This window comes from Sphaeramia orbicularis, chromosome 12 (assembly GCF_902148855.1).
Source record: "Sphaeramia orbicularis chromosome 12, fSphaOr1.1, whole genome shotgun sequence".
NCBI lineage: Eukaryota > Metazoa > Chordata > Actinopteri > Kurtiformes > Apogonidae > Sphaeramia > Sphaeramia orbicularis.
Window position 1 is genome coordinate 31,669,214 of NC_043968.1, and position 72,089 is coordinate 31,741,302.

The window sequence follows — 72,089 nt, forward strand, 5'->3', positions numbered from 1 at the left end:
TTTGTTTTTTTTTTTTGCTGATGACACAGACGTATTCCAAGATAACAATGACAAGATTCATCAGGATAAAATTATATATCTTTTTCTATTTATTTTTTTTTCTGTTGTATTTGATGCATACAGTGTGGGGAAGCAAAATTTACAATATTTTGAGGCAGGGATTGAAAGACAGTGTATGACCAATTAGTTTATTGAAAGTCATGAGAATTTATTTGCCACAAGAAAATTGACATAATAGAAAATGTTTTTATTTAATGTGTCCTCCTTCTTTCTCAATAACTGCCTTCACACACTTCCTGAAACTTGCGCAAGTGTTCCTCAAATATTCGGGTGACAACTTCTCCCATTCTTCTTTAATAGTATCTTCCAGACTTTCTCGTAATAGTTTTGCTCATAGTCATTCTCTTCTTTACATTATAAACAGTCTTTATGGACACTCCAACTATTTTTAAATCTCCTTTGGTGTGACGAATGCATTCAGCAAATCACACACTCTTTGACGTTTGCTTTCCTGATTACTCATATGGGCAAAAGTTTCTGAAAAGGTATGGATAATAGTGTTAGGTATGATTATGACATCAATATATGTTTGGTTTCAAAACAATTGACGTAGTGCCTGCTGAGAAAAAACAACTAAATGTTCATTGTAAATTTTGCTTCCCCACCCTGTATTGTCTTGTGCTGCTGTACATACTTAAATTTCCCACTTGGGGGATCAGTAAAGTATATCTTATCTTATCTTATCTTATCTTATCTTATCTTATCTTATCTTATCTTATCTTATCTTATCTTATCTTATCACAGAGGTTTAGGGGCATGAAACATCATTTGGCCACCACAGTCCAGAGCTAAACCCCACTGAGAACTTTCAAGATGTGCTGGAGAAGACTTTAAACAGTGGACCAACTGTCCCATCATCAATACAAAATCTACAAAAATGAACAGAATTATGGATGGAAATTGGAAATAAAAACATTGTATAAGCCTATCAAAAGAATGCCAATGCATGCCCTATAACCAAAGCTAAAGGTGGTGACTGTTTCTGTGTTTACCAGACTGTGTAAATTATATCATCTACTCACTGAATGACAGGAACATTATTTAGTGAAGAGAACAGGATGAACTTACTTGGCCAGCTTGTATAAGTTCTCTATGCCAGGCTACTGTCATGGTCAACATGAAGAAGCACAGAGCCTTAGGAGAAAAAATACACTCTGTAAAGAACTTTAAATAGACACAAGAAGCCCTTCATAGAAAACTTTAAATTATGCTCCCTTTACAGCACAGGTGTCAAACATGCGGCCTGGGGGCCAAATCCGGCCCGCCATAGGGTCCAATCTGGCCCGCGGGATGAATTTGTGAAATGCAAAAATTACACTGAAGATATTAACAATCAGTGGTGTGAAAATCATTCTAATTCAGGTTCCACATACAGACACATACAGTCCAATTAGATTTCAAGTGGGTCAGAACCAGTAAAATATTATCATAATAACCTATAAATAATGACAACCCCAAATTTTCTCTTTGACTTTTTTGTTGTAAAAAAGTAAAATGACATGAACATGATTATAAAATGTGAATAACCTGAATGAATATGAACAAACGGAAATGTCTTAAGAAAAGTAAATGCAATTTTATTAATATTCTGCCTGTGACTAAATTATTTATGTGATTGTAATGCACGTGTGTAAATGATAAACTGATAAAACGAGTTAAAGTTACACTTGTTTTTCTTAAGACAATTCAAGTTGTTCATGTTATTCAGATTTTAAAGGAAACTTTGTAGATGTAAACCTGATCATAATATAATTTAACTTTTTTCACTGGTATCATCTTACTGGTTCGGCCCACTTCAGATCAAATTGGGCTGAATGTGGCCCCTGAACTAAACTGAGTTTGACACCCTTGCTTTACAGTATTTGTGTCAGGATAATTAAAAAGATATAAATCTCTTCTTCTATATAAATATTTCAAATCTGTCCCAGCTTTTACAAATATATCCACGACTTATAGAGGAAGAGTAGAGCATGAAAGCCAATACTAGACTTGCACTGACAAGCAAACACTGTATTGAATTTATAAATATTACATGTCCTTGATGAGGAGAGGTCGGTTTCAAGCAGGGAAAGAACAGATACTCTGTGTAAATACCATTTTATAACCATCACTACAGCGTCTCCTGGTGGTTTGTCTACTTGGATTAAAACAAACCTTACATTTTAGAATAAACAGGACTGGATTAAACATTGCAGAAGCGCACAGCATTTGAATAACTGAGCTTCACTGCTGCTGCGTGTTATTTCTGAATATGAGACATTAATCTGCACCGGGTCTTGTTTGGGTCAACAGACTGATGTAATGGGACATAATAACAGCAGACATTTAATCAGAGAAATGGCATTTTACAGACAGACACACGGGCCTCCTGGCTGCAAGTGGAATAGCAGTGAAATGCACCTACCATATTCACAGCATTTGCAAAGATAAACGGCCTTTTCAGGCTGGTTTTATCCGCCACCACGACCACTGCGCTCTGCTGCATGCTGCTGACGCTCTCCCGACGTTTGCACAACGGTTTTATACGCAGAAAATGATGAGACTGTGGAGCTGTGATTTTTACAGTAAGGGCATCTATGCGCACAGGACGTCACTGTGATGTACTGAATGAGTGGTCTGGGATGCCTTCAGGTGCACCCGGAAATGTCGGAAAACGCACTATCCACTCACGGCGTGACGTTTATAAGCACAACAACACAAATTGAAATATAATACAACACATTTACACCACTATCAAGACTGAAACAGCCAGATATATTACCTATAAGATGATATACATGTAGCTACTATCATAACATACCTCCAGTGTTATTTCTATGGCAATGATGTAAATGCTGTTTGTATATATTTTTTTTTAATCCATTGTGTTTTTCTTACTTTACTTGCTTTATTGATTGATTGATTGATGTGTTTATTTCGAACATGAATGTCAAACAGAAGAAAATAAATAAACAAAATACTTAAACATAAGACATATAATACATATTCGAAAAGGAATGAGAAGAAGTACAACTTATAAACTCCCACCCCTTCTCCTTATATAAGACTGGTCAACAACAAATTTATTATTTAAGTTTTTTGAGCTGATTTAGAATAATTTTGGTGTGCTGAATCCAAAAATCACATTCATTTTTCTCAATCAGGTCAACTTTCTGAACTATGCTACATATTGGCTTTTTAACATTTTTGCTTATATTTATGGACATTTTCACATCATATGATACAAAATTCTTTCATATTTCTTGCAATAAATGAGTTCTGAAGATTTTACTTTTGCCAATTTATGATTAATGTTTTTTTTTTAAATATTACAGGTGATTGAAATGGCTTCGACTAGAAGATCTTGCAAAAATAAGCTTGACGTATTCTGCTACATCTGCGGTGAATACACCATTGTACCTAACAGGAATCCTGTTAGAAAATGATGTTTTTTTTTTCACTTAAAACCTATTTTGGGTGAAAACTATATAAAAAATCAACTGATAAAGTCACAAAAATGTAATCACTTTTGTGAGAAGATCAAATTTTTCAAAATCAAATTAGCAAAAAAAACCTGACCTGATGGAGAAAAACGGATGTCAATTTTTTAATTTAGCGGTGCAAAATGGTCCTATTTCAGTTGAAAAAACCAAGACAACTTGCAAAAAACATTTTTTTGTAACCCAGTGTAATTAATAACAATAATAACCTTCCTCGTCTAATCATATCTCTACACTATGCCATAATATGACTGATACTTACTAGTAAATAATTAGGTTTCTGGCTTTATATTATTATGAACAAATATAATATGATTTACATAAACACATAATACAATAACACATATATGTGAATACATATTCATACACAGATCTATACACACATATACACCTACATATATACACACACACATACACACCAATACATACATATACACACACTTACCACATACTTGTACATCTTTATATCACCCAGTGATCCCCAAGCCCTCCCTCATCCCTGTACCTCTAAAAAATTGTGTCTTTGTACCTCTTTTTAAATTCTTTCATGCTTGGACATTGCTTTAACTCTATATTAAATCTGTTCCACAGTCTCACCCCGCTGACAGAAACACCAAACCCTTCCTAGTCATGCGTATTAAGGGAATTTTAAAGTTAATTTTCCCCCTTAAATCATAACCCCCCTCATGAATACTGAATAATTTACTTTATTGTTTATTTGACAGAGAGAATATACAATCACACGATTGCACCAGAGTTTGCTAAGAGCTCATTTACATCTGGGCAGGTAAACAGACAACATACAGAATATCCTCCTGAGACCCAGCAATACATTTTTGTCCTTTGTAGTGGACAAGAGTTTCACAGCTGTACTTAAAAAAATAAGTCCACTGAAAAGGACATAATATAAAAAATAAAATATGTATCTGAAAAAACTGTTGCATCATACTGTTTCAAATTAAGGTGATTATTTAATGTAAAATGTGGGACGTGTTTACTTACTGAGTCTCAGGAGGATATAAAAACAGAACATTACATAAAACAGTTGACAAACAATTTAAAAACTAAAAATCAGATATAGACACGGCAATGTAATAAAAAGCTAAAAAAGCAATAACAACAATACAGTCTAAATAACACAGGATAAAAAATATATTCTGTAAAAAGCATAAGTATTGAATATAAATATAAATATAAATATAAATAGTAGTCTGGCCAAGTACCATTAAAAGGCCCTCATTAAGTTATAGCAGTTATAGCCCTATTCATTTATAGCCCTGAGTGAGATTCAATAGTGCAAAAAAAAATAATTGGGCTAAGGCGCTTAGCTATGGTTACAGTTAGGTGTAGATTTTAGCCGAAGTTTAACTCATTCACTCTGTTTATTAGTACAATACTGTTAATATTATTTGTCAATAGGCTGACATGACAAAAGAAGTCACCCTAAATTTAGACTAATGTGGATTAACGTTTGCCCTTCAACATGATTATCAGGAAATACATAACCAGCTGCATAAAAAAAGACACATGAAAACAAAAATTTAAATCCACAAGAAGACAACCAATACTGTAACGTCACACACTTACTGACCAACAGGGTATTTGGTTTGGGTATATGAGTAGATGTCTAGGAGCCAGTTATTGTACCATATCTGCAAAGAAACAAGGAATGTGTAAAAATTAGAAACATGGCAGACGTCATATTTGGACAGCAAACTTGGAGGTAAAGTAATGTGTCACACTTAAGTTTCTAGAAAAAAGAGAGGACATGCATAACAGGTCTAATCTGAAAAAGGTCGTCACACATATAGATTTTGAAATAAAATTCTTCTATATGACAAGAGCTACTGGAATTTCTGATCTGTTGCAGGTTTTTCTCTTTGTATGCACCTTTGAAGTAGGTGACGTTTTGCTGGAACCTTCTTCTTAGATTTTCTTCAGTAGGCCTATTTGATATAAGTGTCCTGATTTCTTGTAGGATCCACAATAAGAACAAGCAATAACTGACCAGATAACACAACAAGGGCATTGTAAAAAGACACAAGTTTTTCCAATAGGCTATTACAGATTGTCTGGTATGAGGGGTGAGATGGTTCCCATTGGCATTGAGTAGCTGAATCAAGAATTGGCATTGCATAAAGAGGAAATGAAAGTTATAGGGTGTTTTTTTTTTTTTTTTAACCCTAATGATGAAGTTAGCAAACAAATCAGTGAATGTACTGAAAATTCAGGAACATCCAGACAGTTGTGGTTTTGACTGGCCTTGAGATAAAATCCTGCTGTGAAGTTGAGACTTAGACCTCCAAGACTAACTATAAGTAGCCTACAATACTAATATACAGTATGTGTGATATTATATTTGCATATAAGGAAAGGTTTAGTGATGGCAGTAATAAATATACACCTTTCTGTAAATACACTGGTGCCCACATAGTTGGAATAAAATTCTTCTTGGCAGTTCTTCTCGGTTCAACTGGACTGGTTTAGCTCTTTTGAAAACGTTTCATCTCTCATCCAACAGACTTCTTCAGTTCTAACAACTGGGGGGGGGGGGGGGGGGGGGGGGGGGGGGGGGGCTGGATCTATGAACCTGCTGTGGGAGTGGTCTGTGTGGGTGTTAATCCCTGTTCAGTTTTAGGATCGTTGGTGGGTATTATGTGTCAGTTTCATTGGTCACTGACCAGACGGGTGGGTCACTGTCCAAATCCTTCAGGGGGGGTTTGTTTAGTTTCAGGTGACTCCAGGTGTGGAAGGTTGTTAGTTGAAAACTGTTTGGAAATGTAATTTAAAATGGTGTTATAGGTTTTTGATAAGTACTGTCTCAGACCACCACCTCGGTTCAGGGAGGGATTTTCCACTTCCACAAAAATGGCTTCTTTGACTCCTCTCTCAAACCATTTGTCTTCTCTATATTCGGACATTGCTGTCCTCGAAGGAGTGTCCTTTTTCTTCCAAGTGAAGATGGACTGCAGAATCTTGTCCTGAAGTGGAGGTTCTCCTGTGTTGAGCCATGGAGGGGTTGTTTGTGGTTTCTCGTATGTATAAGTCTGTACATTCCTCACTGCATTGAACGGCATAGACCACGTTGCTTTGCTTCTCACTTAGTAGTTTGTCCTTGGGATGGACTCTCCGGGTGTTGGCGGGTTTGACATACACCGGGATATTGTGCGGGTTGAAAATCCTTGGTAGTTTTTCAGAGACTCCCGCTGTGTATGGAATGACAATGCCTTTTCCTTTTCCTGGCTTTTCCTCTGTGTTGTTGGTGGGTTTTTGGTTTCTGGGTTTGGCTTTGTTAGGGTTAGGGGACCCACATGTCTTTAGCGCTTCCTTAACCTGAAGAACCTGAAGTTCTTCCTTTGTCTTCCCTTCAGCCTCTGTAGGAATAAAATATTTCTACCTCTTCTCATGTAATGATTGTGACAATGTTGTTGTGACAAAGGTGATTACTGATATGTGTAAATAGGAATAAAAGAGGAATGTGTCTGAGAACAAAATTATGACTTTATGGGCAACAGTGCATTATCAGGGATTTAAGAATGTTATCCTGAAGCAGATATTTAGCTCCCTCAAATAAATTTGATTATAGATCTTAATAAAATCTCTCAAAAATCATTTTGAATACATATAATCTATCCTCCATTCTGACAGCCAATCGTTGCAGCTATCATTGTTTTGTTATTGACTCAGAGTCTGATTAGTTTAAAGTTGCAATTAAACTAATCAAACTGTTTGATTAGTTCAAGTATTTGATTAGTTCGAGTATTGTAGGCATGCACAGTGTTTGAACTAATCAAATGTTACAAAACAAAAATAATATTCTTGTTGTAGCTTTAAAGGATGTCCTCTTTTCTATAAATTGTATTGTCATCATGTCTACAGCCACCATATTATCTATAATTCAGTCTTACATGTTCTAAATAGTATTCTAATTATTAAGGGAATAGTGGAGTTTCTCTGGTAACTGACTTCATTTCCCAGGATTCTACAGTCTCTGTGGGGCAGGGCTGCTTTGCTGAAACAGGTAGGGCGGGATTTCATTGTGTCCACAGGTGCTATAGAAGCAGAGAGAGAGAGAGAGAGAGAGAGAGAGAGAGAGAGAGAGAGAGAGAGAGAGAGAGAGAGAGAGAGAGAGAGAGAGGAGAGAGAGAGAGAGAGAGAGAGAGAGGAGAGAGAGAGAGAGGAGAGAGAGAGAGAGAGAGGAGAGAGAGAGGAGAGAGAGAGAGAGAGAGAGAGAGGGAGACTGGGAGCTTATTAAGTCTGCAAGAAAACGAAAACTGATGAGTGAAGGATACAGAGATTAAAAGAGGCAGACAGACAGACGTGTGAATGAGCCAAAGGACTGAACAGCAACCTGGATTACAGACTATTATATTTCTAACTCCTGTTTTGCTTAAAGGAGGATCCCCCCTCTATATGGACACCTAATCAGTACCAGTGCTGGAAGACGAAAAAGGATGGGATTCATGCTTTTAGCTGCTGTGGGCCATAAACTGGGTCAGCACCTGAGAAGGAGCTGAAAGGAGCAGCAGCACCAGACACTGAGACATTTTTGTCCTATTGAAAGAGCACAAGGGGAACAGGCTGAACTGGCTTGAGACACAAAACAGAATGCAGAATTCTGGGAGAAACAGTCAAGATACTGAAAACAAGCTTAGCTGACTCATTCTTGTAAAAAAGTTGTAAAAAATTTCCATTTTTTACAAACCAAATCTTTGACAGGATAAAAGAGAACTTTAGTCTGTATTTTAAAAATCGAACATCTGTGGATTTCACCACAAGGAGTAAGAAAAGGACTGATTTTGGGACATTTTTTGTTGTTGTAACTCAAAAAAAATCTGTAGGTTCAGAGGAAATACATTCACAGTTGTCTGCAGAAGGAATCATTTCCTTCTCAGTCACCTGCTGTACAGTCATGATGCAGAGCCCCGGACCTGAACATGATGATTCTTTTGATTTCCTGTTTAAGATCATCCTGATTGGAGACTCTAATGTTGGAAAAACCTGTGTGGTTCAAAACTTTAAGTCTGGGGCATTCTCAGCGAAACAGCAGAACACCATCGGAGTGGACTTCACTGTACGAACCATGGATATTGAGGGAAAGAAAGTTAAGGTTAGTGCATGTTATGAGTTATGCATTTATTTATTTATTGTAGTTATCATTATTATTTGCCACTAATAACAAGGACTCTTTCTAAAAAAGTTTGTCATTAGTGCCAATGGAGGACTTTAAGAAGGTAATTGTACAAATTATATAATACTGATGTCTTTTAAAGTCTCTGATTCTCAGTGGGTGTTGGGATGTCAGCTGGTTTTGACAGCAACACACTGCACCGTGGTTCCCGGCTTTAAGATGGAAAATGAATGAAAAGTACAGAAAATAAAGGACATTGCATTGTGGTATAATGGTATGTGTAAAAAAACACACAGAAGGCCAAGCACGTGTAATGGATTTTTCTGGCTTTATGAGTGAGTGAATCTACAGTGAGGTGTCCTGTCGTTACAGTGTCAGTTAGACTCAAAACAGGTCCAACCAGTTGTTCACATGAAAGACCTGTGATTCAGGTTTCTCAAGTTGCCTTGTCTTTTGTAAGGGCAAAAATAAACCTGGAATGACTTCTGTGCTGTCATGACAGAGTGACCTAAATGGTTTAGTGGACTGTTTAATTCTGCATACCTAAAAAAAATCCAAATAATTTACTTGAGTCTCGAAGTATATTAGAGTTGTTATTCATAATAGTATGAGCCAGGAGGAACTGTTTATGTAAACTGGAAAGAGAAGAGGAACTACATTATTTAAAGCAAGGTCAGGCATTACAAAAACTACTAATGATTAAAAGTCTACTTGCTGTTTCTGCAGTAGTAAGTATTGGTTTTCTGAAGGCCTTTTTGTACTGATTAAGTGACCATTTCTCTAGTGGATAGACACACAGCAGTTTGATGTTTCATTAAGTAACACTTCAGGGTGCCAATAAAGGTCAAACATTTCCTTTCAACACCTTTAAAGCCTCATGTCAGCCTCTTTTACATTGGGTGTCTGTCTATCTGTAGATTTATCATAGCCCAGGGGAAGGAGGAGTCTGTTACACAGCACATGCAGAAAAATGTTCCTGCAGCAACCTTATTGTCCTGCATGCAGACAAACCAGTTTGGGTAGACAGCTTCAGGATAGACATTTACAAGACTCTGTTCCTTCTCAGAAATACATATGGAAATGATACTTACAGACCCATTAAGACCCAAACATCTACCACCGACCAAACCCATCTACTAATATAAAATGTTTGATACCTGTTGATCTACAAATCCTATCAACACATGAAAATAATTGGTGTAAAATACAGTTTATCATCTTTTCATGGTCATCAGATATGACCCATGTGGACGTTCAGAGGCTCTGTAGTGAATGTGGAAACATCGTCATCTTCTATAACATTGATTCACCAGTAAAACCCATGGAGTTGGATCAATGACAGTGGATGGACACACTTGGTTTATGTTCAATTAATGATAGATTTTACTGAAAAAGTCATTTTTTCTTCAGTTTTCTCTGTTTCTGATATAAAAACCGTCAACTTTAATCTGAGATTTCATGAACATCTACATGATCAGTAAATTAAATATAGGAAAATACCTGCTTTAAACTGATAAAATGCTAAATACAGAGGATAATATTATAAAGAAACGGTGATAAATCACTTAAGAAAGGTTAGATATAGAGAAAAATTTCATTTGTGAACTGACATAAAAGTAGCACTGGGTCTTTATGGGTTAAATCCAGAACAAATTCCTCCATTAACCTGCTAGAAATCCTCAAGGCTTTGTGAAATATAAAGTTCTGATATGATGCAACTACAGGCCTTTTTAATATTCTGGGCTGTTAAGACCTATGATTCATGTAATGGAGCCCTCATGATCACACCGTTTCTTTTTCATCCCCTGCAGCATTTACAGACAGAATATCAGAATATTGTCTAGAAGTAGTTTTACCCCCTTTTAAATGATAATTTGAAGAATATAAAAGATATATAAAGATTCCCATTGTCTGGTAAATGGAAAAGCATTGTGGAAAACCTTCAGTGTTGAGGGTTCAAAACAAAGAGGCTGAGCGGTCATGTCTGGATTGGTTACTATGACAGCTGTTGCCGCGTTAACTTGTTGTGGGACGCTCAGGGAATATTCTGCAGGGAGAGACTGAGAAATCTGAAACACTGCAGCCCCAGAGTGTTTCTGAGGGAGTGTTAATGTGAGTGTACTGTGGAGAAATACACTGTACAACTGCTGTGCTTTCATCTAGTTGTGTGTTTGCATCCAGTCATAGGGATTTCCTCCAGTAACTGAGTGTCATGCTGTGTCTTACTGTGGTTTTTATACCAGATGCAGGTGTGGGACACAGCAGGTCAGGAGAGGTTTCGAACCATCACCCAGAGCTACTATCGCAGTGCTCACGGTGCCATGATCGCCTATGACATAACAAGACGCTCAACCTTTGACTCAGTGACCCACTGGATAAAGGAAGTGGAGCTCTACGGAGCAGCCAATGTAGTGATGGCGCTCATAGGTGAGTGTAAAGCTGCATATACTAAGATCATCTATAATAACACAACATGCTCAGCTGAGGAGAAGTGTGACTCTATCCTTGTCTCAGATGTTCTAAATTATTTTATGCTGTGCATTCAGGAAAACATGACTTTCAACAAAAATTTTCAGGACTTGATAAGAATGATATTTCCTCACTCAGGAAATAAAATCACCCTTTTTATGCTTATAAAATATTAATTTGACATTTGTCTTGATAATTATTACGACAACTGACATGAACGTATTTATGATGATAATATTTCAAATCCGTGGGAATAACAAGTCCTATAAGATGATGTCATATGTCCCAATTTTTCTCCATAATGTGTTTTTACTCAAGTATATAAGTGAACCCTTTATAGGGCACTCATTGAAATACTCTTAAATTGAAATTTTCAACCTTAGTGTGTTAGTCTCCCTCCTCTTGGAATCATCCAAGCAGCACTTGCTAAAAAGTAAACACATGCAATAAAACGACTATTATAAGATCATAAACTGACAAAATCACTCATATTCACTATTTACAGCCTCAAAATGTCTATAAAATCTCTCTGAATCACTGTATACTGTTATAAAAACCAACATGCTTCCTGACCTCACTGAGGCACAGGACTGGCCCCATGTTTAATGTTTGCGTAAATGACCAAAAATAGTCACTTGCCCAATAAAAGGTTAAACACAAATTTGACCTGCTACAAAAGTATTCTCAGTTAATTCAACTTCATCATTTTAATATTTTTCACATGGAAACATTTTTGATGATGATATGAAGCAGCACAATACTACTGTTCCAGCCAGTAGTACACAAATGATGACCTACAACATTAAAATGACCTTACATGTGTTCACTGCTGATGAAAATAGCAATGCAACATCTTGGGAAAAAGCCATTCTGCATTATAAGTAGACCCCACCTGGACTTTAGATACTTTAAGTATGTTTGGCTGATAATGCTTCTGTGTTTTTATTGAACATTTTTAAATTCAGGACATTCATTTGTAATGGAGTGATTCTACACTGGGGTATTTCTAATATTTACTTCACTAAGGATTCCACCCCTGTCACTTCACATAGAAGATGTTCATCTGCTATGCTTTGTGAAGTGTTATAAAAGTGAAAGAATCAGTAAAAATGAAGACAATTTAAACAATTCATTAAGAATTTTTGTAAGTTTAGCTCCGAGGGAAACATCTAATTCTGTCTGAACCCCTGCTATGAAATAATTTAGGGCGTCAAACACTTAATTTCAAAAGTAACACTTTATTTACTTATATTTTATATTTTACACTTATGTGTTGTGTTGAGGCATATGCCAACTCCTAATACTAAATATATTTAAGCTTCAATCCCTTTTTGTATGTTTCTCTATAATTTCATCTTCTCCACCTAGGTAACAAATGTGACTTGGAGGATGAACGTCACGTTCGCTTTCAGGAGGCTTGTGCTCTGGCAAATGAAAAAGGCCTAATAGCTGCTCTAGAAACATCTGCAAAGGTAGACAACAGTGTAGTGATACAGTTCAAATTAGAGGATTGGTCATAGTTGTGAGGTGAGGTTGTATTTTTGTCACTTATGTTTGTAAATGTCATCTCTGTAGGATAGTCAAAATGTGGAGGAAGCCTTCATGATGATGGCCAGGGAGCTGCTGTCTCGTAATGGCCTTCATGTCCAGCAGGAGGATGTAAAGAGCAGCAGCACTCCCCGGATTCTCCTCCGGGCCAACTCTCGACCAGTTGACATTACCTCAGCTGCCTACACACCACCAGAGAAGAAGTCCTGCTGCTGATGCAAAAAAGTAAAAAAACAAGCGGACAGGGTGGAAGAAAGAGTATGAAATCAGGACATTTCTGAAAATACTAATATTGATGGATACAGGGACAAGGAGCAAATAAAGAACATCTTTTATCATGTTGATTGTGAGGAAAGAAATGGAAGAAGTTACAAAGAAACTCACAAAGCCTCAAGAACTAAGAGTCATAGCTCTCAGGAGGTTTAAGCAATTATTGGAGAGCATTGAGAGGTCGATGCCGTGTACTTTTCTGTGACAGATGACCTACCTGGAGTGAAGAAGGATGGCTTTGTTTGTCCACTGCTGCTAAAGAACAATAAATTATATTCTAAGATAAGTCATGTTTACGAATAAGGTTTGCAAGAGACACTGGTGACCAGCGAGGGGTATGTAATCAGTGCTGAATGAAATTGCAAGTCTCTTTTATATTTGTTTTTCCTGGATTACCCTCATCAGACTGTGACAAATTCTGTTTTTTGTTTTTATTTGCACTCTCAGAATAAACATATTGAAACCCTTTAAATGTAAAAACAAAATCATTACATTCTACATATCTTAAAGGTGTCACCTTCCCTCTGAAGGCCGACACATACTATCAACCTGTAGGACAGAAGATTCCTAGTATTTCACCCAAAAGTTCTTTTGTGGTGCCTCTTTGATTATCTGTGATTACCTGCTGCTGTGTTCTGGATTAAACATCCCAGAGAAGCCAAAAGACTTTCAGTTATGCAGTTTGTTAGGAAATGATAATGCCATACATTGTTATGAAGGTTTTTAATAGGATGAACAACCTCACTTTGATCACTAGAGGACACTGTGCTACTATTACACATGTTCTGTAACTGCAGGTTGGATACCCATTGCCTTAGACAATAAAGATCATCTAAAACATCTTGAAATGAACTAAGTGTGCATACAACTCTGTAAACAGGACACAGGTGTTACCGGTACTGAACTGTGCCAAGACAATCCTTTGCATTCTTAGTTAATATAAAAATACTGTATAATGCCTTGTTGGCAGATGTTACATAAACACCAACCTGGAAGTGATTTAGCTGAACCTGAGCTACTTGCCATGGAGAAAGTTAATGTGCTTCCACCTTTATTTAGTTAGTCTTGGATCGCCTGCAACCTCAGGTAAAGCCTATGTATCAAAACACACACTATAATGAAAGTGAACATATGCCCTAAAACACATGTATTCCCAGCTAGATTGTACTGTGGTCTGTGCTTCTTTTATAACAGCAGGAAATAAATAAGCTTAGAAACTTCATATTTTGAGTCACAAGGGAAAACAGTCTGAATTTGCATTTCAAGAAAAAACTATTCATGTCCAGAAAACTCAGTTGTGCATGGGTCTCCTGCACACTGGGTGGTGCTAACTGACAAACCCATGAAAAATGCATCTTGCGCCATCTAAAAATATAATAGCAACTGGCAGATTTTCATGGGAGACTGTAATACCACTATGTTGAAATGTGTACTAGTATTTATTTTCAGCAACTTCTTGATAGAGTTGTTTATTTGGATGGAAAATCGCTTTACTCTCAGTGTTTCCATCATTATCATTGTTTTTAAAAGTCTTCATATGAGATCATTTTAATCATCTGGCATGTTTTGCAAATAATTGTCAGTCACTATGTACTTTAGATGTGGAGATGCCCAGTAAATCTGGAACTCTCATGGCCTCATAACAAGTGTTTTGTTTTGTTTTTTTTTAACCAACTGCAGCACTAAAGCACCTTGAGTACAGTATTATGTGTATACATCTACTGCCATGTTCACAAAGCAGAATCTTCAGAAAAAATAAACCCAATTTTATTTCCAGAAAACAAGTAAACAATATCATACATTAATACATAAAGACCAAAAACTAATTTCTGAAAAAACAGTATAACAAATTTAGTGTAACAGAAAAAGAGCACCTGTAGTTCAGCAGAGTGGGTAGTGGGTTACTAGATCTGATACAGTCTAGATTGGGAAGGTTCTGCAAAAAGATATAATAAAAAAAAAGACTGCTTCTTCTAAACATTTTAAGGTACAGCAATATGCCACTGCCGTCATATACTGATTAAAAATTTAAAAATATAATTAAAATTCTGATTTTATCCTGAAATTGTACCACTAACACTCCAACATTTGACCTTTTTCTAATTGACCCTCCTTCAGTCTAGCTCAGTCTGATGATTTCAATCCTGTTGGGCTTCTTCTCTTTCAGGGGTCGAGGTAGACGCCCACCCTGCCCATCACCTGTCCCCCCTACAACCTCCTGAGCCTCATTTTCACCACCCCCTTGATTTCCTTGTCCCGTCTCCATCTCTGTTTGCCTGTCCTTAGGACACTCCCCGTTGTAGGTCTTAACATAATCTTCAACACGCCATCCCCTGAACTCCTGAGGCTCAGAGCAGATCAGACCCGTGTAGAAGACACCAGGATGATGCTTGAGCCAGTAGATCAAGTAGTGAATGTTGTAATCACAGATCCAGGGGTTGTTCTCCAGCGAAAGCTTTCGTAGGAAGTAGAGGTCCTCTAGTACACCGTATGGAAAGTAATGGAGGCTGTTGTTGGAAAGGTCGAGCTCACGGAGGTACAGCAGACCTGCAAATGCAGCTGGAAGGGAAAGAGAACAGAAGTTGGCATCTGTTTCTGCTGTCTGAACACATTCTTTAAGTATTATGAGGACGCTGCACCTGCTAAATGCAAGTCATGTAAACACAAATGGGGGTGGAGGTCATACATTTTGGCTCAAGTAACAAAATAAAACAGGATAATTATTTGCAGCTGTCACTGAAATGGATGGATGTGGAAGAAGGTGACTTTGAGCTGTTCTTCATGCTCATCAAACTTGAGTTTAATTGAGTCAAAAAGACTGCTGTTTACGTGCTTAATATGTTACAGACATTGTTAGCATTCTGTGTGTGTGTTTGTGTGTACGCTCTTCCTCTTTGTGTGTGAGTGGGGGGTGGGCATGTATTTGAGAGGGAGTAATAAGACAGTGGAGACTGTTTCACGCTGTCCATTGGCCTTGGGCTCAGCTTTGATCTCTACAGAGCGGAAGGGAGGCAAAGGGAGGAGGAGCGTAGATCATATAGAGGTAGACAAATGTGGTGAAAATAGAGGAATTGGAGACAGACTTGAAGGACAGAGGACTCAAGAGACAAAAAATCCCTGTGTCTATTTTCAGAAATTGCAGTAGTTAAGTCATTGATGTAGGCTTATTATTCGACCCTAAAGATGACACAAATAGACAAGCAGTAGTAATGGAGTCATGAGCGAACCCCTCCCTTTCCCCTGTTTTATCTTTCCACTCATTTCCTTTTTGAAGGACACTATGACCACAAGACGTCCACTGTGGTCTGCTATAATAGGATTGCATGAGGCACTGAAAAATCCTATCCTGTTCTCTGGAAAATCATATTAAATCGAGGGTAAAAGAAGCTCATTGTGCTCTTGAACTGAGGAGATGTAAAACGTCTTCCTGCCCAGGAGGACATGGACTGATGTTCATTATATTCTTGCCACTTTAAAATTCCTTTAGGAACTCACTTAGAACATATGCAGATTGGTCACAAACTAAAGGAACAAGAGCCGTCAGAGGATGGCATGTCTCCCTGGCCACCACAAAACCACAGGTTGTACAGATTACTGATGTTAGCTTAGTTTCATTGATCCTACCTTTTGGGAACAGAGGAGTGGATTAGCTTATTGGAAAAGTATGAAATGGCTTTTGAGATTTGCTCTGAAAATGAAATGATGACTATATGATGGAAAATATGGACAGACAACAGACAAAATAGCATTCAGCACATTCTGACCGCTAAATCCCCTGCATGCCATGTTTCCTCATTTGTAAAAGTATAATTTTTAGTGCCCAGTAGAGATGTTTTCACAGTAAATGGAAATCAATACCTTACAAGAGTCTAAACTTTCAAGTCATTTGGAGTTTAACCCATAAAGACCCAAACATCCACGTCCACCAAAACCATCTACTGATATAAACTGTTTAACACCTGTTGATCCACTAATCCTATGAATACTTGTAAATAACTGAGGTAAAATGCAGTTTTTCATCTTTTCGTGGTCATCAGACATGACCCATTTGGACGTTCAGAGGCTCCATAGTGAATGTGGAAACACCGTCATCCTCTACAACATTCACCAGTAAAACCCACTAAGTTTGATCAATGACAGTGGTTATAGACTGGTGTTTTAATGTTCAGTTAATGATAGATTTGCTGAAAAAGATACTTTATCTTCAGTTTTCTCCATTTTTAATGTAATAACCCTCAAATTTACTCTGAGCTTTTGTGAATATCTACATGATCAGCAAATTAAATATAGGAAAATACATGATTTACGCTGAAAAAATGCAAAATACAGAAGATAGTATTACAATAAATCATGATAAATCACTTAAGAAAGGTTAAATAGAGAGAAAAGTTCATTTGGGAACTACCACAAAACAGGGTCTTTATGGGTTAAATGAATTACAATGTTTTGTCCAAAATGATACTAGCACTGTAGTCATTTAACTCACAAGTAAAAGACAAAAATGTGTTCAGTGGTTACGGACTGAAATGTTTCAAAGAATTAGCTGACATTAGGTTTATTGCTCTCAGTCAAAAACCACAGACGAATTAAAAAAAAAAAAAAAAAAAAGTCTTCTGAATATTTTTCAAATATGGTGGAAAAAAAGTACAACTAATTTCTTCTTGGATGACAACAGGTCATGAGGGGTCAATGAATGGTTTGATGTAAACAAAAATGATGTGAATTACACTGTCCAGTCCCAGTCAGCAGACCTGAACCCAGATGAACAACGATGGCAGATGAAGCCATGTGTTAAACAGTGGTGTTCAGTGTCCAGGCAGGAAACTAAAGGGGGCTGAGCCTTATTTTAATTGATCATTATTTATGTTTTATTCATTGTTTTAATTGTAATGGTGTGTTTTTAACCTGTCTCTTTTCCATTTTTGTAAAGCACTGTGAACTTGCCCTGTGTATGAATTGTGCTATACAAATAAATTTGCCTTGCCTTTACAGTTTTTGGCTGTAAAGCTCTGGAATGACCTTGACTGAGTCAGTATCTACTTTAGTCTCTTCTCAAACTATGCTGTTACTGGAAGGGATATCCTATTTTTATCTGAGCTTGTCTACCTTGCTATTTTTTTTTTTTTTTTTATTACCTTTTATTCTCAACCACTACTATGATTTATCAGTTTCTTTGTAAGCAATTTTGTGCATTTTGGAAAAGTACTCTATAAATAAACATTATTATTATTGTATTAGTATATTATTTATTATATTATACCTCCATCTGAAAAACACCAAATGAGGCAGTATCTTTTAGAAGAATGTTGTTCATCCCTCCGGTAAATTTCAGACTTGTAAGAATAATGCACACTGAATCTGTCCAAGTAGCATCTAAGACAATGTATATATATTTTTCCCCCTTCCTTTATTTTGTCACCCAACTAGACAACAATATGTAAAAACCTGGAGACATTGTAATGTACAGTACTGTGAAAAAGTATTTGGCCACCTTTGACTTTGTTGTTTGTTTTTTTTCAGAGATGGAATGAGTATACATAATTATTTTTCATTCTCTTTCTTCAGATAAAAGAAAATGCATGAAATATGTGTACAGCATTGAAACACACACACACACACCCACCCACCCACCCACCCACACACACACACACACACACACACCTACACACACACACACACACACACACACACACACACACACAAAAACTGAACTAAATGTGTTCTAAAGGCCAAAGTCACTATTTAGTGTGACCCCTGACCCCATGACAAGAAGCAACACGAACAGTTAGAAACATCTGACATGTGTTGAATGAAACCTGGTGTAAAACCTCAGAAAATTAATGTAATAAATGTCACATTATCTGAACAAAAGAGTTAAAGACATGTTAAGTGCAAAGGGAGGTCACACTATATACTTTGGTTTACTGAAACTGTTTTTTCCCTGAAACTTTTGTTGTTACTGCTGTACATACTACACATACATCCAGATTGGATCTTAAAGGAGTGAAATTTTGCTTTTTTAAAATGGAATTCTGTATTTTAAAACATTTCCCTGGGGTCTACATAAACTGTAAATGCTATGCTTAGGTCGGAATTCTTCATTAATTCAACTCCACAGGTCCATCTTCAATCCTATTTCTGAGTAATGACACCAGAAAGGTTGTTTTGAGCGCTGGCCCTTGAAATGTAAATGAGCCATTTCAGGCCCCGCCCCCTCCAGGTTATTGGCTGTGCTGCTCTGTCCCATTCAACCAACAACTGAACATTTTAGGTAATCAACTTGAAGTTTGTACATATTTTCAGTATGGACTACAATCGCTACTGCTGACAAATAATTATGTCGTACTCGGAGAAATGTTCATCTGAAGTCTTGACCTTATTTGTGCAAATGTCATGATGTAACTAGTTACAGACATAACAAATTAAGAAGAAATTAAAACAGGTTGTAGAAATCCACTCGATTTTTGCCAAAATGAATATAAAGATAGCTTTGCAGCACCTGGAGGGTTCACATTCAAACTTTATGAACTATTAGGGTCCAAATACACAAATAAATGAACCAAAGACTAATAAAAGTGGGTTTAACAAAAAATTACCCCTTTAACGGGAAGGTATTTGACGCATAAGAGAAACAATTTAAAACATAAACTACAGGCCTGAAATACTCAATTACATTCACAGTTCAGTTTAACGTTTTCAATCTTACAAATACATGAATACGTGGAAAAATATGCTTTATCTTTTGAAAGAGCGCATTAAATATCACCAGAGCAAGTTTCAGAACATTGAAAACAACATTAACCTTAAAAGTCTTGTTTCAAAGTTTGGATTTTGGAATGAAATCTCACCTCATACAGAAGTGGCATGTACTGTTGTTTTTTTTAGTTTTTGTTTTTGTTTTAGACTAGTTCATGTTTTGTTTTGGCACTTCACACCCCACCCCCTTCAGGTTGTTGGCTGTGCTGCTCTGTCCCATTCAACCACTTGTGTTTGTTAATACAACCAGCAACTGAACACTTTAGGTAATCGGCTTGAAGTTTGTGCATATTTTCAGTATGGACTACAACCTCTGCTGCTGATGAACAATTATGTCGTACTCGGAGAAATGTTCATTAGAAGTCTTGACCTTATATGTGCAAATGTCGTGGAGTAACTAGTTATAGACGTAACAACTTAAGTATGAATTAAAACAGGTTGTAGAAATCTACTTGATTTTTGCCAAAATGAATATAAAGATAGTTTTGCAGCACCTGGAGGGTTCAAATTCAAACTTTATAAACTATTAGGGTCCAAATACACAAATAAATGAACCAAAGACTAATAAAAGTGGGTTTAGCAAAATATGACCCCTTTCATACAGAAACTGAGAAAAGCAGATGTGTGGTCATTATAACTTTACTAAACCCACAACCCTAATGTGGGCCGCACAGTACTGTATACGGGCCTATTTTCTGTTTAACCCATAAAGACCCAAAGACCCACCATCGACCAAAACCATCTACTGATCTAAAATGTTTAATACCTGTTGATCCACTAATCCTATCAAAACAAGCAAATAATTTGTGTAAAATGCAGTTTGTCATCTTTTCACGGTCATCAGATATGACCCATTAGGATGTTCAGAGGCTCTGTAGTTACCATGGAAACACTGTCATCTTTGACAACAATGATTCACCACTAAAACCCGTGGAGTTGGATCAATGACAGCGGATGGACACACTGATTTTTATGTTTATTTAATGATATTTTTGCCGAAAAAGTACTTTTTTCCTCATTTTTTTTCTGTTTTGATGTAATAACCATTGAATTTACTCAGAGTTTTTATGAACATCTACATGATCACTGAATTAAACATAGGAAAATACATGATTTACATTGAAAAAACTTAAAATAAAAAGGATAATATTACAAAAAATTGGGATAAATCACTTAAGAAAGGTGAAATACAGAGGAAAAAAAATCATTTGGGACCTGCCACAAAAGTAGCGCTGGGTCTTTATGGGTTAACCCTGACCATATTTTCAGGGGAAAAACGCCTATAAAGACATACCCAAAGTAAATGAAGAATTACTTATAATACTTATAATAATAAGGTTCATATGGATGCTCTTGGTGTCTATGGACATTTAGAGACCTCACAGAATCTATTCCCATTGTCTAAAATATTGTATCTATTACTATGCCTGAGTAAACTGTAGCAAACTAAAAGAGAAATTAGAATTTTTTATCCTCGCCTGTGTTTTTTTTCGGCTGGATTGACGATGATATGCATAAATTAATTGTTTGTGTCGGAGATTTTTAATAGCGTATATTTCACCCCACAAAGATTAAAAATCATGCTTGAACATTAAAGTTTGCACTAAAATACACTTTTGATGTACTTTTATTAACATTAGGGTCTAAACTTTGAGCAAAAGTTGAAAAAAACATCCATTGTCCTGATTTATTATATTTTTATAGTAGATGAATATTAATATAATTTTTTTCGGCGGGCGGGCTGATAGGGCTGAAGGGGTTAAAAACGGACTGGGCTTATATCAAATGAATCACACTGTGCAAATCACATGCTATTTATTGCTGTAATTGGATTGCATCTTCAATTTTCTGTTACACATGTTCTACCATACCATACCATACCATACCATATCATACCATACCAACTTTATTTATAAAGCACTTTAAGAAGTTTACAGCTGGCCAAAGCGCCCTACACAAATCATAAAACAAGGAAATAGATAAGTAAATAAGTAAGTATAAACAGTGATAACACAAGGAGAAAAACGGGCTAAGAACAACAAAATACAACCATCATAAAAACAACGACAAATTAAAATCTGATAAAAACAGCATAGGAAATATAATTTAAAAGAAAAAAGAAACATCTCACCCATTGATTAAAAGCCAACAAGAAAAAGTGTGTTTTTAGATCCAAGCAGAAGAATTTGATTGACAGCATTAGTTTCATGTTAAGAATCACACCATTCACTTGTATTTGATGGCTGACATTTTTTCTTAACATTAGTCCTTATTATCTTATCTTCAATTCAAACCATCCTTTGGGAGTATCGTCGAACTTGCATTTTTCCCCAGTAAATATCAGCAAAGAGCAAATGTTTAATCAGTATTCCCACCAGGATAACAGATCTATAACATATAACACCCAGTAAGGCTAATACTTTAAAGCCTATCATCATGTTTTCCGACAGCTAATAAAGCACCCCCCCATCAGACTCCGACAGAAGTGATAAATCATGGCATTAACCCCCACATTTGCCGCGCTCTGAGTTGTTCTTGGCTACGAGTCTCCATAACAAATAAACAGTTTCAAATGCTCTAGTCACCATAACTACAGGGATCACTGTTAGCGCTGTGCATATTTGTCTGCTGCTGCATTGTTACCCAAGAGGAACTGTTTTTTTTAACGGCAAGACACAGCAAGTTGGATCTATACAGAGTGAAATTAAGTTTGGAGTTTTAACCCGGCAAGAACTGCTGCGTTATCGAGAAAGTACATTAAATAGACCTTCAAAATACTCTATTTTTCTATGAATGTGTCATTATTGTTTTTCACATTTTTAGGTTTGCCCTGCCTGGAAAAACTATAATCATTGTGTACATAAATTAGCCAAAACTAGCAAAGAAACAGGATTATATCTAACATTTGGAGTGTGCTGTCTCTGTCTTCTTGTTGGTTTTTCATTTATGTATTTTCTTAATCTGGTCATCTTCAACATGAAAGACCTAAATAAACAGGTGATTCAAGGCATTAAAAACACACACAAAAAAAGTATCATGATTGTGATTAAAAGGACTGACCATGATTGAGACCACATGTCACTGGCTATCACAAGCTCTTAGAATTACAAAGAATTCATTTTTCAGTGTCCAAATAGTCTCAGACACACTGGGGTGAGCTACAGTAGATTGTTTACATATGTTGCAGTGTAATGAAAACAACTACAAGGTTTAGTAAAGGATTTCCCTCCTGGGCAGGAAGACATTAGCCAGACATCATTAGCCTGGAGAGAGCAATGAGTCTGCACTTTTTTTAATGGTCTTGAGTAGAAACGGCAAAAAAAAGTCCAGTTTACTGAGCAGAACTTGTCTTCAGGAAAACTATTCTGCCTCAGTAGACTTATTGATCCTTTCATCCCAACATTCTCTAATGGTTCTTTGTTGAATAAAGACCTAGAGCCTGGGGCTTTATTCAAGTATCATTCAGCATTTCGTACACAGTGACTTAAGACCACAGAGTCCAACAATTTTTATTTTTATTGGTTATATTGGTGCATATTATTGAATGTGCGCTCAGTGCTCTTATGTGTGCTGCCACCAGAATGCACAGGTTGCAGAAATAATCAAACCTATATTATGTCACTTAAAGGAAAGAAGTTCTTATTAAGTTTTACTCATTGGCAATTTTATGTTACATTGTGGGGTGGTCTTAGCCTAAAAGAGATCAAGAGCTATTTTTTTGGTAACTTCTAAATTATCTTTTCCCTCTACATTTAACATTTTCTCAAAATGTATTGTATTATCCCAGCATTTTGCATTTTCAGTGAAAATCTGGTATTTTCCAATACCATACCTATACCTTTCTCACCAGGTAGATGTTCATAAAAGCTCAGATTAAATTCCATCAATATTATGTAAAACCAGAGAAAACTGAAGAAGAACTGACATTTTCAAGAAAACAGCATTAACTGAACATATAAACAAAAAAACAAAAAAAACAAAACAAAACAAAACAATTATTGGTGAATCAATGTTGCAGAAGATGACAATGTTCCACGTTCACTACAGAGTATCTGAAAATCCAAATGGGTCATATCTGATGACAGTGAAACTGCATTTATATGATTTATTTTATTTTATTTTGTTTGTTTGTTTGTTTGTTTTTTACAATTTTTATTTATTTCTCATTTTTATTAGTATAACACAATCCAATCTCCTCAGGTTGAGGAGCAAGAAAAGAAACAAAAGAACAGAAAAACAAACAAATGAAAACACATGTGTTTAGGTCCCTTAATAGACACATTTTTCCCTGAATGTCAGCCATTTTCCCCAGTTTTTTATAAAGAGATTTTCTTTCAACTTCAATTTATATGCATGATGTTACATGACTTATTTCAATGCACTGATAAATGGTTCCAAAGTTATTAAACATTTTACATCAGTAGGTTTTGTTGGGGTGTTTGAGGTTTTAAGGACCACCTGCTCACCAGTCAGATAGAAGTATTACTGTGATATGTTGAGTGAAGTCAGAGTGATGTTTGTCAGGCCATGAGGGTGAAGTCTTACCTGGGTCTATATGGTGCAGGCTGTTGCCGCTAAGGTTGAGCTGCTTGAGGTCTTTAGACAGCAGGAACTGTTTGGGCCTGAGATGTTTGATGATGTTACTGGACAAATCCATCTTCACAATGTCAGATGGCAGATCAGACGGGATGTGGTTCAAATCTGCAACGAGACAAATGCCAAAATACAGTTTACGCTTTTCTAAATGAAGCTGTCAGAAAAAAGGAGGGAATACAAGCAACAATGGTGACAGAAAAGAAAGATTACTCTGCTCCAAAACTGTAAAAGACAGAGTTAATATTCACAATGAGCTGTAGTTTTACAAAGATTTAAAATAGAGACTGAGTGGAGAAAATATTCAGCAACACAATTAGGAAAAAATTGTAATAAAACAAATAAAAATCCTGGTGATACATTTGTAGGTTAAACACAGATGAGCACAAATGAAATTTGAGGAATAAATGCAAAGTCCCAGGGACTGCAGGAGAGCTGGAAACTCATTCTGCATACTTCTTTATACATTTTCAAGATGTTGTGTGGGTTGTACAACATTTAACATTTTCAAGATGGAGTCAGCTGTGAGAGCATGTTTAACAATATTTCCATGTTTCCGCTCTCTTCCAGCCTCACACAAACACGCCAGTTTGAGTGCATTTTTGATGACACTAATGTGTTAAACAGTGATTCTGAAATATTCCCAGCAGAGGTAGAGTGTTTTAAATCAAAGATGATCACTGCAACACATTTTAAACATTATCCACTACATATCAATAGGGGTATTTCATATAAAGATTTGTGGGCATGACCACAAAGTGCAGCAATGCTCACTTAACTGCAGGTATGAGTCCATCAAAAAAAATACTCAAAATATTCCAAAGACATACATTACAAACAAAAAGTTAAGCATACTTCTTTTTTTTTGGGTCATTTTGCCATTTGTAAATAAAACTATGTCTGGTCATTAAAAAAAAGTGTTTCAATTCAATTCACACAAAAGGAAAAAGTGCTGTGCAAGAATCCCAACTGAAAAAAAATAGCCCAAAATTAAAAATATCCTTAACTTTTTGTTTGTAGTGAATAAAGCAATTAGAAAACAAAATAAATTAAGTATGATTCTCCAGCATCAATACTTTAAAGTGGACCTGTACTGGTCGGGTTAGTTGAACTTTCTGTATTACTTATAATCAAGAGAGGTGCAACCAGAAATGCACCACACTGGACCTTTTTATTACGTGAATTTTGTGTGGAGGCAGAATCTACAGGAGCAGCCACTGCCGGCCGGAAGTGACGTACCATCATTTATTGAGTGCAGTAAACGAGCAGCAGTCAGTGAGCGAAATTGAGTGGAAAGCATATGTTCAAGACACAAATTATGGCTAGCAATTAGCTTTTATATTCCACCATTGTCCTGGGGACGTGACCCAACACTGGTTGACAATGTGTCATCCTAGACTGGTGTCTGCTGCATGGGGTCAATGACCAGACCATCATAGCCCAGCTAATCAGACAAAACAACGTCTCTATCACAAGGCTGGAAATGAGACGACTCAAGTGCATGGTACTGAAGGGAAAAACACAAGTTTATTAAACATAAATGAAAACTAAAACAAGGGAAAAAACACAAAACCTGGGTAGTTGTCTGAGTCCGTAGTAGATGAACAGAATGACTGGGTTATGGAGTGGGTGGAAATGATGATGGACCAGCGCTGCACGGCTGCAGAAGCAAGCCTTAAGTGGGCAGAGAGGTAATGCGCCGCTGCCGTGCAGCGCACAGCAGGTGAGTCAGATCATGGGTTATGATGTGATGATGTGGAGAGGGAGGAGCCGGCAGCCACACAGGCACAGACTGTAACAGTCTCTGTGTCAGTACCAGTGCTGGAACAACCCGTAAAGGAGGTAACATGTCACTGACCACGACTGACTGCGACTTAGTACTCGCACATACTTGACAATGGCCACTTTTACACAGAGATCCTGAAAAAAAGGCAAGATGGTGATCCCTCCTTTTTTCCCACCATTGACTGATTTCCACAGCCAAGAAAAAGGAGTAACAGAGGTGAGACAGGCTGGACAGATCAAAGGGGCGGTGACGCAGTGCTCATTTTTAAAAAACCCCGGCACGGGAGAGACAGTGGGCACATATGGAGGCTCTGGCATGGATTCTGCGGCCCGCTGTGGCCCCCTTCGTGCACGGCACCAGCTTCGTGCCCCAGGTGAAAATGGCACATAGCTGCAGAATCATGCCAGTGCCTCCATATGCACACGCTGTCTCTCCCACACTGGGGGCCACTGTCATCAAAGTGTCACATCTTGGTTGTGGAATGAGAGGTGTTCCTTTTCCACAGCATTCAGGAATCATGACCTTTTGATCCACCTTTATCACGGCTCTGTTATTACCTCCAGAGGTGTTGCAAAGCTGCAATAAAGGTGGGACCAAATGATCCCACCATTTTGTATACACAGACGTTGTTCTGGAATAAAGGTGAAATATTCCAACAGAAGTGCTGTGTAAAAGGAGCTAATGGCTATGACTTAAGTTAGCTGACGGAACCACTAGTGTTATACGTGACCTTTTGAAATGGCTAGGAATGAAAATTCTCTACAGGTACCCTTTAAGTCCTTGAAACAAAAGAGGTGAAGAGTTCATGACATCCCTGTTGCACAAGGCTTACTTTGGGATGTTGGCTGCTGGATCAAAGCTGTTTGAAGTCTGACTGATATTTTAATGGCTTTTGAATTAGTCCTATGGTTTCCACTGTCACTTGGACGTGTTTCACCTGTCAGTGTCTAATAAAAATAATATGAAAAAATCCTCCAAATTGCAGGTCACATCTGCTGAACCAATCATGGGGCCCTGGTTCTGTTCAAGCCTGTATCCTCCTCTTTAACAAATAAAGACCTGCTGATCAGGATGAACAGACGTAGCTGTTTTCAAGGTGGTCTTCAAAACGGTTGTAGATGAGTGGAAGCATATGTAGGTATGTTTAGAGAGTGAACACTGACTGACATCTGATCAAATAATGTTTATTTTGACACTAAATAACTGTTTTAATTTGCCAATTTAAAAAAAAAAAGAAGTGATGTAAATATAATCATGCATGATGTTGAGTATACATGTATGCACACATGCAGACTCACTTCATATATTTATTTACATGGGTTGTATAATTTGGTCCGAAGAATGGTTACAGACACTTTTATTGTGCAGATGTTGCAGTCTTTATGTACACTGTAAAACAGATGCTTTAGCCAGTTATCATGAAGGCAGGATGCCATAAACCATCACAGACCCCGAGAATATATAAGCATGCACACAGATGAAGCCAATTTACTCAGGAGATGTAATCATTCATTGATGTGATTCGGTGATGGCCGATGAGTGTGCAGCAGGAAGAGACATTTACAAAGGAAGGGGAGTCTGAATTCTATGTTGCAAGACATTGATCCTCCTCAATGAGGTCAAAGAAATTCCCACCCTGTCTTAGACGTACACATGTTTGCAACACTCTCCCAAACAGACCTTCAGGTGCAAAAAAAATCACATTCTTTGGTTGCAAACATCAGATTCTTATTCCCAGGCTAACTTTTGAGAAATCAGGCTTTTTTCTTTTAAGCCAAAGACAGAGTTTCCCTTGTCCAAGAGGGATACATCTGTGGTCTTCTGTGTTTTACACTAAGACAGCTAATCCTTTTGACAGTGCACACAGCAGTAACAGTAGTTTAAGAGTGCATGAATGGTGTCTCTGACCAAAAAAAAAAAAAGCCCATGTTCCCCTGAGCAAGGAAGGTTGAGCTAAAGACAAAGAGACCTCATCTTTACTGGTGAATCATATTGACTTGATCTGATTAGGCCTGAGCTTATTGTCCGGAAGTCAAACATTTAATTGGGAGCACTTGTGATATCTTCTGATCTTTCATCAAGCAAGGCTTTATGATAAAAGGCTTTATGATAAATCACCTTGACTCTTTCCTATTTTAACATCTGCATTATATGCCTCCTCAGAGTGTGCTGCTGAATGAAGAAACATACCAAGAGAGAGAGAGAGAGAGAGAGAGAGAAAGAAAACATGTCAGGAGAAGTGAAAATTATTCATTCATTCATAACCGGGATTGGACTGAGATTTTGCAGAGTCTGTTGCACTCATTATTCATTTACACTATGTGAACTTTTGACCCATTCATTAAAAAAAAAAAAAAAAAAAAAATGGGTTCGGCTGGAACCTTTCTGGAAATCCAAGTGTTGTGCATGTAATTTAGACCACTGGTTACAGCTCTGAATTATTTCAAAATGTATTAAATATAATCAAAATTATAACACATGTTTTATGTCATGGTGCCATGTCTGAAACACATTACTCTGCAAACCTATACATCTTACAGTATGGAAGGTGAATTATCAGACTATGCAATACCATATGGATCAGGCAGTGTAGTGTATTATAGGCAACAGTATTTACTTAGTTTGAATAAACAGAGCAAAGACATTGCCATCAATCAGTTTAAGTGCAAAGTATTAACCTGGACATTTATATGGCTGTCCAACTGAGGAGGATATGAGTTAGCGCCGCTGATAATTTACATGTATACGTGGGATTGTGGAAGTCTTTAGAAGGCCACCAGAGTATAGGAGCACCTGAATTATTACTCTCATTTTTGCAAAAGGTGAAATATATAGCTACTCTGCAGGATATATTTCATTGATGTATTAATAGTGAGTCTGTTCAGTACAGGTTGTGCAATATTTTTAATTCTGTTTAAACAGTAGAAATGGAAGCAGTTAATTTTTTGGTTTATTTTTTTTTTTACTGTGCTGTGGGGCCAACTCTGCATAGAATAGTGAATTTCAGCAGTTTGGAGCAACGCCTCAGCCTTGACAGGAGAAAGTAGTTCTTGATGTTTTCTTTAAATAGTTTTAGGTACTAGATGTTCTATATTGAAACTTTATCTAGCATTAAAAGGGTTTATACTGTATATTTAACATATGTCTGTGTGAACTAGTGCTTTACTGAAGTTACTTGACTGAAGTACTGAAGTTAGTACCTGTGTCGTTCCTATTTTTAACTTCATTTCCTGTCATGCTGCGTGGTACTGTGCTTCCGGTCAACTGAGCAACGTGAGGCTATTGTGTTCCAAAATTACTAATATCTCCAAAAATATTGGTCCTATCAACTTGCCAAGATATTTAATGTGGAGATGGGATTATTCCTCAACTGTAGGTAGCAAATTGACCAGTTAAAAACATCTCAATTTCTCAGAACTGTGCAGATACACACACACATACAGATGTTCTAAGACCTTCCAGTATTATGATATAGATTTCAAGTCAGGAAACCATGTCAGTTGCTGCACTGCACACTGCTTATTCACATGAGCTTTGTTATTAATAATGGTATTGCAGTGAGTACATATACAACAATAATTAATGAACCTGTGTATTCTTAAGGAAAAAGAGGTGACCGTATCATTAATATAGATTGTAATGTAAAACTCCATCAGAACTACCATCATTTCTCATGACATTATAGATTAAATTAGAAAATCATATTGTGATATTTTTTGCTTAAAAAATGTGTGATTGCCAAAATGTCTACAATTGATTTTCTTTCCATATTTCCCACCATGGCTCTATACATATTACATTTGGTTTGTAGTATGGCTGCCATCCAAGGGTTTTAAGTAATGTTCATATCTCTTTATCATCATTCAGCCATGAGATATAGAGGCAGAGGTTAATCCTTATCCAAACGCACTGACAACAATGTTTATATGACACCACTATTACATCAACCAGATTAGTGCTTGTAGTATATCTTAAAAGACAGAACAAAAAATGTTTCTGTAGCAAAATTAATCTGTAAAAATCTACACTGAGCCAAATCATTTGTCTTTCTGAGGCATTTGCAGCACTTATGAGATGACATCCAGGTAATTCACTAATACTACTGTTATAGTGTGTAATAGCACACATTGTTTCTCAAACTTTATCTCGAAAAAGTTTGTTGCCCAGACTGAGTCAGTGAAGTTGCTTGCTTTTTTTCACATCACTATGACAACATTGCATTGGAAATTACAAAAAGATAAAAAATTTACCCCCCCCCCCCCCCAAACACTGCAGTATATCCAATGAAATATTGACTGAAGTACTTGCAGATATGCCTTAAAAACATGATATCTATTAGTTCTGTTAGTTTAAGTGGAAATTCTCACTATCCCATGGTCTGGTCCTGCATTGTTTCAATGACCTTTTCACCGAGGAATGAAAAATGTCCTCGGGAAACCTCACATCTAACCTCAGTTTCATAACAGATGTGCAGTTCCCAGTGTGGACAAGACCTTTACAGTACAGTAGGAAAACTTCCTGGCACCTGAAGTTAGCTGCTAAATCCTGGATTTACACAGAAAGAGAGAGAGAGAAAGTAATGTGTGATACTGTCCTCCTTCTCATTCATGCTCTCTGCCTCTCACTCAAATGACATTATGGAAGATTCATTATTTCTGCTGACTAACTGCCCACGGTTCATGATCCACAAAATCCAGGGAGAGCCTGACATAATATCATGTGTGAGTGTGTGTGACTGGGAGGGGGCCAGCACACCACATACATGAGTCACATCTGTGCCCACTCAGTTTGCCTGAAGGTTTTATGGAGGATTTATATTACCTCTGCAAGCCATGATTTCTTCCCACCTTCCAAGCATGGTCGTACAGTGAGGGCATAATTTACAGCATGCAATTCTTTGTTTTAGATTAAAATCTGTGAATTTGCAGGCAAGATATTATGGTTTCGATGTTTATAAGACTTAGTGCACTTTTTTCACCATATAAAAATTTGCTTAGTTATAAAGACAACTGTACTAATCTGCTGTATAATACACACTATATATGGGCTTTAACAGTGAAACACATGTAATTTTGAGGTATAATCAGATATACCAGAGACACTAAAGCAGCGGTTCCCAAGCTTTTTTTGGCACGTGACCCCATTTTAACATCACAAATTTCTGGCAACCCCAGACATTCAAAACAGAGAGGTTTTTTTTTTTTTACTAAAATGAATTGTTTTTGATCATGTAATAGTTTGCCTTACTATGTTGTAAATAAACATTAATTTTAGTTGACATTTAGTCTATATAATGTATATTATTATGGACGGAGGCAGAAAAGCCAGGTGTAGATTACTGCACAAAGTGAGAATTTTATTTTCCTTGGTCAGGATATGTACAGTCAGTCCAACTTGGATTTACAAGGCTGACAATTAATACTGAACAAACAAGAACTCAAACTATGAATCATGAAAGAGCTGCAGCATCTGAAACCGACCACAATGAACATTTGACAGATAAACAGTACCACAGTGCTTCAGTTTCAGCTTCACATTTTGTCAAGTCTTTTATGAATTGGGATTGTCTCTGTCAACTCACCATATATTTTTCATTAGTATGGTTTTTGTTTTTTTGTTTTTTTTGTTTTTTTTAATCAATTACTAGGAATTTCAGGCGACCCCCTCTGAATTCCCAGCAACCCCACGGGGGGTCCCAACCCCAAGGTTGAAAACACTGCAATAAAGCTACAGACCCATCTTTGAGAAACTCAGTGTTAAAAGGTCCCATACGGTCTGTAACCACTTGGTATAGCACTGATCTGAATCATGTGGAGCCTGAAATCTGCTGTGGTTCACCTCAGAGAACAGCCTTCAAACCAGAGAGGAGAAAAAGTGGCAGAAATATAGGGTATGGAGACAGAGAGATTAGAACATGTTTCCATTCTCCTCTGGGTTTGTGCTGTCTTTTTTCTGCTCACTTTTCTGTCTCGTGTGAAAGAAAAATCATATTCCACATTTATTCCACTTATATTCACACCCTCATGGCATGTTTTTGTTTGTATTTTGTTGTCACATTCAGGATAATTAATTGACTGCTAGTCTTAAATACAAAGAGCAACAGTCACATAGTCTTGACCAGTGCTGCGTGGGCAAAGATGGCATTTCCATGTACTGCTAAAATAATGAGCAGCTGTCAAAACACTACAGGGACAGGTCTAGCCGGGGGCAGAAGGAGCAGCTATATCTTGGAGGCATTTATTATAATGTTTTATACAGAGCAGAGCTTTTACTGGAAGTGTAATATTTTCATTTTGCTTTTAATGCTTCTACATTGTAAGAGCTGCTGTTTCTGGTCTTCTGCTTGATCTGCGTCAAGAGTCATGTTTGTTTGTTTGTTTGTTTGTTTTTTAACTAATTATTTATTGGAGACACAGACATTCAACATACAGTCATAAGACTTAGGTTGTACATACTCAAAAGACAACAAACAAAGTTTACACAGACAAAACGAAACAAAATGAAACAACTAAGAAAAAAAAATATTGGGTGTGTTCGGGCAGGGGGGTAGGGGGCTTGCTCTACTAAGAGCAAAAAAGGGTGGTGTGTTGATACAGGCCATGATATAACAACAGCTTAAAGAGATATATGTAGTATTTCTATTTTAAAATGTTCAAATACCTACCTAATACGTAAGATTATCTTTAGAGTGTTTAGAATCCAGAGTTCTGAAGTTCTACCATAGATACCAATGGACTTAACTGTACAGATATTAACTGAATTTATTCATACAGATGGTTCAAAAGATTTATGTGGCCACTAGAGGGAGTAGTGAGTCACTCTGCTGTTCTACCATGGTGAAGAAAACTAACACCATGGGGCCTTTGAGCAAAGTGTCAGAATGTGAAGAGATGGGATGAAAATGGCAAAGAAAGAACTTTAAGAGTTAAAAAACAAAACAAAAACAAAACAAAAAAAACAAAGTGATTAAAGCTAGAATCACTGTAACTGTTTTCACTACTGGATACAGCTCTAAATGAAAACAATGGAGTTTGATGCTGAAATCAGAATGTTTCTTCTACACAGGTAAGTTTGATTATGAGGCTTACGAAAGTAAAAAAGGTATTATGTGATGTTATCATCTTTGTTACGTTGGCTGTTAGTTTATCCATGGTTCAGATTAAACTGTGCCAGTTTTTGACCTTGTTTAGATGATTCCAAACAGATCTTTAGTACAGCTATTGAGAACACAAACCACATAGGAAACAAAGATGATAGTGGTTTTACTGTGCCTGTGGTCTGTCTGAAAACAGAGCTACGCTAACAGAGTTATAATGTAAACTATCAGCTAATGCAGCAACCTACATGAAGATTATAAGACACAGTGTCAAAAATAACCACCTATGAGTTTTTATTTGAAGGAAAAACTTGATGACACTACATCATATACAGTGCTGGGCAAATTACTTTAAAAAAAGTAATTAGTTATAATTACTAGTTACTTTCCCAAAAAAGTAATTGAATTAGTAATGGAATTACTCCTTTATAAATGTAATTAGTTACCAGGGAAAGTAATTATTGTGTTACTTTTTTGAAAAACCTTCAAATATGTAAAAGGAAACTGATTTTTGAGCATGTTTCATGAGCCAATTTCGTACAGCAGACAGGTACTTCATACCATGACTTTGGTGAGGCTGGGGTCCACCAGGGCCCAGCTTTTCCACCACACAAGTGCATATCTGCATTTATAGGAAGAAGATGCTCCTCCAGTTAATCCCACATCTCCACTTTTTTCAGTCGCTCCTCCCTGATCCAGCAGTAAATGTCTTCAGTCCAGTCAGTTGGACTCACTGATAACTCCTCCCCTAATTTAGCTGCACACGTAGTTGTGTTCAAGTGAATGGGGTGTGCTGCAGACGACTCAAATTTGGACATGTCATTAGTTGTTCAGGTGAAGGCAGCGTGGACAACTCAGACTCAAGGGGCACACAGGTGAAGCATGAAGGCAGTGTGGGCAATTTGAATATAAGAATGGCTCATAAATGAACGGCTCACAACGAATCAGTTCTTATCGTTCACTGAAAAGAGCCGTTCAAAAGACTCGAGTCGTCCGCGAACATCACACCTCTTGTGCCTGGTTGAACGAGCCAGGACAGATAACAGCTGTTAGATATCAGTGCATAGTAACGCTCCACATTTCACTGCCAGTAACGGCGTTGTAACGTTTCAAATAGTAATTCATTAGATTACCCGTGACTGGAAAACAATAACGGCAGACCTCCACCAAGGCAGATCAGTGGGTCCCTGTGCCCCCCACCCCCGATCACCACCAAAATTTAATCATTTGTTCCTTGTGCCAGTATCAACATTTCCTGAAATTTTCATCCAAATTCATCCATAACTTTTTGAGTTATCTTGCACACAAACAGAAAGACAAACAAACAGACAGACAAACCACTGCCAACAAAAACATAACCTCCTTGGCAGAGGTAATGAGGTTTATACTTTATTCAGTGAGTGACACAGTCTGGGTACATAGTGTTAATTTTTTGTGGGTTTTGGTCAAATATCCGTTCTACATGTAACTCCTTTATAAGTATTTTTCTGGATTGTGTTGAATTCCCGTACATATATATAGGCATTTTCATGTAGTGTCACATCCACCCCTTTGACCCCACATGTAAAATGTTCTTTATCTGCCACTGGAAAATTTCAATAATATATTGTCTGCAGTTGGAGCTCCGTCTGTGTATGTACTGCACTCATAAATCTGTGTGTCTGTCCAATATACAGACCTCTCAGCCACAGCAGACGGGATGAAGTATGTGCTTTGACTGCATTCATTCAGCTTTGATCCCCTGTGGTGGGATTTATTTGTGCTTCATAACATAGCTGCTGTAAAATGATCAGATGGTTACATTTCTCCATGTCATGGCTTCTTTATCCTTTATACTAGGGATGTGCCGATGCCGATACCAGTATCGGGTATCGGTCCGATACTGAGTATATGCACTCTTGTAAAAGTGTTCCTATACAACCACACTGACACCACCTACAGCAGCGTGACATTCACAGTCAGCAGGTATGTGGCCGAGGAGTAATATCAGCAGTGTGGAGATTTTTCAAAAATAAACGACGATGACGAAAGTAACGCTAACTGCAAGTTATATTAAAGAGGCAAACGGATACGGACAGAGCGTTCTGTCCGTCCTCTGCCTACATTCCGTACATAATTCTGTCTGTTTTCTGAGTGTTCGCGGATGTATACCCAGATGGAGGATACAGAACAGTACCACCGGAACTGTGGAAGCAGCGGATCTGTTCAAAGAGCAACTGTGTGAGTTAGTGAAAAACTACTGACATATTTATGACAACTACCCTCATCAATATCAAAATTAGCATCCACATTAGTATTACCTTTGTCGTCACCATGTTTGTTGCTATTGACTTTCTTCTTCTCAAAAAACTTTACTCTTCTTCATGGTATTTGTCCAGTATGGTTAGTTAAGACTGGTGCCCCCTGGTGGATTGATTGAGAAACGCTCATTCCAATGCATTAAATGTCAGTAGCAGCACTTTGTTACAGTCAGACTAATGGCAATAATGAGGAAACACATTTTCAAAAGTAATTAAGAACCACAATGATATTAAGTACTCATGTTTGTACTTGGTATTGGCAAGTAATCAAATGTAAATACTTTTACTTGGTCTGGAAAAAAGTGGTATCGGTGCATCCCTACTTCATACTATTAAAGTTGTGAGTGGATGTTTGGACTGTTTAGGAGGAAGCAACAAATTTTACTTTTAAAACGTCATAGGAAAATACTTTTTGTCATCATGGGACAAAAGCTCTATGCTTCTATGCTAACCTTTAGGAATTTTGTAAGTAATCTGTTGCCTCTCTAGCCAACAATGGAAGTTTTCATCCAATCATAGACCATAGAGATGAGGGGTTACAAAAAATTTCCTGACTGTGTTGTGATAATTGTCAAGTCTTTGTCAGACATGTCTCTTCTTCAGAATATATGAACTGTCAAAGAAAGCAAAATGGCAGATATTTTGGTATCACTTTTCCACAGCTGTATGAACTGGCTTTGTGCAGTCTGTCTTTAAATACAGTCTTAAATACAGCTGCAGGTGGAGCATGTGTATTGTCAAATTCTGATTTATTCTATGAAGGAAGAATCCTCAAATTACATAAGTGAATGTGTGATTTTCAAGAGATATTTTACAATAGTGTCAGGATCTATGTGTCAGATTGCTCCGGCTTTTGACACAAAAGACTGAAAGTAAATGTATGACAAATAAAGTGCCAGTCACTGAGATGTAACACAACAAGCAACTGATAATAATGCCACTGTTGGAATCCAAAGCCATGAAAATAACAAAACAGAAACACTCATAGAGGTATCAGCTTACAGATGTAGTCCATTAAGAAACATTCTCACATCACAAATTACTTTTATGGTGTGGTAAGCTTCATAGGGAAGCATACCAGGCATAAAAATGAGAGAAAGATGTGGAGAGATGGATGGATGGGACCCTCTGTGAGAAAAACAGATGAACCTTTATAGTGGTTCAGATAAAGAATGAATTCAAAAGTTTTACAGTAAAAAAAAAAATAATTAGGAAAATATGCAGAAAGCTTCCTCAAGCATTTACACAACACAGACGCTGCATTGTGTGGTTTTGGCTTATTGATGCTCTGTGAGAGATTGCATTCTCTGCAGGGCATAAGCTCCCCATTTATAGATGCACTCAGAATTTAGTTAGTTTGAACCATAGACACATACAATCTTTCAGCTCAGTGTGTGACATACTAGCTAGGTTGACAAAGGAGACACATTTTAGAGCTTTGAGGCAAAGAGATAAATGGGACGCATTGGAAAAGGAGGGAGATGATGAAAGGGAGAAGATGAGAAAGCAATTAAGAATAAAGACCCCCACATTAAAGTAACCCAGAGTCATATGTCTGGGCAAATTCAGAAATGTTCATATCTGGATCCTTTGAACAGCAAGAGTGAAACAAAGTTTTTATAGAGCACTGGAGAAGTTACAGCCACTATGATAGCAGCTTCATAGTGGCATTTTACATGGAGACAGAACCAGATGTGAAAACTGGAAAGGCTGAAAGACCCTGAAGAAGCATTCCCTTTACTCCCCCTCCTCTCTTTATTTTGACGGATGTCTGTCTTCTACGCAGGCTGACTCAGACTCAAAACTAACAAACAGACAGAGCTTCTGAATCTGTGGAAAAATAACATGTTATGTATAATAGCTTTTCATTTGCAAAAATTAGAAAAGGCTTGAGCATTGAAACTGGTCATATAAGAACACAAAGACACCCCACTGTGTTCCCTGATGTCCTGGAATGGAAAGACGTATGTTTGACACTGTGGGACAAAGTTTGACGCTGAGACTACATCCAGCCCAAAGCCTGTTTCCTCCCATCATGTCAGTGGTGTTCAGATGCCCCGTGTGGCAAACTTAATAAATAAAAACAATAAGACAAGACTATTACCCCAGCCTGGTTTCAACCAAATATTTGGCAGAAAAGTTCCTTTCTATTTTAATGTGTAACCCAGTTACACATGGCAAACAACAAAGATTCTACACAAAAGTATCTTTGTCAACTCAGATTCTCTAATTAGTTAATGTCAGTCATGGTTCTACTCTTTATTTCAGTCAACCTTTTTCTGTAGACACTGCAGTTAAGATTTTTATCTGGTTTTCCAAACAGGAAAGTCAGGATGTTCACTGGCTATGATTCATTTTGTTGAATAGACTGTTGAAAGCAAAAATAAAACAAAAGTTATTTGTTTCCATAATAATAAAGTATTTATTGACCACTATCTGCATGCTCACTAAGTAATTCCATGCACTGAGGAACTGTGGTTTGATGTGTTCTTCAGATGTTGAGCAGCAAGATTTTTTTATGAGTGTATTTTTATCATGACAGGACACACTGTCAAATACAGAGCGTGGCATTCCTCACCTTTGTGGCTGCAGTCCAGCAGAGGTTTGGGGAACATATAAGTGTGGCACATGGACGTTGCATCCGGCTTCACTTTAACTGGCGGAGGCCTTGGTCGTCCTCCATCTCCTCTCCCCGGCTTGGGGTCCACCTGGTTGTCCTCACACAACAAGTCCACTTTCACCGTCTTCAGCTTCTGTCCTCTCAGAGACAGGGGCTCATCACACTTGGCATAGTTGCCTAAGTTACGGTTGCTCGGCACTTGTAGGGTCCTGACCAAGCTGTCCAATGAGCAGTGGCAGTTCCAGGGGTTGTCATAGAGACGGAGGTAGGTAAGGCGTGGAAGAGGAAGCAGAACCTCCTCGGATGCTGTTTTTAGTCCATTGTGCTGGAGGAGTAGTGTGGTGAGCTGGGATAGGCCGCTGAAGGCTTGCTCCTCCACCATGGAGATGTCGTTCTGCTGGAGGTCCAAGCTCTTCAGCTGGGTGAACTGGGAGAACATGTTATCCCTCAAAACCTAGGGGGGAGATCAGAACTGTTGGTTAAATAAATATTGCATATTGTTTATCCAATCTTTCAATACTCATTCATTTTGCAACTCTTTGAACTTAAATGAGTGGAGGTAGAGTTTAATTATACTAATTTTCCCCAAGTGTATTCAGTGTTTCTAGCTCATTTTTCGATATTTATTACCTCTCAGAAAAGCATTTTGTCTTATTTCTCTCAACACCTGTGACACACATCCTGTGCACTCACTCAGACATGCAAAACCCTACACGCAGAAACAGAAAAATCTGTCTTTGATCTCAGCCCCAGATAAATGGTGCACAGATGCTCATGGTATCAACAAGCTGGAGAAGCTTAAGGATTAGAGAAGAGGCTTGAGGGACTAATGTGCAGTGAATTGTTGAAAAGAGACTCTTTTGTTGTGAAAAACTGTACTAGAAAATACCAACGCCTAGAAACGAGTCATTCATTATTTTATACCTGGAATCCAGTTGATGAACATCTGTATTTTGCAGAACTGTGCAAATGGGAAACCTGCTGCACATACCTGAATTTTATTTCTTGCCAGCAACAGGTGATGAATATCTTTAGGCCAGTCCTGCATCACAGTGGTCAGCTGTCTGTCCTGGCAGTCCAGGTACTTCTCCCCTGCCTCCATGTATTCCTTACACTCCTGAGTTTGACGCCTCATGACACCAGCCCTGCCTCTGCCCCGTAGCCGGCCCCCAGCACCTCCTGACCGAGGACCTCTCCGGGGCTCAGCTGACCGGAGGAGCAGTAAAAGGAGGAGGGTAGTGAGGACACGCATGATGAAAGAGGAGAGGGAGGCCTCTAGGTAATCAGGTCAACCTCGGTTGTTAGAGGATTGGTGTGACGGGACACAGGAGGCCAGTCACAGCTGTTTGTATGAAGAGAAAAACAGAGGAAGACACAGAGTGAGTAAGGGAGCTGTATTTTCAAAGATATTCAGTGGTCATTTCACACAAATTGTCTTGGTGGCCTGTTAAGACATGCTGACAACTGAAATAGCAACTCTGCACATGTTGAAAGAATTAGCAAAGAGATCAAAGTGGGGAGGAGAAACATGGAAAGGTGTTTGAAAAGAAAAAGAGACATTTGTAACGTGCTAACATATAAAGAGTTAAAATGTGGTCAGAGTGAAAGGCTGTTTTCTTTTTGGGTTGCCCCATAAATGTTTTCTACCTTCAGCTAAGCACACCCATGTGTTTTCACTTCCCCACTTTTCCTGCAGGCTTTTCAACTGGTTCTCCTCATGACATCAAATCTCCTCTGACTTTTAATATTTCATACTTCTGACCGCTCAGTGCTTTAATATTTTATTGATTATTTATTAAACATTCATATCTGGTGACTTACTTACCTTAATGTTTAAATATCTTTCTGTAGACCTTTTGTGTGTGTTTCATGAAATACTGAGGTTTATAACTGTGGGAAAGTATGACCTTCGGTGTTAAAAGAATAGATGCATGTTTGTATTGTCTTGAAATATACAGAATTGACCCTTTCATTTGGCTTTCTGCAAATACACCTTCTTCTAGAAAAGCTAAATCATTCTTGTTAAATAAACCAACACTGACTGTCAGTAGACATAAACAACCACTGTCTGATGCCAAAGTCACATACAACCCACAGTTTGTCTACATAGAGAAGACAGTCAGTATTTATGTAACCACAAGTGGTTGCTTGACCATTTTTGACAGTCTAAGAACATATAGCACAGCCACATCTCTGTATTAGTGCACAGAGGCACAGTAGCAAAAGCATTGGATAAATTCATTACAGTCCAAACAGCTACTATAAGACCAATTTACTGCCTTTTTTAACTTCTTGCAGCTCCACTGTCTCGCCATTCTTTGTTGCCAAAATGTGAAACTATCACCAGCCGCAAATATGAAAACTCAGACACTGGAAACATTAATATTTATGGCATAATAATGATGGTAATTGTCATTTCTTTGCTGTGCAGCCACTAGTTCTGGACTTTTGCCTCCCTGACAATGTGAATATGCATCTGCATGTGGACCTGTGCCTCTGTGTTTTATGGTAAAATAAGTGAGTCATGGGTCTCTTGTGTGATCAGAGGCAAAAAAGGCAAGGTCCACAGGTCTGCCAAGAAACACTGTGCACACACATACACACACACACATAGGCAGACATGCACACACTGATTTAGTCCAACTGTACCAAACCACAGCCCCCATGCAGCCTTCCAGTCTCTCACACAGTGGAACAAGCCTGTCAATGCAGATGGTGTCGTTCCATCGTGAATAACAGGCTGGGCATGTTAGCTTGCTATAGACAGAAACAGCTGAGAATGTATCCTGGGACGTACTTTCCAGTCCATTGAGCGCTCTTCAACTGTCCAACTATCAACTGCGTTAAATGAAGGAAACATAAAAGATCAATTCTCTCCACTGCAACCATTTCATGCAGTGACATACTGCTAGTGATCTATCACTGGAAGCCCCCGAAAAAAAAAAAAAACTAAATTCAAAGGTTATGTTAAGCCTCCAGCTGTCAGTGTATACATCTACATTCTCTGTATTTGTGTTGGTATGCCATTATTGTTGTGACTGTGTTTGTCTCTGCACATCCTTCCAGACTATAGTCATATGTGTTGCGTGATTGTGAGGCACATTTTGAGAGGTGCATTTTGAGACGGAGGTGGAAACTGGTGCCAGTTCATACACCAGACTAAACTCTGAGATGGAAAGCAATGAGGGAGGATTTGAGTGGATCCATCCATATCCTCCCTCTCTCTTTTTCTGTACCTGCTTTGGATTCAAGTAGTTTTGTCTGGCAGATGTGGTTGATTTACAGTACTGTGGTCCTGAGGAGGTGAAGCATGATGGTACTTACACTGCCAAGGTTATAGTTTGAGACCAGAGCAAATGCACTCTAACACTATGAACCCACATCCTCTTGAATACACCTAATATATAAAGTATTAGGGACTTGCAGATGGCAAATGTGTGGAAAAACCAACAAAGTGCCACAACACTGGCACAGTGACTTGTTAAGACAACTTTAATACCCACTGGCAGAGTTTCTGCAAGCCATTGCAATTATTCTGGAGGAACTGAACTATTTTTTTCTTTTTTTCACAGTTGGTCACATTACTATTTTCATTTGCATCTCATTTCAATTTTATCTGTTAAGTAGTCTCACACACAGTATACACCTCTGAGTAATGTTTATGACCAGTGAAGCTGTCCACCAAATGACAGATTATCAGACACACAGTAATGAAACAACCTAATGAAAGAGTTGACTTTCCTCTGCATATTAATAGAGTATTTTTGTCCGTACTTCCTGTATGGTCAGTGAACCACCTCCAAACCATTAGGACCAGAGCTGGTACTGCTTAGGTCCTTTCCACATCACAGCTGATGTTAAGGAAAAGTCCAGCTCTTCTTAGAAAACTACAGGCTCAGTCCAAGCCTCATTCCAGCTGTGACCATAACAAACCCATTTAGGCCAAACCAGTCTCTGTGGTTCACCTCATGCTCATTCCAGCCCAATTTAGTTATTCCAGTCTACTATTATTTGCCATTTCCCATCTGTCCAGCCCATGCCAACCCAGCACAGTCTCAAAGGAAAAAAACTGTCTCCCTCAGTCTATAAATGTCCAGCTGAATGCCCTCAGGGTTCTGGTCAAGTATTTCCTTTACCAAAAGGCTTTATTTTAAATATCCGGCAGACTGTTTATTTGCTGTCACTGTCACGTCCCCTGAACCAGAATAAAGTTTGGTCTGAACATGAAATGTGGCAGCAATATGTTTCATTTTGGAAAAAAGATGTGTGTGGGAAGAATTTAAAACATTTTTTAGGGCTGAACTTCAGTGAACGCCATGAGAATCATGCAATATATTGCACATAGTTATTATTAAATTCTATGAGATATGATAGATATGTTTCAGTTGTCTGGTATCCAACTTAAGTGGGCTACCTGTCTGAAAAAGTAAAAAAAAAATTACTCCTCTATGTCTAAGATATTATCACATCTATCAAATTCTTGCCGTCTGTGCTTTATGTAGTGTCATGTTTGGCTGACAGTTTTATTAGCTTGTTCACAGTTTAGTGAAGGTCCTAAATGTTAACAGGGGTGTAGTTAAAATGCCCAAGGTAGTGTTAATGTTGTTAATGATAATGTTGTTTTGTTTTTATATTGGGCATTTCATTTTTTAAATTTCTTGGCTCAGTAATTTTACGGTTATCCACTTCAGCTGAATTTTATGGTTAGAGCACCAGAGCAGAACAACTCAATGGATTAAATCCTACAGTTAAACTCTTACATAAGAGAAAAGTAACAGTCAAAGAGTTAATATGACAGCAGGTGATACATTTTCATTTATCAACATGTGACAGAAAGCAAAGCTACTTTACTATTGTGTATGAGTCCGCTGGGTACATGGGGAAAAATCCTTACTTGGTAATCCACATTAAATCTTACTAATGGCTTTTCAATCCAAAACATTTTACCAAGTTGATGTGAGGGCAAGTAATGGACAGTGAGTACTCATCATAAGTGTGCTCTGAATCAAAACAAACCATGCTTAAGACTGTCTTGTTTCTCTTTGTGGAATTTGTTTTGGGAACATTTGCAAGGACTGTAGACTCATCTACTTTTACCTACTGTGTTCCTCCTACTTTGTGCTTTGTTATCTTGGTTTTTTGTCTTTGGGTTAGGACTTGAACCTGTAGAGTTAAAAAATAAGAGCGTCTCATTCATTAAGTAAAGTGCATGTTCAGTAGCACCTTGTACAAATCTGTTTTACATGATGAAGTGGAAAGTGTAATCCAACCAGGTGTTTTGGCAGGAAATCAGTGGTGACATTTGCCAGGGAAGTAGGATGTTATACTGCTCTGCTAAGGAATGAGAGGTCAAAGCGCACATGTGTGAATAAAGAAACAGAATTCTTAAAAAAGAGATTTGTATGCTTGTGGTATATATGCATATCATATCATACATTTGCACAGACATAAAGAAAATAAAGAAAGAGACAAAACCTCAAAGATGCAGGGTCTGTGTATGCTTTCTGACCAGTATTTGGCTTCAAATGGTTCATTTAGCCTCAGCAGACCAGAGGAAAGCCAGACTGTTTGGCCTCTTAACACCATATAAACCACCTACATCAGGGAGAGGGTTTGAGACAAAGAGCGGCACTGAGTGACTGTAGTGCAGGAAGAATCCAGATACAAATACTGATAAAAGATTCTCACATAAATAAGCATTTTCAAGTCATGTTTATGTCATCATGAAAGAAAATCCGAGAGACAAGAGAGACTGTATTAAAACCCATGAGTCAGTGACTGAAGTTGTTTGGGATAAAAATGTGTTGGTGTCAGCTAAAGGAAAGTCTCCTCTGGCAAAGGCAGAGGGATTTGTTTGGTTTCAAGTGACACTGCTTCTGTAAAACCACAAGAATATCCTAACCAGCACCACACATTAACAATAGACCTTCTTATGTTTCATTTTCGGACATGCACACTGTGTGACAACCTGAAAACAGCTGCAAGTACATTTTTAGATTTGTCTAGAGTTCAGTAATAAATGGATATTAATCAGTTGGCTCCAGATATCCTAGAGAGTAGTTCTTAACCAAGGGTGGCTTCTATTGTTTTCTCACCATTGCAGCACCGTTACATAATCAGGATAGCATTTGTTTTTCTACTTTAATGTACACATTGGAACAAGAAAAATGGAATATAAACAACAAATGTTCTCACTTCCCCGTGCAGCCTACTTCCAAACAGACGGTAGCACACAGTTCAAGCTGAACTTACAACCTCTTTTTCCAATGTTGAAGAATAACTTCAGAAATCTTGTCTGTGCTGCAGCTTTTGAAAGACAAAGCAAAAGCCTCCCACAAAGCCATGAGGCTGAACAGTTGCAGTGTGGTTGCCCACAGAGGATCTCCATGCTCCAGTAACACTGAACAGGGCACTGGGGATGGAAAGAGCACAGACCTCAAGAAGAAACAGTTGAGAACACAAGGGCCACACTGTTACACCAAAAGTTAGAACAAGCAGGGAAGGCTGCAAAAACAAGAGTGAAAGAGTCTTTTCTACTTAGGTACTGATTGAAAAATGTAAAAAAATGTAGCTTCCATCCATGAATAAATGTGAACCGAGAAACAGAAGCAAGTCAGTCACTCAGTAAGGCAATTAATTACAGAAAAAAAGTTGTCAGAGACTTGGAAAGTAGCAGCAAGCATATAAGGTGAGTTGTTTTATTTCCTCTGCCAGCCAGCCTCCCACTAAGTTGACCTGACTGTGTTTCCTTTGGGCTGGGTTTCTTGAATGTGTGTGCCCAGAGGTCTGTGGCTTATTACCATGTAACAGGCTGACCATCCAGCTTTAACAAAGAGACAGAAAGGAATACAGAACAAGGAAAGAATGACACCGCAGAAACGAGAAAGAGTCGAACCACAAACCTCAACTCCTAAATCTGAGGATGAGACAGTGACAGAGATGAACATATACTGCATATTGAGAGAGAAAGCAACACAGAAAAGTCTCCAACACTCACACATCCCTGAGAGCCTAATTGAAACCAGACAAGTTCATTTTTTGGAAGAGGAAGAAAAGCAAGAGGGACTTCTAAAAAAGTTTAGAGGGAGAAAATGGCAATTTGGCTTGTCAAAAGACACCAGAGTTGGTAAACTCATAAAACCAAACTTACGAAAACGCCTAATTAAGGGGCATTGGCGTGTCTTCTTGCATGTGTTCCCATACACCCATGAGAATTCTGCTTTCTCCTATTCTCCAGGGTCTAAACACACCCACAAGAATAGTAACTGCAAACTTGGAAGTAGTCACTGTCCCATTTATACATCTGTGCATCCTTGAAACTCTGTGTGTGTTTGTGACAACCAGCCAGCTTTGTTTTCAGCTGACGTCATCCATGCATCAGTGTGGTCTCTGCTCGTTTTGTAGCTGCAGATAATGTTGTCGTAAAGCTCAGAAAAACTCCACTCCATCATTAAAACATTGAACACAGGATTACTGCAGAGCTCTAATGTATCAGACTTATACATTTTGGGGGCAAATGAATGAGGAGTCGCTAAATAAAAAATGAACTTTTCAACTCTTAGTATGTAAAAATTAATCTTTCTGTTCAGAAAACTATTCAGTTAGTCAGGTTAAAAAAATATTGTCATAAACCTTTTTGCAGAGCTCACGCATGCAATGTGTCTCCCTGACAGCCAGCGATGTTGATTGGTTTGGATTGATGCCAGACACATCTGTAACTCAAACACAGACACAAGACACAAAATACACACACGTACTCTGAGCCAAATTCTCTCACTCACGCTCTTTTTCCTCTCACTACAAAGTTCTCCACTTAAACGTAACTGCGGCAAGCTGAAACAGCAGAAATTAGAGCAAAAGGCTCTCTTGTACTTTGTAATAAGAGTAAACTTGCAAGTCAAGCTTTTTTCTTCCCCCTTTTTTTGGAGCAGAATTCCACAGTGAAACTACATGCCGCTCCACTCTGCACTGCATGAGGTTGGAATTTTACTGAAATTTTACAGAGGCACATGTACCTTTCTGTGCATATAATTGAACACACACACATATTAGCAAGGATGTGCAACAGTGGTAACATAACTAGAGCAGCTGATTACTCCTTATGTTGTAATCTTAGGATCAAACTTTATTCTGTTAGTCTCATAAATGACCGCTGAATGAAACGTGGAAATTAGTGTCTACAAAGAGGGTCCAAGTGGGAAACATCTCACTTTTGCAGAAGTGCTGCACACTTCTATCCATTGAGCCACACAGGAAACAGAATCCATAAACATGGCAGCACGAGTGCTTTCAACTTTGAGGTTGCAAGCGGGAGACCACCGGCCAGTTACATAACAAACAGACAAACAGTATGGAAAAAAAAGAATGAATGCATTAAGTTTTCCTGCTTGTGAGGAGAAATTAATGTTGAGTCTTTAATTAACAAGGTTGCACAGATTAAAGTCTCATACAACCAAACTTACTCCTTGTTTGCAGACTTCCCCATTTTTTCAACAAGTTGTAAGAGGCATGACCCTTTGTTTAAAAAAAAAAAAAAAAAAACAATGAATGAATGAGGAACGTGTTGTTCAGATGTGCTTCACGTGGCCCATTTACACATATGTCTGCAAACACCTCTTTGCAAGACACAGACAACTCACTCTCACCAACATAGTTTTATTTGCTTCACTTTTTCTTTCAATTAATGACCACAAAGCACTTAGGAAGTAAGAAAAAGTTATCCTGCTGTAATCTGTGCAGTTGCTGGCAACTATCTTCATGGAGGACAAAGGAGAAAGAAACTGGAAAAGTCACACCACTCATAAACTAAGTTTGTGGTGGGTCTTTATTACAAGATATTTTGAAAAAGTTTCACATTAAAAATTAAAAGAATACACTAGGGTCTTATCTTCGCTTCAGGAAACCTAATTTTATCATCAAGAATTTAACTGTGGTGCCAAACAATGCCTGCCAAAAATTCTCTTGCATCCTGAATGTTGTATCAGATTGGATTGGGGATTTGCTGTTAGTTTCAGAGGAACAATCCTTTGCAGATAACACAGATCTGGTGTTCACTAGAGTTGCATGAAGGTTTCAGTCTTACCTGTGCAGGGAGAGAATCTGGCTCTGGCTTGTCCACGAGGACCTGCAGATCTCCGGTTGGTCCTGCGTCCCCGACTCCTAATCCTGTCATGAGCGCAGTGTGCAAGCCAAGAAAATCTGCCTGGCTGCCTGTAAACTAAGAGTGTGGACTGAGGGACGAACGACTGGCTTCTTCTCCAATCTCTCCTTCTCTCCCCCACTCTCTCTCTCTCTCTCTCTCTCTCTCTGACTGCTAGCGTTGAGTGATTGACTACCACTGTATTAAAGCTGCCTCTCTCTCTCTGCTCTCTCTCTCTCTTGCTTTTCACCCACTCAGCTGGATCACACTGGGAGTGTGAAGAGAATGAGACGGAGACTGAGCAGAGTAAAACTGATTCTCAGAGGACCCACAAGCCTGTGTCTGGTTTAACACTACACACAAAAACACACACTCACATGTGTAGGAGGGCTGCAACCCTGCACTGGTCCCCTCTGTTAAACCAGTGGACTTCCTCCAGCTGCTGACTGGCCTGATGGACCGAGAAACAAAGTGGGAAACAGAGACAAAATGTAAGTCACTGGGTGGCACAGGCAAAACACTCCCATTACAGCTCATTACAGCTAAATGCTGGTGGTGTCTTGCTCCCAGCAGAAGAGATAATCACTGAGATGTAAATCTTGCTCCAAAATAGTTTGCAGTCCACTTCAAACATCTGCCCCCGATCAGTGCTGTAATGGATGATTTCTTTATTATTAGGCCTTGAACACTGGAGTCATGTACTGTATGTTGGATGTGATGGTTGTGGTTTCACACATTTTGTAAACTGTTTGCCAAATATCATTTTGACTGCATCAGTTAGTTAATGAGGTGAACTAACTGCTTTTTAAACATGGAAAACACAGCTCTAAATTCAGACTGGCTGTTGTGAATCTGTTTGCCTGCTTTTCTTGCTAGTGTTGTGCTCCCAGATCAGTTTTCTTTGTAATCATTTAGCTCTGCAGTGTTCCTGTCTATTTATTCCTAATGTGACGAACATTCCCACAGGCACTTGATACTCTCTACCACTTGTTGCCATGAACCATTTGGCCTCCGTGACACAGAACAGCTCCCACAGGAATAGTTTTATCAACTAGTAATGGGTATTCCATGTCATTTTATGGCGATAGAGAACAGTAATCCTTGCTAATCAACATACACTTTTCTCCGCCTCCTTCTTCCTCCACTCTCGATCGACACTGACTGAAACAGCTCCATATTAGGACCACACTGCACTGTCCTAAATGGAGTGTTTACTGCCAAACTCTTCAAACAGCTTGAGGGCACTTATATCTGAACAACTGCTTTAAGTAAGTAGGAGGAGCTAGAAGCACAGGGGCTTCTATAAAACAGTCAGCCTGTCTGCTTAGCAGCCAAGAGTGGACATACAGTAGTTCCCTCCTTAAACATGCAAACAATCACTCTATGCACACACATCTGCAAAAGCATGCATGTACACCCAGGCCACTTAAAAAGGCTGCAGAGGACAGAGCTGCATCACTGTGAAGTGTGTGTTTGAACACATTTATGCCAGAGGGTGGTGTTGTCAGCGGTCCAGGTCAGCTGAGGTGCCAGTGGAAGAATGAAAGATGCGTGTCTTGTTAAAACTCTTCAAACACATTCTTTGACTAACCAGGTCAACACTTCAACCTAATGCATCCCATTTAGATGTTTTACAGCTTCTAGGGACAATATAAATGTCTAATTAAATCTTTATTTCAAGCTAAATTTGAATCACAGTTTAAATTGACATCTTTCAACATCTGTGTAGGCTAGCATCTGACAAAAAAAGCAAACAATACTTATCACTGCATGAATTCTTTGTCTACAAGTTGTTGAACTGAAATAAATCCAAACAGATGGCCTTCTGGGAGGTCGAAAATCCATCTAAATGTACTAGACATTCATTAGAATTGTGTGTTTTAGCAGTAATGTCAAGTAAACACAAACCACTGCCCTCTAATTGTGCTAAAGCTGCATTTCCTACTAACTCTAAACTTCATCCCTTGCAGCCACTGCAGGAAAAAAAACTAGTTGTGAATGGTGGCTGTTTTCCTGTATTTTTAAGAGCAAGAATAACTCCCTAAATATTTTTTGAAAAACCGCACACAGCTTCATTCCGTCATTCCTTTGGACTGTACCTCTGACAGCAGACAGGAGAGTTCAGACCAGGTGTGCAGCTTTAGTCACTTCCATACAACCTCTGCATACCAGAAACATTCATTTGTTTTTTTCAGAGTGGGATTGGAAGTTACTGTTACATTTTTTTTTGGGCTGTTTTGCATGTTTTGGGGATTAGTTCAGCTTTTCTACATCAGTCTTGCATCGTTTTGTTTTTGCAAAAGTGGGATTAGGTCAGATATGAGCAAGCATCAAGCAAGTTTCGAGTCTCAAGCAAGTCCTAAGTAGGGATGTCCCAATCCAATCTACAATAGGTATCGACTGCCAATCTGGCATTTTTAGAAGATCGGATCGGATTTAGTCACGAGATCGGGCGATCCGGGGGGGGGGGACAAATGTCCTGCTCCCTCAAATTAAAGTTTCCGAAGGTAGGGAAAAGCTGCACAACAGCGGGAGGCTGAGAGGAACTAGTAAAGCGTCTGTAACTTTCACTTTCACTCATTATGTACTCATTATGAGGTCCGGTTGTGATGTGCAAGTTGGGTTTTTTCCAACTTGCAGGGCTTTTGTGGAATTATTTGACCCGACCCAGCCCATCCCTCAAATAAACTGACATTCTTTTGATCCACCCTAACCTGACTCACGAGGAACCCGCTTCACATCATTAACGCACAGCACAGAAAGCACCCCCATATAATACTTGGACGGACCTATCCATAAACACACTACAGCAGTGGAAAATATAAGGTTCTAATTTGTCCCACAGAATGAATTTGGAAAGTGCAAAAATTATACTAAAGTTATTAAGAGTCAAAGGTGACATACTTGTTTTAGTTCAGGCTCCACATTCAGTCTAATTGTGATCTCAAGTAAAATAATAGCATAATAATCTATGAATAATGACTCCAAATTTAAATCAAAATTTCTTGGTAAAAATTCGGTGTCGGATCGGTATTGGATCAGTATCAGCAAAACTAATCCCACAAAAAATTGGATCAGATCAGAAGCAAAAAAATCCAGATCGGGACATCACTAGTCCTAAATTTCAGTCAAGTCCAGGCGAGGTCAAACTAAAACCCAAGTGAATGATGAGTCAAGTCCTGTGACCATATGTTGATTTATCCTACCTGAAAAGTTAAGCCATCAATCACAAGCCTCCCAAATGGTATGTATCGTAGTTTATCATATTTTAGAAATCTCACATGACTTCTCAGTGTGTGTCTGAGCAGGATGATTTATCAAAATCAAGTCAAGTCAGGTGAATACTCAATCTAAGTCATGACATGACTTTTGTCAGTGTATGTTGAGTTAGTATCAGGTAAAAGACAAATCACACCTTTATCTTCCTCTTGTGTTAGTTTTCTGTTACCATCTCTTATGTTAACAGGTCTTAAATCAGCTGCAAAATACACTAAAAACAATGATCTATCATCCCATTTGTTTCTCATCTCTTGGTTACCTTGTTAGGCTTCCTTATCCATGAAAATATTGGCTTTAATATTTTTCTTGTAAGTCTCTGGTCCTTTTTTTGTCAGTATGCCCTGGGGCGCCGATAAGGGGGGGTAAACATGACAAATTCATGGGGCCTAGTGTTTGTGGGGGGCCCATAGAGCAGTGGAGGGGGCCCAGTGGATGTAGAAGTTGTGAAAATTTCGTGTAAGATCCGTTGTAGAAGAGAGGTGTAGAAGTCAGGAGGCAAACAGTGAATGCATGTTAAGTTTAGTTTTCATCCTCATGATTTTTGTTGTATGATAAGTGACGTTGTTTAGCCATTGATGAAATACATTGTTTGACTATTAATGTGATATTACTTATGTAAGACAGATACATAATAATTAAAAAAAAACAAAAACAGGCTACATAAAATATAAGACAAATGAGTGTCTGACTGAGCACTGACTCATAGAAAAGCCAGATTTACACAATACTGCAGCTGGTATTCCAGGCCGATGGAAGCACAAGCTCTTTGGTCTTAAACTCTAGGGAACATGTCCAACTGACCTCAGCTTAGATTCTGGTGGAGGTTTTGTCCCAGTGAGTGGTGACATGGCTGTATTTGGAGGGGAGCGTCAGGCAGAAGAGCTGTGTTTTAATCCATCTTTCTAACAATTCCTGGATGTCGTCCCCTTCTGCTCCTTCTATGATGTTGTGGATGTAAATATTGTTTGTCCTTGAATGAGTCTGTCAGCCTTTGTCTGTAAATGCTCCTGTAGTTCAAATGTGGGACAGCATGTCTTTGAAGTCCACACTCTATTTGTGTCCCTCTCTGTTGGGCACCTCCAATCCCGTTTGCCATTTCCTTCAAATCAGTGTTAATAACTCGGAGCTTGTGGTTCATCTCCCTGAAATCTCACTGTTCTCTTTTGAGTAACCTGTAGATTCGCTGACTTCTTTCTTCATGTCTGTGCCACTTGTTTAATTTAGCCGCCTATGCTAGCTACTGTAGCCTTCATAGTGTGGTGGTAGTGCACTAGCTTGCTAACACCCTTGTAATCTTGTTTCAGCCAATGATTTATTTGTATATTGGCTTGAATGAAACCTCCTGGATCCTAATTGAACTAATTCATCTTAGCACGACTGCCATGTCTCTATGCAACATAAGCTTCAAATACTCATTTACTTTTTCAGTGTACACTGTGGATTCTACTTGATGTGTTTACATTTGCTTTGCTGCATTGCGGGTATTGGATATTATGCTGTATCATGTTTTATTTTCAAGGGTTCAAGGGTTATTATGGGAATTTAGGTTAACGTGTGTGCATATGATGATGTTTATCAGCTTTTTTAGGTATAATTTTATTTTTTTTAAATGTGCATCCTGAGTGAAAGCTATAGGCCAAAGGGCTGGCATAAATAGGCAGCAATGCACACTGTTTGTTGCCTTTTGCATACAGAGAACACAATAGTGTTCATGGGGAGCCATACACTGAGGTTGGAGGGTGGGAAGATGATGTCGCCCTATGGATTACATCGATGTCTTCGCCAGCAGTGGTGTGGTGGAGCGGATGGATAAGTTTTACATTTTTTGTTTTAATCAGGTGTCGTGTGCCATATCTTCCTACCAATTTATTTCAATTGTCAAATATTAATATAAGATATATCATATTGAATGTACAAATGTTTTTGAAACTTCCTGTGTCACAGTGTATTTATTTTCTTAAGGTCTGTATTTTATTTAAAATTTTCAATATTTGGCTGGCTGCAGAAAGCAAGATTTATATTATAGACTACTTTAGATAGATAGATAGATAGATAGATAGATAGATAGATAGATAGATAGATAGATAGATAGATAGATAGATAGATAGATAGATAGATAGATAGATGCTTTATTCATCCCATAGGGAAATTTACAGAGAGCATGGACTACTGATAAAGAATATTCAAGGAAAAGAACAGACATATATTTCTTCAAACTAAGGTGATGATGAGTAGGTAGACCTATTTATGCTTATTTATTTTGCTTGTTTTGTTTTTGTGCAGGTATACTGGATAACAAGGCAAAATGAGAATCCCCAAAAGCTCACATGATTGGGAGAGAAACTGGCTGTCAGTGTGTTGGCTGACAGTGCACTTATGATATCAGTTTTGGCTCTATCTATTTTTATTACTGGGTCGAAACCAATCCTAACAACACAAAGGTCATAATTTCAACCAGAGCATTTCATAATTTAGTAGAAAAATTTTTGGGGGGGGATTATTTTCTTGAAATAGAGGTTCCTGACAAAGTCAAAAAGCCTCGATGCAATAAACAAATTTTATGTGGTGCATTTATGCATTTAAAACCTAAAATGGGTCAGTGCCGACCCTAACACAAGAGGAAGGTTAAAGACCTTTACACACAGGTAGGGTTTTTAATGTGCAGTTAATGCACACATCAATATTTTTTTCAGCCCAGTGTTTAAGTCATTAGTATTTTCACACAGGATTTGAATATTTAGCAGCTAAAAAAAAGCAATCTTTCCATGCTCTTGCAATCAGGAAGGCACAGACTAATCATTTGTGTGAAATGGATGTGATGTAACAATGTTGGAGCAGCACCTGTTGATTTCTATCCACATGGTTTAGTATGAAAGACAAAAATTATAATGATAATCCAGTGAAGGACAATGTGTGGAGCAGCAGCATCAAACAAGCAGACTATCAGGATAATGAGGAGTCTGTATGAGTTTTACCTGGACATGGAGGAACAGAAGACACTGGATCAGACAGATATAGACACAGGCTGCAGAAAGGCTCGAGGAGATGCTGAATTAAGTCGTACTTCCGTTGAACAGCATAGATATTCATTCATTCATTTTCTGAACCCACTTTATCCTCACTAGGGTCACAGGGGTCGCTTGGAGCCTATACCAGTTACTTATGGGTGAAGGCGGGGTACACCCTGGACATGTCACCACTTCATCACAGGTCTGACATATACTGAACAACAAAAGAAACGCAAGTTTTGGTCGTTAATTTAGGCAAGAGTTCAGCTGTCCTATTGAGTTGTCAACTGAGATACACATTAAAATAAGTGAGTTGTAACCATTGGAGCATGTGTTTGCAGGCAAACACAACCACGAGTGGTGTTGAGCACGTGTACAAAATATCGGAGGTGCGGTACTTTTTGAGTGATATGGTAGTGGGAGCAACAAATGGGAGTGGCAATTCCCTTTGTTTATCCAGGGGCTATAAAAAGAAATGGTAAGATTTAAAAGTTACTGCATTACCACGATGCCTCGCCTTAACGATAATCTGAGAGAACGTGCCATTGGTATGCTTGATGCTGGTTTAACGGCTCGCAACGTTGCCAGACGTCTGCAAGTGCACGAGTCCACCATCAGTAGGCTGAGGACACGATTCCGTGACACAGGGACCACTCGGGACAGACCAAGATCCGGAAGACCACATGTGACCACCCGTAATCAGGATCGCCATATTCGCTTGGCCCATCTCCGTGACCGTCAACTCAGTGCTCATGGACACAATTCAATGTACTGCCACTGTAAATTTCACAGCTGGATATAAATATCTCATATGAAACCAATATTCATAATAAAACTCCCATATAAACCAATACCGAAACATACTTGTGTTTCTTTTGTTGTTCAGTATATATAGACAAACAATCACTCTCACATTCACACCTATGGGCAATTTAGATTAACCGATTAACCCATCTGTGCATGTCTTTGGATGGTGGGAGGAAGCTGGAGTAGAGCGGAGAGAACCCACACAGACACGGGGGGAACATGCAAACTCCACACAGAAAGGTCCCACCCCCATCAACTGGTGTTGGAATCGAACCCAGGACCTTCTTGCTGTGAGGTGCTGTCCACTGCACCACCGTGTCGGCATAGATATATTCCAACATTTTACTGAACAAGAGTAGGAATGGTCGCCAACTCAAATTGCCACCAGTGTGTATAGTTTTGTAAATATTCATCAGCAAATAACTTGAAAACCTCCCCCAATGTGTACAAGCCTTAAATCTGACTTCAGTAAAGTGATGTGACTTATGTCCCCCTCCTCTGTTTTTTTTTCTATCAGTATTTTGACATTGGTTCTATTTGTATGTCTCACTCATGGTCTCTGTCTTTTTCTCTGGTCACAAATCATTAAACAGACAATGCACTGGAAGCAGACATGTACAAACAAACATAAACGTACGGATACAGCTACTTAGACAAATCAAATGATCCCCTATTTCCATCTGCTATGGCTATAAAGTTAATTCCCATTTGATGTAATCTCTGTGCACTGAACCCCCTCCTTTGGCTCTCAGTTCTCATTCTCTTCAGGTGACCGTTCACTTCAAAGACCCCAAGTTCACAAATCAAAACTTGGATAAAGAATCAATTTCAGCTTTATTTTCCTTTTACTATATTACAACTGAATGTGTTTTTTCACACTTGTTTTGTTTTCATTTGACTGTTCTCTCACAGTTTGTCTCTCATCCTGTCTGTTTCCCCCTCTTTCCCCTCCTATTTGTTTTGCATCATTTCTCCTTCCAACAATTCCACCCCTCACTTCATCTTTCTTTCTTCTTTTCTTTTCTTTGTGTTGCTTTGTCGTGCAAGAACAACAGCTGGACACAATGAAAGATATGGAGATGGATAAAAGTTGATCATCTCACTGTGTCGCAATTTGTACTTGTGGTAATACAAATATTTATTGTGCATTACACTGTAGAATATTCATCATGAATGTCTCAGTAAACTGACACATGTATTGTTTTTTCGCTTTTAAACCTGTTTGAAAAGCAAAGAATTCAACACATTAACCCTTTCATGTATACTGGACAGTGGACACTTATTCTACAGCTGTTCTCTTGTATATTCATGGATTTTGTTGTTTTGTTTGGTTTGGTTTTTTTTTTTTACACATATCTTTATTAAAGTTTTAAGACATTACATATCGTTTCTGACATGAACTGGTAACATTGTGTAGATCTCCCCTGAGTGTAATAGTTATAATTTTCACACAATTATCAGTAAATGCATGTTTCAAAACTTAAATGCATGGTGTTCAGCTGAGTGGACATTTTTGCAACTTCATGAAAAATAGGTTCCTAAGAATGTTTTTTATTATTATTACTTTTTTTTTTTTTTTTTTTTTTTTTTTTTTTTTTACTTTTTTTTATTTATTTATTTCTCATAAGAAAATTTTCAATAACATTGTTTTTTTCATGCCTAAAGAGGAATAAAAACACTCAGCAAAAAAAATCTTGATTATGGTTCTCATAATTCATGCATGAAAGGGTTAAACATTATTATCTAACATTTTTACTGTCTGTGGGTGCTTCACTGCAAGATTTATTTAGTATGATATAATAAGCTGTTATGGTTTGTTTGTCCTGGTGTCACTGTGGATAAAAGGATCACACCATATTGCCAAATGGACTGCAAAGCCAAATGAGGCCAAGCAGAAAAAGACATTAACTATAGGTGTCAGAGAGGAGAACAGCCTGTAGTGTAGAATGCTTTCTCAATTAAATTCTATCTGTGTTTAGAATAATAAGAGCCATTAAACCAAACTAACAGGAGGGAGAATAGATAAATATCAGTCGTAATTTGTTGTGGCGCCATAACACATAACACCAGTAAATCCCTGCACTGTATTGTAAGTAAGTTATCAGGGACAGCCATGGTTCAGGAGATAGAGTGGGTCGTCCAGTAACCAGAGTGTTGGCGGTTTGAATCCCACCCCATCCTCGTCAATCCAATCTGTTTCTTGGGCAAGACACTTCACCCTCCTTTCCTCCAGTGTCACTCAAACTGGTGTATGGTTATAGGTTTGGTGCGAATTGGCAGCCACGCCACCGTCAGTCAGATATAAATGTAGTTTACCACCACCAGAGTGTGAATGTGAGAACGAATGAATAATGGATCAATAATATAAAGTGCTTTGGGTGCCTTGAAAAGCACTATAGAAATCTAATCTATTACACTGGTCAACAACAAATTTATTGTTTAAGTTTTCTGAGCTGATTTAGGATAATTTTGGTGTGCTGAATCCAAAAATCACATTAATTTTGCTCAATCAGGTCAACTTTCTGAACTATGCTACACATTGGCTTTTTAACATTTTTGCTTACATTTATGGGCATTTTCACATCATATGATACAAAATTCTTTCATATTTCTTGCAATAAACGAGTTCTGAAGATTTTACTTTTGCCAATTTATGATTAATGTTTTTTTTTTAATATTACAGGTGAATGAAATGGCTTCGACTAGAAGATCTTGCAAAAATAAGCCTGACGTATTCTGCTGCATCTGCAGTGAATACACCATTGTACCTAACAGGAATCCTGTTAGAAAATGATTTTTTTTCTCTTAAAACCTATTTTGGGTGAGAACTATATAAAAAATCAACCGATAAAGTCACAAAAATGTAATCAATTTTGTGAAAAGATCACATTTTTCAAAATCAAATTAGCAAAAAACCTGACCTGATTGAGAAAAACAGATGTCATTTTTGGATTTAGCGGTGCAAAATGGTCCTAATTCAGTTGAAAAAACCTAGAAAACTTGCAAAAAACATTTTTTTGTTACCCAGTGTTACTATCTTTCAGTGATGCAACACTGCAAAGTTTCAATTTGACTTTGCCAAATGCTCTGAATGAACAATATGCAAAATGGAAAATGGGAGAAGAAATGGATGATTAAAGTGACAATGAGATATCTGGTAATTTTCTCATGTCATTAAAGGCCATTAACGTCAGAGTAATAACCAAGGCAAAATACGTTCTTCTCTTTTATCAGCCCTCTTGAGCAGAAAGATTCTTCATCCTGACTCTCATAGGAACCAAAGTATTAAAATTATGCTGAACAAGAACAAGCTCATATTAATAGCTACGACTTTTGGGAGTACTCAGGGTTGAGGCTTTAATGTTCCCAATTTCTCTCCAGGGACTTTCAGGTTATATCCCAGCTTTGTTGTACTACAGTTGCTGAATATAAACTATGAAGAACAAACACAGCACAGTTTAAGTTAACATATTGTAGGTGAAAGGACCCCAGGCTCACAGCCAACACCCTACACTCAGTCTGCGTAACCCTCATCTAGACAAAGGTTTAATTAAAGTCATATTCAGGCTACATAGCTGTTTTCCCTATGGGGAGTACAGAGTGAGGTCACCAGGACAAGTTATCCAACTCCGGATATTTCCCCTGCCTGCAAGCAAACATTAGTCCAAGGAAGTACAGTGTTCTCAGTGGCACAAAGAAAATAGATGCATTCATGTAGGATTCATTTGCATAGAAAGATGGGCCACAGTTTGTTTGAGCTTGGTGGAGCTTATTTGAATAGAAGTTCTAGAGAACTAATCCATTAAGATGATCAGTTTTCATTTGTTTTTTCCAGTACTGTGGCTTTTAAGCACTTAGAACAATTATGTTTCTTTGTAATTCTTCTTGTAAAAAGTCCTAGCTATTGATGAATTTTTCCTTCTGAGATAAAACGCCTGAACATTCATTAATAGTTGGCACTATTACAGCTCATTTAACTACTTTAACAAACTGAGGAATCCACTATTTTTTTTTTTTTACTTTTTTTATGTTTGTGATTTTTCTCCCAGTACTATCTAATGGTTATGTTAAACATTCAGAACTCTGTTATAAATATGCAATTTATACATCACATTAACAACAGATGACAGCAAAGATGAAAGATTATACTACAAAAAAATACACTCCAACATTCCTTTGGTTGTACATAATATGTTTTTAGTTGCAGTGTCAGAAGTTTATCTGGCTCTGTCCATTAACTAAAACAAAGGAGATGGGGTTGCTACTATGCCATCTGCCCCTATTATCTTATTAAAGCACTGCATGCAGCTTAAACACACGAGTCAGCAACCTGGAAAGAGTCAAAGTCACCCTCTGGGCAAGTTTTTTCTTTCATTGTCCTCAGTATAATTTCTTTGACTGAGCAGTCTTTATTCACTCAACTCCGCTGCAGCTGAGGAGGATGTCCTCTTTGGAGTCTGTATGGAGAATTTCAGGAGTAGATTTGATCAAATTAGACCTGAAGTACTGTCCAGACCTGCTGGTTTGTGCATCCAACAAACCATACTAAGTTAATTTAGTCTTATCCTGACAGTGCCTAAAACCAGTTTCATGTGTGAATATGTACAATATGGTCTTTGTCACTTATGGGCTGAAATAATTTGCTGTTAAAGAATTCTTTGTTTGGGGAATTAAGCGTGTTTTGGCAATCTCTAACTAACCATGAGCTTCAGGCTGAGAGTTCAGTACATGCAGATGTGTTCTCTGGCTCTAACGTGTCCTACATTTATGTTGAAATTGATTCAGTTACATAAATGGTCTTAAATGTGCTTCAACCCAAGATGCATGATAAATACTCCTGTGTGTTAAATACTGTATCTAGTTGCAGTGTTTCCAGCCTTTTTATGATGTAATGGCACTGTTCTTTATAGGAGTATCTACTTCTCGTGGGAGCTAAGTCCTTGAGTGTTTATTCACTTTACTATTAACAAAACATCAGTTGTGCTATGATGGTTCAGTATAAGAAATCTTGACTTAAGGAGAGACATGTAAGAAGAGACACAACTTTAAACCATTCCTCTGTGTAGTACAGCATATCTCCTGATGTACCTACCATATGAAGAGCTCACACTTTGCTGTTTTATAGCCACAACTGAAGAATGAATCCAGTGTAAAACTATGATTCATCCATCTTGTTGTCAGCCAATACTCACTGTCAAGCAGCCAAGAGCTCTTGCCCTTCCTATAGTTATTTTTCTTACCAGGAAGACAATAATTTTGAGACCTACAGCATCCAAAACTGCTCTAGTGCCAGTGCTCATCTGTCTCCTTGCCCCTATCAGTGATTGAAGAGGAGAAAATTAAAAATTATTGTCATCAGGATCAGGATAAACTTTATTGTCCAATACGGGAAATTTGTTTTGGACAACAGTGCTACACGTTGCTGCATTCGCATTCAGAATAGAATAGAATAGAATAGAATAGAATCATATTACCATAAAATAGATTAAGAGATAAAAACACACAGACACAGTCACATCCTATTGCACTATCTTTTAGCAGCATTCAGTGCATTAACTGCAGTGGGGTAGAAGCTATTTTTCAGTCTGTTTGTTCTGGCTTTAATGCTTCTATACCGTCTTCCTGATGGCAGTAACTCAAACAGGCTGTGACCCGGATGAAATGGGTCCTTGATAATGTTTTGAGCCCTTTTGATGCAGCGGGAACTGTGCCGTTCCTCCAGCGTGGGGAGGGTGCAGCCGATGATTTTTTGGGTTGTGTTGATGACCCTGTGGAGGTCCTTCTTCTGGGCCGCTGTGCTGCTGCTGTACCAAACACAGATACAATAGGTCAGTGTGCTCTCAGTGGAGCAGCGGTAAAAGGACACCAGCAGCCCCTGTGCAATGTTGTTTTTCCTGAGCACTCTCAGAAAATAGAGTCTTTGCTGGGCCTTTTTCAGCAGCTTAGTGGTGTTCACGCCCCAGGTCAGGCCCTCCTCAATATGAACTCCTAGGAAGCAGAAGTCTGCCACCCTCTCCACACAGTCCCCATTAATGATTAGTGGTAACATGTCTGTTTTGTTCTTTCTAAAGTCAATAACTAGCTCCTTGGTTTTGGATGTGTTGAGCAGCAAGTTGTTCTCCCTGCACCACACCTTCAGCTTCTCCACCTCATCCCTGTAGGCGGACTCATTCCCCTCCGAGATGAGCCCCACCACTGTGGTGTCATCAGCATACTTGACGATGGAGTTGCTTTGGTGGGAGGGGGTGCAGTCATGAGTGTAGAGGGTGTAGAGAAGGGGGCTCAGCACGCAGCCCTGTGGGGAGCCAGTGCTGAGGCTGAGTGCCGATGAAGTGCGGGGACCCACTCTCACCCTCTGTGTGCGACCCGTCAGAAAGTTCAGAATCTAAAGACAGATGGAAAGTGGAAGCCCCAGGTCCACCAGCGTGGTCATCAGTCTGTGGGGGAGGATGGTGTTAAATGCTGAGCTATAGTCCACGAAGAGCAGCCATGCATAGCTCCCCTGCTGCTCCAGGTGAGATAGTGTAGCATGGAGAGTGGTAGCCACAGCATCCTCCATGGATCTGTTGGCCCGATAAGCAAACTGATGTGGGTCAAGTTGTGGTGGAAGAAGTCCTATGATGTGACTCCGGAGCAATTTTTCAAAACATTTCATCACCACCGAGGTGAGTGCAACTGGCTGGTAGTCATTAAGACTGGTGATGAGGGGTTTTTTGGGCAGGGGGACTATTGTGGAGGATTTCAGGCTGGTAGGGACAGTAGACTGGGACAGGGACTGATTGAAGATCCTGGCAAGGACTCCGGCCAGCTGGTCTGCACAGTCCTTTAACACTCAACCAGAGACACCATCAGGTCCTTCAGCCTTGCTCGGGTTAATGGCCCGCAGAGTGCGCCTCACCTCATGCTCCTCCAGTATGAGAGTGGAGCTGCTGTGTGCCACTTGATGTAACAGAGCTGAGTCAGGTGGGTCTGTTTCAAAACAGGCAAAGAAGAGGTTCAGCTCCTCTGCCAGTGCAGCGTCACCTTCGATAGCTACGAGGACAGTCCTGTAGTTTGTCAGATGCTGGACCCCCTCCCACACCTGCCTGCTATTGTTACTGTCCAGGTGGTCCTCAATCCTCCTCCTGTAGTCTGCCTTGGCCTCTGTGATGCCACTCTTCAGGTTGGCTCAGACTGTGCTGTAAAGAGCCCCGTCACTGGACCTGAAGGCGGTATTTCTCTCCTTAAGCAGCCGCTGGACCTCCCTGGTCATCCAGGGCTTCTGGTTGGGGTAGACTCGGATGTGTTTATCCACCGTGACTATGTCTGTGCAGGTCTTAATATAACACAGGACACTATCGGTGAACACTTCCAAGTCTGGACGTTCAAAAACCTCCCAGTCCGTTGTTCTGAAACAATCCTGCAGCTACTGGGAAGCACCATCAGGCCAAGTTTTCACAGTCTTTATGGTGGTAGGAGCAGTTTTCCTGAGGGGGATGTATGTAGGGACCAAAAGCAGGGATATGTGGTCAGACTGACTCAGGTGAGGGAGTGGTTTAGCCCTGTAGCCAAGCTTGATGTTTGAATAGACCTTATCCAGTGTGTTAGCTCCTCTTGTTGCACACACCACATGCTGATAAAATTTAGGGAGCACTGCCTTCAGATCCACATGATTAAAGTCCCCTGCTACAATATGCACAGCGTCGGGGTATGCTCTCTGCTGGCTGCTAATGCTGCCATTCAGACACATACAATAACAAAACACACTCAGTCACAAAATTTTGAAGTCAGCATAGTAACAGTTATGTTTTACACCTAATCTATATGTTGCACCTCTACCTCCTTTAATAGATAGAATAAATATAATTAATTGATACAACAAATTAATTTAAAAAGATGGGAGCAATGCCTTTCCTTAAAGAGTAAAACATATAAGCATTAAAACACATAAATAGTGAGAACATGGGTAGTTTAAAAGCCAGACCATAGGCAGGTTAAATATAAGAAAGAGGGCTCAGGGCCCATTAACCAGAACAGGCTTCTTATTTAACAGTACCATAGATGTTGGGAGAAAAGAGAACTTGTAACGGTTGGTTTTGTACCTGCCTGCTCTGTAGCGTCTCCCTGAGGGTAATAGGTCATACTCTGGGTGGAGGATATGGGATAGATCTTTAACAGTTATGTGAGTCTGATGAACAACTATCTGTTCATATATTGATTGAGGGGACTGGTAGTCTAAAGAAGTAAACACTGTCACACTGTGCCTGTCAGACAGTTGTATAGAGAGCTCAGAACACATACAGCATAGGCAGCTTTCTTGGTTTTTCAGTATTTGGTGTTCCTCAGGTGTTACTTTTGGGTCTGTTATTATTCTTGTACCTCTGTCTTTTATTGCCTCCGCCAAGGAAGTTATGTTTTTGCTGGCATTGGTTTGTCTGTCTGTCTGTCTGTCTGTCTGTCTGTGTGCAAGATAACTCAAAAAGTTATGGACAGATTTGGATGAAAATTTCAGGAAACGTTGATACTGGCACAAGGAACAAATGATGAAATTTTGGTGGTGGTCAGGGGAGGGACTGATCTGCCTTGGTGGAGGTATGCACTCTCCAAGTGCTTTTCTAGTTATGTAATTGTATGTTCTTTTATTTTGGCAAAAATTTCTCCATTTCCCTATCTTGGTTTTAATTTGTAGCCCATTAAGGAGTGAAATCATGTTTATATATCGATGAGTTTGAAGTTTTATTATATCATTTAAAATGGCCTCTTTTTACCTTTAACCATTATTGTCTTTCCCTTGACCTCCAGAACATCCATAAATTATAACATTTCATCCCAATTTATATATATTTTAAGTTTTGAACTAGGTGGCATTGATACAGAAATCTTTCCTTGCAGCTCATCATTGGCAATACTTTTCAGTTATATTATAAATTCAAATCCATTGGTTTTGTCAAATTTTCCAATTAAAGTTTGCGTCTTTATTTTTGCCTCAGGTGTATCAACATGCAAGTCATGATTCATCATGACCTCCTACAGAGTGGTAAGTCACTGCCTGAATGAAGAAAATTAATCTTATTATCACCCATGTCATGACATACATGGATATACTGACATTTTCCAGAAATGACCAAACTAATTTTTTGAAAATGCTGAATACACACACATATTTAAGGAAATCCTAATTATTAGCAAATTTACCAAACATCTCTGTAATAACTCAAAAGTAACAAATAGGGTTTTGGAGTAAAATCTATATTTGATATTTTACAAAATGTGTAAAGCCTAATTATTGAAAATGATGTATGACAATGTTGGAGGATATCTGTTACCACTCCTATATTATAAAAGGAAAGTGGACTCTGTCTGTGTGTCTCAGGCATCACACAAAATCCATAAACAGCTGAGTGATGCAGTTTGACTTAATTATGTATTTTTGGTCAAGGAAGAGACTAGCAAAAACGGCAAGTTGATAGGACCAATTTTTTGGTAGATATTAGTAATTTTGGAATACAATGACCTCCCAATGGCCATTCACATTGCTATGCCCAGAATCACAGAATCATCATTGAAGTGAGTTACCTAGCAACAGATAAACAATAGGACCACATTGCCATGGTGTCATATTTCATGTGCAGAAACAGGCATGCCAGCTGAGAGGTTATTCAACTAAAAAAAAAAAAAAAAACAGTGGAATTTACCAAGAACGGAAAGAAAGTAAAGGAATGAACTGTATCAGAGGGTCTAGAACCTGGGGTTCCCCATTGGTCAACACACTAGCCTAGTATAAAGCAAAGCAATGTGCATATGAATATGTACAAGTAAAGTACATGTGTTCTTTTACATGTGTTGTTTTTTTAGGTTTTATAATCTATTTTATCTGTTTACTGTTACTGTTGCACTTTGTCACTGCTGCACTTTATGATTGGACCCTTCAGCTGCCCTGTTCACTGACAGATCTGTGTGTATGGTGGAATGTGTCTAATATCTAATGTCCTGGGTTTTTTTTGCTGTGATCCATGTCTGCAAATTGAATTACCCCTTGGTGACAAATAAAGTAATCTGAATCTGAATCTGAATCTGAAAGGAATGACTTGGCTTCTATAACCCCAATCAGCTCATCATAGTAAATATTGCCTTTAGTTCCCTGTTGACCCTAGCTCATGGCCATCACACGTAATTTCATTTCTAACCATTTTTACCCCACCCCTCAAAGGGGAAGCAAGGGGTGTTGTTTTTGGTTTGGTTTGGTTTGTTTGTTTCTTTGTTTGTTAACACTTTAGCAGCAAAACTATTGGTTGAATTCATACCAGATCTGATTATATTTAGGGAATATTAGGTCAAAGTTCAAATTATTTTTAATGAATTTTTAAAATCTCTTTTCTTCTCCCATTTACTTATAATGGGTGAAATTTCAAATGTCTATAAAAACATCAATTTTGTTTCAGTTTACTTCAAACTTGGCACATATATAGAGGCAATTGATATGCTGACATCAGCAGACGCATAGACATGATGACATCAGCTGGATTGATGATAAAATAAGCTACAGTACAGGGGTTTGTTGTGCCTGGCACCACTTTTTACATGTATATTCAAATTATTACAACGTGTCACATTACCTTTAAACTGCATGCCTTGTTATTCTTCTGTTAGTTCCTCGCAAGACAGAATATTTGTTAAGATAACCCCAGTATCTCTTTTACAGTTGTGTAATGGCCAATAACATACAAGTAAAATCTTATATGTTGAAGTGACATGTTTCTTTAATTAGACCTTTTACAGTCTCGAAAGCTGCAATTTGTGATTTAATAGAATGGCAGCATCATAAACCTCAGCCACTAATAGGGGCTGTGGTGTGTCACAGTGCTGCGGTGCTGTGTCGCTCTGGGAGCCATCTATTAATGTCACCAGCTGTTTACACCAGCTGTCAGAGCATTTTGGAACAAAAACACAAGCATCCTCACCAAGTCACAAATGGCAACTTTTCTGATGCCTTGTCATATTGATTATGTCCTTGAAAATGTAACCAGATAAATAGTGAATACTGCTGTGAATTCATTGTTACATATTAAGGTTGTGTTTGGCGAGGGGGTACTTTCTTGTGCACTCTGGAAAAGCTATTAAAGCAGATTGTTTATGTGAAGTTTAAAGTCTACAAACCAGTCATCACGGCAGTAAATTCAACTGTGGGACCCACTTTATTCCAACAAACTGTGTAACTACCTGCATTAACTTAGAGGTCGCTGTGCTCCTTGTAAAGAGGAATCAGTCAGAAAAAAGACCTATACAGACTCAGACAGATGAAGGATAATATTCCCTTTCAGTCATGGGGTATGTGGTGGTGTATTTACCTGCAGAAACCCAATGGGGATGATATTCTGGCGTTTGGGCATTGAGTTTGTATCACCAGGTAATAACAGTGTAAAACAAAAAAACATGGGACTCCAGTGATATCTTATAACTTTCTAAAATATTTGTCTGTCTGTAAGGCAATACTTAGGGATTATTTAACACAGTACACATGCTACACAAACTTCAGACGACTAGGTGGACTTCAACTACATTTCCTCAAATCCCTCTCTTGTGAAGACACTGGCATATTAATTGAATCGTTCCAACATAACTGCTGTAAAAGTGTATGAAAATAATATGTTATTTCTCTGTGTCTTGGTCTTTTTGGTTATAAAAGGCTACTGTTGTACCTCATTGTGGGAGGAGTGGTCAGTGCTGTATGTTTGTATGTTATTTTCTGACTATTTTTCATGATAACTCAAGAACAAAAATAACTAGGATGATCAAACTTGGCAATAGTGTTGACATCAACTTGCACCAGTACATTTTTGGGTCATAGGATAAAACTAGAAAAACACTTGGAGTGCGCAGACCTCCGCTAAGGCAGATCAGTCGTCCCACCCACTCCCCATCACCACCAAAATTTAATCATTTGTTCCTCGTGCCAGTATCAACATTTCCGGAGAATTTCATCCAAATCCTTCCATAACTTTTTGAGTTATCTTGCTAACAGACAAACAAACCCTGTTGAAAACATAACCTCTGCCGTTCCTAAGTAATAATAAAACCCTTAGACACTCTATGGAGGTATAGTTTTCCCATGTTAATGATTCACTAGCATGCCTATATACATTGTATGGTGTTTCAGCTTATATGGATATAAATGGATGTTGTGTGTTATATTTTACTAAATTCCATCTATTAAAAATGTCATATAGAAGGAAATATAATTAGATATATCGAGTACAATTAGATTTTTTGAGTACAGTCAAGTTCACTCAGTAGTTTCCCCAACCACTGCTGCTCCTTCCCATGTTGTATAATATAGATCTGTTTACAAAAAAGTGATAAATTATGCCTCTTATCCATTTAAATTAAAAGCCTGTATTTCAGTGTCTGGGCTGGATGGTGTCTGTATGTCACCATATGTTTCAGTTAACCCAACCAGGACTGCTGCTGTTACTGTACTTGTCTTCTTTCTACTTACTGTTTGATTTCTGGATGTGTGAAGTGACGAATCTGCCCCACACTCAGGGCCTCTCAGAGGTTCCCTGGAGTTAGCTGCTGCAGAGTTCAATCTGCTGATGCAGCTCTTTCAGTTTCTTCTCTGTAACTGCACTACATGGAATTCCAAGGAACTTTTTTTTTTTCAGCACTCTTTCACTCTTTCACCTTATTTCTTTTCTTCAGTCTATGTGTGAAGAGTCAACTAAATCTCTTCTACCCATGGTTTTTAGGATGCTGCATGCAGCTCTTCTCCAGAGTTCACTTCATTCATGCTGCAGACATCTTTAATCTGCAGCAGCTCAGTTGCCCTGAGCCTTCCTCGCCTTCGATTTTTTTTTTATTTTTTTAGCTTTCACAAAATCAGCATTTGAAGCCTCCTCCTCTTGACTGGGAAGCTTTTCTCTTTCTCTCTCTTGCATCAACTCCAGTAACTTTATGATCTCTTCATGACCTCCTCTAGATGGTCATCCAGCTCTGATTGCAGTATATGTTGAAATTTTCCTTCAATCTTCCATTCTCACCCCAACTTCTATTGTCTGCTTCCCAGTTCCAGCCAAGATGAACACCTTTTTCTCATTTAAGTCATTGCACAATAGGCTCAACCTATTGTTTTTAACTTCCAATCGAAACTTCAAATAGTGATGGATTTGCCGGACATCCTGGATGAACACCATTATTTCACACACAAAGATGCTGGTTGCGTTATCCTCCAGGTGTACACTAACTGTTGGTTAGTCATGGATTATCAGCCTTATCCATCTCTTTTGAGCTCTTTATCAGCCATGATTAACATCATTAAGATTATGTTAATCAGAGTGATGTGTACTGATTTTAATCTGGTTTTTGTAGTTGATTTTATGCAAAAAGCATGGGGAGGAACAACTAATTGCCAGTGCTTTTCATCTAAGCAGCTGCAGCTGGAACACTAACATCCTGTCCTGACAGCTGCAAATAGAACTGGCAAATACTAGCAGCACAAAACAGCTTATAGGATATTGTCTATATGATCAATGCTTTTGAACCTGTAATTACTGTTACCATGACCAGATGTTATAGTGCAGGGAAAACATAATAAGATCACATTTCACAGCTAATTAGCTGAAGTTCACTCAGATACTGCAAAGAAATATGGTTTCTTTTCTTGAAAAGCACAAAGATAGCATTTGTGAATGGTTGCGGCGGCTAGACTAGTAACAGGAACTAATAGAAGAGAGCACATCACCCCTGTGCTACAAACCCTTCACTGGCTTCCAGACGAATTTAAAATTAAGTTTAAACTCCTCCTTCTTACTTACAAGACCATTAGCAGTATGGGCCCTTCCTATCTCAAAGATGCTCTGGTGCCGTACAGTCCTAACAGAACACTTAGCTGTCAGAATGCAGGTCTACTGGTAGGTTCTGGGGTCTCCAAACATACGACAGGAGCTAGAGCCTTTAGCTACCAAGCCCCTGTCTTATGGAATCAGCTTCCAGCTATTATTAAAGAGGCCGACACAGTCTCTACATTTAAGATTAGACTGAAAATGTTCCTCTTTGAAAAGCCTTATGGTCAGACAAGTTAAAAACAGACTTAACCCCACAGTTCAGTCTAAGCTGCCCTTGGAGAAATAATGCTGGGGGAAGTACAGAGCACTGAGTCCTATCATCTGTTTAACTACTAATAATCTACAATATTTAGTTTACTTAGTCTGTTTACCACTATTCACCCTGTGTCCCTTTCCCCACTCCCCTCTGGGGGAGTGGCTACTGTTTCAAAAGTGGCTGCCCGAGGTTTCTTTTTTTCCCCACTGGGTTTTTTGGAATTTTTCCTTGCTGAGAAGCAAGGTCTAAGGATGGGGGATACCCAGGACATTAATTCATTTGCTTCACCAACTGTATACTAACTGATTACTTGACTGTTTCCTTATTTTCATTGTGTGTGGGTTTTTTTTTTTTTTTTTCAATTCAGCAATTTCTGTAAAGCCCTGTGAAGCAATTTTATTGAGATATTGGGCTCTATATATAAAGTTGAACTGATCTGAATCGAACTGAATCTAATCTAACTGAATTGAATGCTTATGTGTTAACAAGAAGTTCATGTTTAAATCTGTGTTTTTGTTGTTCTTTGGGGTGAACATCTCTTAACATTAGATGACCATCCCTCAGAGCTAACAGTGTCTAGTATTGCTCAGTGTTGCACTGGTGCAGTTTTAGAGAAGAAAAGAGGCAGTGAAGACTGAGAACGAGTATCAGGATTTTTGGGAATCTGTGTAATGGCGCTAGTACAGGCACAGAATCCAAAAGCAGAACTCAGAGTCAGGATGTAAAGTTCGAAAGATTTATTAGTCACACACAGGTGTAGGAAAAATATAAATGACAAAATCTTGAGGATAATAGGTGGTAATTTCCTCTTCGAATCAGTCCTCCGGACCGAGAACGACAACCCGTCTCCCCGTGTGGTTAGCGGGGTCTTTTTCCCAAATGGGGAAAAGCAAAGGGAGGTCAGGGACAGAAACAGGTCATACACAGGCAAGCTATAAATCAGGCGACAGGACATAAGGGAAAGGCAAAAACTCACGTACCAAAAGTCAGGCAAGGCGATCAGAAACAGGAATCAGATGAGGCAGAAAAACCGACAGGGAGCAGGCAGTAGGCAAAAAACCGGGTAAGCAAAAAAGGGTCAAAAACAGGAATCCAAAACAGACAGACAAGATCAGAACGCTGGTAAGTACTGCAAGAGTAACAAACTGGCATCTGACAGGGGGAAGAGACAGGGTTTAAATACACAAAAGGGAGGGAAGACAACTAGACACAGGTGGAGCAAATCAGGGCGGAGACAGGTAATCAGGTAAAAGGTGAGAACGATCAGGGAACAGGAAGTAAAGACAACAGACAAGACACATGAGGGGAAACTTAACAAAATAAAACAGGAAGTGACAAACAAACATAAAAGACAGACAAAACCAGACTAACTTCTGGCTGCAGGCATGACAATCTGAACCAAAACCTCCACGTAGAAATCAGTGTATTGTAGGTGTTATCACAGTTATCACTGACCACCAGTAACATTAGTAGATGGTTATTGCATTTGCATAAATCCAGCAGAATGAATCCATGGGCAGAGAGCATCTGCAACATATCTATTGTTAAACTGAGCCAGTCAGAATATGACAAATCCTGTGATTGTTCTCTGTGTCAGTACTGGTGTGTGTTCTATTGTAAAATCTCTTTCAGGATCGTTTGCTAGTAAGACCTCAAATACACCTCTTTTCACTCACAGGTCCTTTCTAAACTGTTTTACAGACATACTATTACTATCATTACAAACTTTGGAGATACACTAGCTGATGTACAAACTGAACTGTGCCCCCTGGTAATAGTTGATCTTTTAATTGCATAGTGAAGTAAACAAATCTCCTTGTTTCCTGGTGACTATGCTGTCTCTACTTCTCAAGCCAAAATCCTGTGATTTATGGTCTTCTAAGTGTCGTGCATAAGTGTGTGTTTGTCTGTAGCTGGAATGAAGAGAACTTAATGCTGTGTCTAGCCTGAAGATGATTTACCATGAAGGGTAGATTCTCAATAGAACATCTGCTTTCCAGGACTGAAAAGCTGCGGTAATGATGTGCTGTGTAGTGTTTGTGAGTGTTGATGCGCTGTCTATGGCCTTCAAATAGGACTTAACAAGAAAAATGCAAAGATGTGCTTCCTATATAATTTTAATGAGGAGGAAAAAGATCTTGTCCTTTTCTGCTGACTTCTAAAATATCTCACCCACAGGTTTGGAGCTTCTGATCAAAGCAACATAGTGTTCAGGGAATCCTTTCAACAGCCTCCATTGCATTATGATGAAAGAAATTATCTGTTTTAAATTAACTTTCTGTTTACACTGACACTTTTTTACTCTTTAAACACATATGCATTAACCTACAAATACTCAATGATGTCTTAGTATAAAATGGCCAGTCGAAAAGAAAATAATTTGTTTCAATTTCTTGCATATGATTTAGTTAATAAAAATCTGGTTCTTTGTTTCCAATATCTCCAAGATTGTCACATGTCATTGACCAAAGTCATACAGCATCTTATTCTCTGGAACTACAGCTTTCTGTGTTTAGCTCATTCCTGAAAGCCAAAACAGCAGGAAGACAGGAAAGAACTGTTTGGGTCAAAGAAAACACACAATCCTTCATACAGCCATGTGCCTTCCTACATATTTGTGGTCGATTTAAGACACCACAAGAGAGTAGTTGATTGGGAAAATGCCCCACTGATGTCAGCGCTTAAGTTTCCACATTTAGTCATGTAAGTGTAAAAAGAAATAGAAACTGAAGTGAAGGAGAAGAATAGGAGGGATGTCCACATCACTGGAAAGACGTGCAAACTATTTCCAACTTGGATGCAGATGTAAAATCAAAGTCTAATGGAACAGTTAGCTGCAGTTGCTGTTGCATGTTGAGGATTCACTTTCTAGGGTTTGCTGTAATCTGTATTTCTGTGTTAGTGTGTTGAGAAAACTAAATGAACCTGAAACAAAAGAAACAAAGACTGAGTTTGTCTCCAGTTCACGTGAAGTCCCTGAACTGAAAATACGAAGAGAAAATTCCTGTGAATAAAACATGAACATAAAACTTTTCCAAAAGGGATATTAAACACATTGACTCAGACTCGTTCCCCAAACTCCCATCTTCTTAACTGTATTTGTGTACTATACACACAGAAACATGCACACATATGCAAACAGTAAAATTTTATGGTCACAAAGCAGTGTAATCTGTCTGCATCTGCTAGAACAGTCAAACAAATTATTGTTCACAGAAGAGTACAGCGATTTTATACCTCCAAGAATTTCTCATTTTCCCTGAATAAACTGTCTGAGTTTAACTTCTCAGAGCTGATAAAAAATGTGTCAAAGCTACAGCACCAGACCTGTGACAGTTAAGAGTGACTGATACTGATATATCCTGAGGAGAGTAATGGAAAATACAACAAAATAAAAGTGAATATTTACACAGATGATGTCTGATAGTATGAAAATCACTAAAGGCAGTGCAACATTTATAAATACTATGCATATAGTCATGGAAAAATTATTAGACCACCCTTGTGTTTTTTTCTTCAATTTCTTGTTTATTTTAATGCCTGGTACAACTAAAGGTACATTTGTTTGGACAAATATAATAACAACAAAGAGAGTTTAACTTAAGAGTTGATATCTATCCATTTTCCATGTTTTCTTGATAATAACCAAAATCACTTAAGTTCTTACATCAA

General features: G+C 38.4%; 3 protein-coding genes across 4 annotated transcripts in view; 1 reads left to right on the forward strand and 2 right to left on the reverse strand.

Moving 5' to 3' along the window:
- LOC115430687 (tetraspanin-8-like) overlaps positions 1-2,662 on the reverse strand; it is an 8,173-nt gene extending 5,511 nt beyond the window's left edge. The window contains exons 1-2 of the mRNA XM_030150847.1: positions 2,465-2,662; positions 1,129-1,194 (exon numbers count right to left, since the gene is read on the reverse strand). Coding sequence (XP_030006707.1) covers positions 1,129-1,194; positions 2,465-2,545 — 147 coding nt within the window. The 5' untranslated portion in view covers positions 2,546-2,662. The remainder of the gene's footprint in view (positions 1-1,128; positions 1,195-2,464) is intronic.
- Positions 2,663-7,757: 5,095 nt separating this feature from the next.
- On the forward strand, positions 7,758-13,799 carry LOC115430741 (ras-related protein Rab-19-like). 2 transcript variants are annotated; one of them, XM_030150932.1, is made up of 4 exons: positions 7,758-8,649; positions 10,920-11,097; positions 12,508-12,611; positions 12,715-13,799. In XM_030150932.1, exons 1-4 carry the CDS (start codon positions 8,452-8,454, stop codon positions 12,901-12,903), a joined length of 669 nt encoding a protein of 222 aa, XP_030006792.1. In that variant the 5' UTR covers positions 7,758-8,451; the 3' UTR covers positions 12,904-13,799. The 2 variants fall into 2 exon arrangements, with proteins under 2 accessions (XP_030006792.1, XP_030006791.1); XM_030150931.1 differs by having other exon boundaries at positions 7,761-8,649; positions 10,914-11,097.
- A 901-nt stretch (positions 13,800-14,700) lies between these two features.
- Positions 14,701-47,487, reverse strand: lrrc17 (leucine rich repeat containing 17). The gene is made up of 5 exons (XM_030150930.1): positions 47,191-47,487; positions 39,100-39,450; positions 38,067-38,562; positions 24,259-24,414; positions 14,701-15,516 (listed from the first exon to the last, which is right to left on the reverse strand). The coding sequence occupies exons 2-5, from the start codon at positions 39,358-39,360 to the stop codon at positions 15,077-15,079; spliced, it is 1,353 nt and encodes a 450-aa protein (XP_030006790.1). The 5' UTR covers positions 39,361-39,450; positions 47,191-47,487; the 3' UTR covers positions 14,701-15,076.
- Positions 47,488-72,089: the final 24,602 nt, after the last annotated feature.

Bases quoted from the DNA above. Each gene is read 5' to 3' on its own strand.
- lrrc17 (XM_030150930.1), bottom strand. From the start codon at position 39,360: ATGCGTGTCCTCACTACCCTCCTCCTTTTACTGCTCCTCCGGTCAGCT. The intron at 38,563-39,099 runs GTATGTGCAGCA...TCTCCCCCCTAG, and splicing joins TGGCAAGAAATAAAATTCAG to GTTTTGAGGGATAACATGTT. The intron at 15,517-24,258 runs GTAAGACTTCAC...TTTCCCTTCCAG, and splicing joins CCTGCACCATATAGACCCAG to CTGCATTTGCAGGTCTGCTG.
- LOC115430741 (XM_030150931.1), top strand. From the start codon at position 8,452: ATGATGCAGAGCCCCGGACCTGAACATGATGATTCTTTTGATTTCCTG. The intron at 8,650-10,913 runs GTTAGTGCATGT...TTTTTATACCAG, and splicing joins TTGAGGGAAAGAAAGTTAAG to ATGCAGGTGTGGGACACAGC. The intron at 12,612-12,714 runs GTAGACAACAGT...TCATCTCTGTAG, and splicing joins CTCTAGAAACATCTGCAAAG to GATAGTCAAAATGTGGAGGA.